This window comes from Equus asinus, chromosome 23 (genome assembly GCF_041296235.1).
Source record: "Equus asinus isolate D_3611 breed Donkey chromosome 23, EquAss-T2T_v2, whole genome shotgun sequence".
NCBI classification, from domain to species: domain Eukaryota; kingdom Metazoa; phylum Chordata; class Mammalia; order Perissodactyla; family Equidae; genus Equus; species Equus asinus.
The window spans coordinates 61591314-61663402 of NC_091812.1; the positions used below are offsets into that span (position 1 = coordinate 61591314).

The 72089-nt window shown below is 38.4% G+C and overlaps 1 long non-coding RNA gene across 1 annotated transcript; it reads right to left on the bottom strand.

The window, feature by feature from the left end:
• Positions 1 to 21504: 21504 nt before the first annotated feature.
• Positions 21505 to 44751, bottom strand: LOC123280169 (uncharacterized). Its single transcript, XR_006518835.2, has 3 exons — positions 44613 to 44751; positions 43867 to 43964; positions 21505 to 21615 (listed from the first exon to the last, which is right to left on the bottom strand). It is a non-coding gene; the product is annotated as an uncharacterized lncRNA (long non-coding RNA).
• Between the last annotated feature and the right edge of the window lie 27338 nt (positions 44752 to 72089).

Genomic DNA, 72089 nt, shown 5'->3' on the forward strand with positions numbered 1-72089 from the left:
CTGCTACGTGTTCAAATCAAAGTTAGGACAAAACTGATTAAAAGTGTCAATTTCCAGCAAAAATGACTGATTGGCTAAATGTGCTGAAGTATTCAGAAAGGCAAGTTTTACAGGAAAAGGAGGGTGGATTCATTTCCTACGGCTGCTGTAACACACGACCACAAATTTAGTGGCTTAAAACAACACAAAATTATTGTCTTACATTTTTGGCGTTCAGAAATCTGAACTGGGTCTTATTAGGATGTAGTCAAATTGTTTTATTTATCTCTGTTTGCCTGGCACCGCCCCCAGTTCCAAGACCCTAAAAGGAGATGAATAAATGAAGGAACAAATGGCCTATAAACCTGGAGGACAGTATGAATCACTGGAAAACCAAGAATCAAAGTGTTCTGATGCCATCTCTCTGGGCTAACAAACAGGCTGTTCTAGAAAAAAATAGAAACTAGAGCATCAACTGTTTGAAATCAGAACCGTGAGACAAGCGCTGAGTGACTTCACGCACAGTTCTCAGCAGTGTTCCTGAGCCGGTCACAAGGTCGCTTCCCCCACCGGGAGGCTGACGACCCTAGGGTCCGTCACAGAATATTTCTTTCACACTCGTCAAGTGTAATGGGTGTTGCCCCTGTGTGAATGCAGCCTCTCTGCTTCAGGCGCACCTTGTTCCTTCCTAGAATATCAGTATTGAAGGTATGCAGCGCCTCAATGAACAGTGCAGTTGTCCCTTACGTGGGGAAATACCCAAGCATTTGTACACAGCTGGCGTTGTCAGCTAGGAAGTTTCGCATCTCATTTTGAAGCAGGCTTTGCTGCCGTGAACATATTAAGGCAAAAGGAAGGCACTTGGAGGGCTTACTAGATCAAACCGCTGCTGGCTCATTGGTTAATATTTACCGCAGGATGACTCAGGACCCTGTATAGAAACGGTACGATGCTGTCATGATTACATTTGAATATGATTTCTGTCTTCAAATGTTTTATTGGAAATAAAGAAGGGTGATTTGCTGCAGCAGAGGCTACAAAGAAATTCTTATGGGAAGTTGAATAGTCTTGCTATAGCCTGATAATTTGTCAAGTGTCTTCAAGAAGAAATCTACAATATTGGGTCTTTAGAGGGGCAAGAAGTCTGAGACCTAGGCGCTCCGCAGGTTAGCTGGCTTATTGTTTTAACAGAAGTTTGTTGTTTTTTTCTTCCTTAAGATTTTATTTTTCCTTCTTCTCTCCAAAGGCCCCCAGTAAATAGTTGTATATTTTCAGTTGTGGGTCCTTCTAGTTGTGACACGTGGGATGCCACCTCAGCATGGCCTGATGAGTGGCACTAGCTCCACGCCCAGGATCCAAACCGGTGCAACCCTGGGCCGCCAAAGCAGAACGTGCATCCTTAACCACTCAGCAACCAGGCCGGCCCCTTAACAGAAGTTTTTAAAATCACACTTGAGAGGCTGGCCCGATGGTACAGTGGTTTAGCTCATGTGCTCTGCTTTGGCAGCCTGGGGTTTGCGGGTTTGGGTACTGAGTGTAGACCTACACACCGCTCATCAAGCCATGCTGTGGCGGCCTCCCACATACAAAATAGAGGAAACTAGCACAAATGTCAGCTCAGGGACAGTCTTCCTCACCAAAAGATAAAAATAAAAAATAAACTCACCCTTGGGGCTGGCCCCGTGGCCGAGTGGTTATGTTCGCGCGCTCTGCTGCAGGCGGCCCAGTGTTTCGTTGGTTCGAATCCTGGGCACAGACATGGCACTGCTCATCAAACCACGCTGAGGCAGCATCCCACATGCCACAACTAGAAGGACCACAATGAAGAATATACAACTATGTACCGGGGGGCTTTGGGGAGAAAAAGGAAAAAATAAAATCTTTAAAAAATAAAAAAATAAAAAAAATAAACTCACCCTTGACTTAACGTGGTCTCAAGCAGCTTAGGAGTTAATTTGAGCATAATTTTACTGGATTTTTTTCTCTTTAGGGAAGACAGGGTTAATAGACAGGGTTACAGTGAACTCCCATTACATGAGGCCTGGCAATAACAATAATCATGTTATATCTTCTTGGAAACACTTTCAAAGTTTTACAGTAATAGGCCCCTAAAAAATAATGGAATATATCAGAACATATAAATAAACCATTTTACTAAAAACTGCTCCAACATTTAGGATTAGCTTGAATAACAGATTTTTAAAAATACACTCACTTTTCACATGGATATCAATGCAGTATCTTGGTAAGAACGCGGTCTTTTGAATCAAATGGACTTTGTCGAAACCTCAGTATTATTACTCCCCAGCTAGAGGAGCTTGGGCAAGCATTCTGACGCATTCAATTTCTAATTTCATTATTTGTAAAATAGGAATATTCATACTGCCTTGTGAAATTGTTTTAGAATTAAGAGATAATATAGGTACAGTGTTACACAGTAACCCATCATAGTAGGTCCATATTACAAGTTAGTTCCCTCTCACTCGAACAGGACAAACACACCATTCTATGGCAGCATCTTCTCTCTGACTATCCCCTCCCCATTGTCCACGAGCTGCTCCTCATCATAAAACCTTAATACGAATATGAACATGAGTGTTTTCTACCACCAGGTGGTCATTAATTTTATCTATATCTTGTCAACCTCTGAAATAAAATTCATAATTACAGGATGGAACACACTGAACCAGGCAGCCCAAGATGACAGGAAGAACTGGGAAGGAAAAGCACAGAGAGGGATGCACCAGGCAGGCTGAAAGGTCAGAGATGTCGAGGCCAGAGCCGCTCCTAAACAGAAGTTTTCCTGATGCTTTTCACCAGCGAGTAAATTCCGCTCTTTCTGCTCAGGGACAAATGGAGTCTCTTCTTCAAAAAGTTCATTCCTGAAATATACGGCTGTGTTCTCTGTTTCTATGGGGCCACGCCCTCACAGTGTCCTGGATGACTCAGCATACCTACAGTGTCCCCTTGGCTCCTCCCACCTCCCCCCATTCCGAATTTCAGAAGATTGCTTGACTCATTTTTACATCAAATTGAAATCGCACTGTATTTTAACACAATCCTAATAGATTCACATTTTGATCAATTGTTTTGTTTTGTTGTTTTCCAAACTACTCCTAGAAATCTTCAAACATGTCACTCCTTCTTCAAAACCTTTCAAAAAGTTTTTATGGCCTGAGGACAAGTCCCAAATCCTCATGACAGCATGTGGGAATCACCACGCACAAGTTCCATCTGCTTTCTCTGATATCAGTATCTCCTCGTGTTCTTCCCTTTCCAGGTCATCAGCTAATCTTCCAGAACCTAACCATTGTGGGCTTCCACACCTCCACGCTTTTGCTCATGAATTTTTCCTTTCAGCTTTATATATTGTCTATAATTCTTCTCCACCAACTATCTCTCAAGGCTGAGCTCAAAATTACCTCTTTCATAAGTTTTCCCAAGCTGGAATTAATTCTCTGTTCATTTTTTGCTGCTTCTTTCTCAGTTACATGATTTATCATATTCTGCTTTGTACTTATCTGTTTGCTCGGCTCTCTCTGTCTCCACGAGACTGTAGCCCCTTGATGTTTGAAGAGCAGGGTTAGCGATCTGCTTTCCCAGAGTACGCAGGACAATGCTTTGATTACAACAAGCGCCAATAAAGGCTTGGTGAATGAGTAAACACAAAAGGAGGGGTTATTTATTTATATACTGATCTGTTTATATCCCTCTGGCTATCACTGACTCTTATGGCAGGGATTAAAATAGCAAAACTGCTGAACCGTAAGTGGACATTTTCCTCCTTATGATCCATACAGATAACCTTCAGAGACTTTGAGGGATGGACGGCCCCCTAGCAGCCGTCCTCAGCCTGGAAAACTCGTGTGTGGGGATTGGACTGAAGGAACTGCTCCCCAGGTCCTGAATACCGGAATTACGTTAGTGTATGATCCCAGGAAGGAGCCAACTGTTTTCTTCTCTGAGGAAAATTCCTAGAAATTGGCGTACTTTACACCAATTCCAATTCCAAGTGTAGGTTTGGAACTCGAAATAAACTAGGGCCTTTGACCTTTTGCCAGGTGAAACCTAAGGCCAGCAAGGAACAGCAACGAGAGTGAATGAGCAGGGAAGACATTTATATTCATCTTATTTGAACTGCAGAGGACAGAATTCATTGTATGAAACCCAGGGACATCCGAAGACACCATTTATCTAGAGGATCAGGTGGGTAGTAAGCCCTTTAGAATGTATATTTCCAGATAGTACCTGGTTGATTAACTCTATCACCACTACCACTTACTACCCGTGAACTTAGGCATTTCCTGGAGCAGAGGCAAGGTTCCCATACAGAGTGGCGAGCAGAGGCTGTCCAGCTGAATCAGCACGAGTTCAGAGAGTCCACCAGTTTCTTCTCTAACAAGACAAACAGCACCAATTCCATCAACACATCTGCTTTAGACTACATCAAAATGGAAACAGGGGAAATAAAAGCTTCCTGGGTCAGTAGTTTCACAAATCTCACTACCTCCCACTTGAGTCTGCTCAAGACCTTGGTGTTAATTTCAGAGATTTACAAGTATATCTTTAGGGCTCAGTTGCTTTCTGACTTCACCAAAAAGTTCTAATAGTAAATGATTAAACTGTTCTAAAGTGATTTGAACTTTATAGGGGAAAACACTTATATATTATATTGCAACTATGAAACCACTGCTGGCAGCAGGCAATCACTAGTTTGGGTGCCAGCAAGACTACTACTGCTGTTAATGAGTTCATTCTCCAACCTACAAGTCAGAACAGATGGGTTAATTCTCCGAGGAGTCCTCCTACAGTAATAGGAACTGAGAGATGGTTTTACCCCTCTGTGGCTGAAATAGAACTGTGATGATCATTACTAAAATGAAACATTTTTATTTACCCAATGTAGGACATCTTTCTCATTTCTATTGGAATTACTGATTTTTAAAAGAGAAGTTTTCCATCTAACACTAGACCATGCTGGGAATCCTTGAAACTGAAAACAGGCAATGCTTTTGTTATAAATTTGACTTAGGAGCTTTTTCAAGCAAGGCGATGTTTATACATGGGCTTTCCCGCTTCTCATAATTTCAATTGCAATCCAGTGGTTCTGGGATATTGGGTAAGCTCTCTTCTCAACTACAGTCTTGCTTCTCCTTCAAGGGCATCCTCTATAATCTATGGTAACCTAGTTTTCCTGTGTCTCCACTCATGAGTTGTCCCAAAATCTTAGTGTATTCATATATGTTTGAAATTTTCCATTAAAAAATCTAAACATATAAAAAGTTGGGTAAAGTTTCGTTACTTATAAAGTAGACTTGAGAATACAAAAGGAGTCTCACAGTTCCCGTGTGAGACAACCCTAATGTTTCTACCATAAAACTGTATGTATGTAGCCTATAAAAATGTTGTTCTTTTAAGTCAAATTTTTTACCAGCTCAAGCATATTATTTAAATGGAAACTAGTTCAGATTTTAGTTTGTGAAAACAAATTCTTTTCACCAGAGATTATCTGTATTATCACATATATGATTAGGAAGGATGTTTACTTAGTCTCAATATTTTTATTTTCATAACCTTTCATTAAATTGTGTGTCGTAAAGCTTGAACTCTTTCTGTTTTTACACCCTCGTTATCTTGTCACTATAAATCTTCTTAAAGGATTTCATTTTTGTACTTACAATAAAAAGCAATGCAGTTGTAAAATGCAATATCCATCTTGGTGAGCTGGAGGAAAATAGCTAGTAATTTGCTTGGTAAGTGAAGCAAAATATTAAATGATTTATTATCAGATTTTATATTGTATTGAGAATCCGGGACATAAATCTTACTATATTTGAATAATAGTGGTGGACAAATCACTTTCTATGACTTGTCTATCACAGTAAAGGAACCGCTATCACCCGTCAATGATTCAAGAATGGTGTCTATTTGTCAGTTTCGACATGCCAGAGCTGGGATGCTAGGACATCCTAAGCTTCCCCTAACCACGTTGAATGTCTGTATTAGGGAGGGGAGAAAGTGGAGAAAAAATGCCAGTCATTAGTATAACAGTAAAGAGAAGTCTGAAGGACGTTAAAAAAAAATACAATGGAAGATAATGCATTGTCTTAGGAGTCCAAGCCAAATGTATATATGTGTGTGCATAATACTAATGTGAAATTCCACAGGTCTTAGACAAAGAAAACTACAAAAACTACTCTGAAGTAGGAATTAGTTGCACATACAAGGAGAAGATAGACTTTGTTCATGAAGAGAAAATTAAATACTGGAAAGATGCCCATTTATCACAAAATAACTTAAAAGTTTAATCTGAAACATAGTAAACGTCTAAGCAGACTTTTTAAGTTAAAAATTATTTTAAAATACTTTGGGGGAAATAAACATTTTGGATTAGCTAAAATAATTTTGAAAGCAGTTGAATTTCTCTGTCAGGTAGTGAATATACTGTAAAGCTGTAGTTTTAATAGGTTAGTCTGGAAACAAGAACAAGGCAACAGATCAACTGAGCAGAGTGAAAGAACTCCAGTCTATCACACCAGAATCTATCCATGTCTATATAACCACTTGTGGTTAATTTTATATAGAATGGAGGCGGGAACATCATGCCAAATATTTAGAAAATAGTATTATTCAATAAGTGCAGTGTTGGTTAGCACTATACAAGAAAAAAATGTTTAGATCTTCATTAAAGAGTTATTTGTGGGGAAATAAACCATAAGAATAGTGCTAGACACTAGCTGGAAGGGAACTAATTTCTAAATTTAAGAACAATGAGGGGCCGACCAGATGGCATAGCGGTTAAGTTCACTCACTCCCCTGCAGCCAGGAGTTCGTGGGTTCAGATCCAGGGCATGGACATACCCACTGCCTATCAAGCCATGCTATGGCAGGCGTCCCACACATAAAATAGAGGAAAATGGGCCCAGATATTTGCTCAGGGCCAATCTTCCTCAGCAAAAAGAGGAGGACTGGCAATGGATGTTAGCTCAGGGCTAATCTTCCTCAAAAAAAAAGGAAGAATTATAAAAAATGGTTAATATGAATATTACAATTTTCAGCATATCAAAAACACCCCAAGAAGACCAAGGAGAAAGGGAGAAAATATCTGTAGGATAAAAAGGGGCATTACCCTAATGTACAAAATGCTTATACAAATTAGCCAAAAGAATATGGCTAAAAATCCAATTGATAAATTGGCAAAGTAGTTGAGAAAACGAACCAGAACATTAGGAAAATTCATGGCTAAGAAATATGTTCAACTTGCAATAATTTAAAAAAACCTAATTAAAATAACAACGGCGAGCCCTATTTTAAGGAAACTAACTTTCTGTTGCACAGTTGGAAGAAGATAGAAAATCTGTATTTGTAACAAGGGTTCCAGGCGATTCCATGAAGCTGATGATGGAGTGAGTGGAAATCCTGGAGCATATCAACATATTTCCCTCGTTTAGATGCTGTGATGCCTGCTGTAACTCTCCACATACTCCGCATCATTCACTGATTTAGTAAATATTAGCTAGTGCTTATTACATGCCAGGAGCTATTCTACATACCGGAGAAGTAGCAAACCAAATACAGATGGGTGCCTTCACAGAAGCATCATGGAGGGGAGTGAACAAGGAGGAAGGGACGGGTTCTGGGAATGGTCACTGACAAAATGACTCTTCAGGAAAAACTAGAAGGAGGTGAGGGGCTAATTCACATGGAAATAACTAAGGGAAGAGCACGCCTGGTAGTGAGCACAGGAAGTACCAATGCCCTGGGGCCATCACATTTTTTTATAAAGCTTTCCACATGATTCTAACATGCAGCCTGATTAAGAGCCACTGGGGTAACATTTTCAAGAGAGTGGGCCAAGTCTCTAACACAAGCTGAAAGCTCTTGGAGAGACATGCAAAGAAGGAGATACAAAGAAATTTTGCCTGAATCTTTTCCAAGCCAAGCAGAATCAAGACTGATTTTCTTTTTCAAATGTTATAAGCTAAACATCCAGTGTTATACCCTTTGACATTTCTGCCATGTCCCATTAAAGACATTTTCAAAATGGGGGCAAATGAAATCAGTTTTTATTTAACCTAAGGTTTAGAAGACCTCAGCCAAAGCATCTATCAGGTGAAAATCACAATAACAGGGCCTTGGTCCTAAAAAAGAAATTATTCTATAAATAATACAAATCTACTGCATAGTCATATTTAGTGCTAAGATTTAGAATCAGTATCAATGGATGGGCGTCTCCTCTCACATACCTATACACAGACAGGAAGTAAACGTGCGGACAGAAAGAAAGATGGGTCATTAATGGCAATCCCCTCCTTTGCTACAATTTAATGGGCTCCTAATGAACTGGTCTACCTAGGATATAAGTTTCAGAAACCCCTTTGAAGACCTAAGCTGACAGCAAGAACCAGACATTCCCATTTCTGTTTACACTTTGCATCTGAACCCCACGTCAGGAGGAAGGAAGGACAGATTTTAGCAGAGCCTGGACTGAAACCTTCCCTCTAGCTCTGTCACTATCCTAAGCAAAATAATGGTGACAATGTGAGCCTTCGTTAATAGCCCTTTTCACTGCCTAATTAGGATGTCACACATAAAAATACTCCTACCTCCACACTCTTTCAACTGCATGTGTATTACGTTAATTCCATTTAATTGATTTACATCCATAATATATGTCAAAGATCATACAGCTTTATATCTTTCTTGCAGTTCAGCCATAAAATAAATTACTGAAAGGTCAGCCTGGTGCTAGGTTTCATTAATTTAATTATGAATTGCTTTTCCATTTACTATTGAGTGACTAAAGTAATGCAACATTGGATGATGTTTTATAACAATGGAATGAATTATTAAAGCCATAATTCAATAAAACATGCTATTCTACCATTCTCATCCTGGCCAGCTTCATTTTGCTGCAAAGTGATGAAAATAACAATAATACCTGGCATAATCTTCATGACCCTCCAAATATTAACAGGTACACAAAACACAAGGATAGGGGAAAACTTTTTATTACCTTGAAAATCCAGTCAGTTGAGCTAACTTATTTATATCTCAAATCAGAAGTCTTACTGTTTTTCTGAATGATCTATCTATAATATCTCCTAGCCCAAAGACCCGACATCATCCCAGCTCCCCAGTGTAGCTGTTCTCCTCAGAAATATGAGTACACATGAGGGGGCAAATAATAAAACTACTTGTAGCTTTTATATCCTTGTATTACTCAAATGTATTGTTTCTATTTTTTGTGAGTTCTTTGTCGTTCTTTCATCTCTTTGTTCAAAATGTAAACTGAAAAGTGATCTAGGTTTTCTCTCTGTCATGCTGTTTTCCAGTTTAGAAAGACATTTTGGGGAAGATTCTCTGTTCCCCTTTGCCACAAATCTCCTCAAAAGCGGAGTATGTATTAGCTGTCTTCAATTCCTCTTCTTCCATCCTCTCTTGAGAACTCTCCGATCAGTTCAATGCCCCATAATCCCCTAACATCACCTTTTCGAAGTCATTAATAAGGTCTCTGTTGTTACTCTAAAGGCCAAGTGTCAGTGCTCATCTTACTTGAGGCTCAGCAGCATTTTAGAGAGCGCTGCTCCTCCCCTCCCCGACGCGTGTCCTGTGTGACTCGCAGGACTCATCAGTGCCCTCCGAGGAACTGTGATGCGGAGATGCTGCAGACGGGTCCTAAAGAAGGCGGAGACGCCAGTGGAAGGGCACAGGCAGACACTGCGCACATTTAGCATGTCCCACGGGCTCCACTGCTAGATCTCAGGATTTTCACAGACTCTATAAACAAATGGAATGGATTTCTCTGAAACTCCCAATCACCCCTCTTAAGAGCAGGATTTCAAGACCAAACTGTTTATTAGCTCCTGCGTAATCGATTTTGCCCAAAATTGTGCAAACAAGATCCAGAGAGGAACCCAGAGTGAAGGGGAGAAAGAAAACAAAACAAATACAATGTGAGTAGCCTTGCCCACCATGATAATGAGTGTGCCAGCAACTGAGGGATGTGAGTGACTTAACTCCTTGAAACTCAGATGCTCAAAGGGGCACACATGTCATGTTCTCTTTAGAAATGAAGTGCTGGGAGTTTCAGAGACAAGAACGAAAACCACCAACAAAAGGAGTCAGAAAAGTCTTAGCGAAAGAGGTGGTACTTCATTGAGGCATTACAGTCATTCATGCATTGGAAGGCTCCAACACGTAGAGGAGAGGGGCTACCAGAAGAAGACACTGAAGATACAGAGAAAAATAAATAAGGACAAAACTCAGAGAATCAGAATAATAGAGAAGCAATGAGGATTTTGGTTAGCTTGGGTCCAAGTGCCCACAGAAGTAATTCTTTTCATGCAGCAGCCTCCAAACTGGTGCTGTTCCTTCCATGATCTATCACTCCTAGTCCATCCTAACCACAACTACAAGAAAAGTTTTCCCAAATGCTGCTTTTACTGTGCGTCCTCTCGAAACACTGTCCTCACTTTCCACGGCTCATGCAATGAAGTGCAAATACTCCGACACAATATCCAGGATCCTCTACAATCCCATTTTCCCTTATTCATTTTACAGGAAATGGAGCCTGAAGATCCACTACATGGCTACATTATGGTAAGCAATGTGGAAGGAACAAAAGATGGATGAAATGTGGACTTTGCTAGGAAGACGGCTCTTCTATTACCCGACTCACATAAGCCTGAAGCTAAAGGAAAATATAAGGCAGCTTTTGAGTAAATGCCAATTATTGGGACTGTCAATAATTACTATAGAAATTAAGCAAATGGAAACTTGATGCATATTCAAGTAGAAAATTGAACTTTCCTGAAGAAATAATTCAGTTTAACTTCATCGTTTATAGTTAATAACAATCACGATGGTTTTCTGGAAGCCCAGTGATGAACTCAAATGTTCCCCTTCACTTATGAGCAAACGATTAATGTTTCTTAGAATTTGACTTGGTTTCTACCTAAAGGAGAAACTAAAATATGGGCTTCTAATTCCTAGCTGTAATAAATTCTCAGGACCTCAGAGAATCCTACTAACCATTGACTGTTGTTTAATTTCTGGAAGTCACATTGGAGGACATAATGATTTTTGTCCACCTAGCAAGTTTTAGTAGCATATTAAATCGAAAACTTACCTTCAACAACATGATTCCTTAAAAAATCATTGCTTATATTAAAGATAAGAGTAGGCTTAGCTACAGAAAAAAAATTTTTACATACAAAATTTTCTCCTCATTGATCTAAGTATGAACATGCATAATAGTTTGGAGATTATCGTGGGTATTTCTTTAATCCTATATGGAAAGTCTTCCTTAAACAATATAAAACTTGGATCACTGACTTTGCACTGATGGTTTGAATCCATGTTTTTAACCTACCCACATGCCAATTTTCTACATTAATAACCAAAGAAATATTCAGAGAGGTGAATAAAAATCTTTCAGTGCTAAAAACTGGGAAGGTGCTGTAAGTCCACAGCCTAGCCTTTGGGAAGAGAAAATATGCGCAGAGGGAATCAAGAAGAATTCTCCCCAAACTTAGAATCTCAAAGACACAGGAGCAAAGGGCACATCCCAAGCCTTTGGGTAGTGAAGAGGCTGCTGGCATCAAAGCAGCTCGTTACTCCCAGCTGACTCTTAGAGGAGTCAATATGCTAAATAAAAAGGGATGTGGGTAGTGACAGCAAGCTCATAAAAGGTTGGTGCCAATTGAAGAAGAGGGAGCGGACTGCAGCTAACTGTGGGCTTTCTAAAATCACAGAAATACAAATTTCTTACACAGAGTGATGTTTTCCACGTGACGTGATTGCTCCTTCTCTCCTTAATGCAGCCCCCACATCTTCACGCTCACAACCTAAGGCTTTTCCCCCATCACTCTCCAAACTCGCATGCACAGAGGCAATATTTGTTTTACGAATATCAAGCCATGACATATAAAACTCAGTGGATCTTGATTTTTCTCAACCAAGTAGAATTTAAGAATTTAAGCTAAGGCAGATACAACCAAAATCCCACTAATGGTTTCTTCTTTTCTGAATTATTCACAAAGAGGACATAGTTATAACCCAGTCTGACATGCCAAAGCTTATTTGAATAGCAAGACAATGTTAGCTCTTGTCGATTGAATCTCTACGTGGACAAAAACGTGTGTATGTCCCAGTGTGGAACTGTTTAAAACTCTGAATTAAAACACCAGATTAACTGATAATATCATTCAAACCAACCCTAGGTATAGACTCACTGTTACTCATAATGTTTTTGCATGTGCTCTAAATATGTTTAAGCTGACTGAGGATTAGGGGAAATTTTTACAATTTCCTCTGTTTCTTTATCTGTAGAATCCAAATTTTCTAAAATAAGTACTTAATTTAGGTTATTTTAAAAACAGATAGTGTGGTATTGGCATAAATATAGACAGAAAAATGGAGCACCATACAGAGTTCAAAAATAGGCAAAAAGTTATATAAATAACTGCTTTTCAACAAAGGCAACAAAACAATTGAATGGGAAAAGAAAAGTCTTTACAACAAATGGTGAAGAACTGAATGTCCATGTGCAAAAGGCGAATCTTAACCTTAACCTCATAGCACATATAATAATTACTCCAAGAAGGATCATAGACCTGAAGGCAAGAGCTCAAACGATGAGGCTTTTAGAAGAAATCACTGAAGAACATCTTCATGACCTTAGAAAGGAAAAGATTCCTTAGACAGGACACAGAAATGGTAATATTTTCATCAAAGTTAAAAACTTCTGCTCATCAAAAAACATTGTTTGTAAATGAAAGAGGCACGGATTCAGAGAAAATGCTAGTGAAACATAAATCTGACAAAGGATTTCTATCCTGAAGGTACAAATAACTCGTACAAATAAATAAGACCAACAACCCCGTTTTAAAAATGGGCAAAACACTAATCTAAGAGTCCATGTGTAAAGATATCTGAAGGCCTAAGTAGCAAATGAAAAAGTACCCAACATCACTAGTTCCAAGGGAAATGCAAATTAAAGCCAAGACAAGATGCCACCACACATGCACTAGAATGGCCAAAAGTCAATGGTCTGACCGCACTAAATATTGGTAAGGATGCACAGCCAGCAGATGGCTCAGACGTTTCTGGTGGGAATGTAAAATGGCACAACCTCTTTGAGAAATTTCTTATCATATTAAACATACTCCTACAGATTGTCTCAGCAATTCTACTCCCAGGGTTACAAATGAGAGAAATAGAACATGTGCCCATGAAAAGATTTATACAAGAATGTTTATAGCAGTTTTATTCATAATACCCCAAACTGGAAATAACTCAAATGTCTATCAGCAGAAGAGTGAACAAACAAATAGTGGTATATTCTTAGCATAGGATACTATTCAACTCTAAAAAGGAACAAACCGTTAATACATGCAACAACGTGGATGAATCTCACAGACGTTAGGCTGCGTGACAGAAGCCAGTGCAAGTAAGCGCAAACTGTGAGATGACGTTCATCCAAAGTTCTAGAACAGGCAGAATTCATCTTTTGTGGGGGTGGGGGTGGTTGACTGACTGCAAAGGAACATCAGGAACTCTTCTAGGACAATGGACATATTTTATTTCTTTATGTGGTGTGTGTTACATTTGTGCATTTCAATGTATATAAATTTTACCTACAAAAAACCATAAAAAATAATCCCACGGAGGTTAGGCTAGGGACAAAACAAAAATGACAAAAAACTAGACAATAGTTTAAGCTGGGTGGTAGGTATACGATTCTGTTTGCTTTGTATATGTTTAAATTTTCCTAATATAAAGTGTAAGGGGAAAAAAGTCTTGGTAGTTTTCTTACACAGAGAATTGCATTTACAAAATGAATTCTCTAACCTAATTATGTGCAATGCCTGGTGATATTCACCCATTGTAAAAGAAAACTATGTTTCAAAAAATTTTAAATAATTCTCCATTTCCAAAACTTCACATGCCATGTTTTAACTGCAGAAAAACATTCAAAAAAAGCTAAAACATACAGAAACACTGCACATTAGACTATTCTGACACTATCGGTGTCACTTACCACAGTGTAACGTATACATTTCAGAGACTGCTGAAAAACTAATTTTGTAGCATAGAGTATTATATTGAAGAAAAGAAAATCACAGGAAAAGATGTTTTAATTTTTACAGATCAAAATGGGAAATAGAATTAGGAAGAGAACTATGTTTCTGAAAAGGGGGTATGATGTTAATCAAACTCTTTTTTCAAATTACATTGGAAATATTTTTGCCATTCATGTCTTTTTCAGGAGTTTCCAAAATAATAAACCATTAGATGCTAAAGGTATAAACGTGTGAGTTTAATTGAAAGGAATATGTTTGTCTTTCCCACATTTTTAGAGGTTTTCTCTTCCCCATCAGAATTGACCAGAGAGTTTTAAAGTTCTCTTAACCTAATTCTGTTTTATTTTTGACTCTCTTTCTTATCAATGTTTCTCCCATACACACTATCACATTCATTTCTAGACTCTCAGTTGCTATTTTATTATAATTTGTGCTTTCTTTTTATAATGTTTTATTTTTTAGCAAGCTTTATAACCTACCATAATTGCTTCTTTGACAGTAACTCCAAATTATACAATTCATCCCCTTATTCTACGTAGTATATGCATTCACTTAACAATTTGGCGGATCCGCATTTAACCTTCTGTTTCAAACAAGTCTTAAATTCAATTGCATAGTCATACAAAAAAATCATTTTCCCTTATTCTGTGTCAAATAATTGTTTAAAAGCAGATCATATTTCCACATGAGCCTCTTGACTACACTCTCTCAGAGTCAGTCGGTAGAAATGGTACACTCACCATATCCAGATGTTATATAATCAATCACCTTCCTGTCATTCTGAACTGATGGCTTAGGTCCATAAACCCAATTCACAGCTTACGTTGACACAATCCACCGTGGGGCAGAAGTGACTTCCAATCAAGTCCATCTTTTAGACCCAGAGTAACACCCACACTATCTTACAGAATGGAAATAGGCAAAAAATGATAAAAAGGGTTATTTTTTCCTTGAAGGCTGAAGCATTTTTAGAGATATCACTATCCTACTTCCAAAGGAAAAACAAAATCATGATGTCGATTTGTGATAGATAAATCTTGGGCTGATTTTAATGTTTAGTTACCAGCGTGTAACTCCCAAACATACCCCTTTTCATACTAAAACAGTGGTTGTTCATAGCTTTCTATCTTTAACTCCTTTGTTCTGAATAGTACACGTAGATAGCTGCTGACAATCTCGGAAAAGATTTGGAAGCTCCTAAGGTCCATTTAATCTGATGCCTTTCCATTATAACTTCCACCATTTCTCTGCATCATATTGTGAGAACAAATCTACTTTGTCACCAATGGGCATATTTGGAGGAATTATCACTTAGGCATGGCTCATGAATTTAAATATTGACTCTGGACCTAAATCACATAGCACACATGCATGAAATTTAAACAGTGTTTGGAAACAACGTTTGGAAGTTTAAACAATGTTTGTTTGGAAATGTCAACATGTTGATCTAACCACGCACAGCAAATTCATTGTTTTGCAAAAGCTCCTGAAGGCCCCTCCCACAGACTGTGCACCAGCTCTTCGCAGCGCTCACTAGCCAAATCCGGTCACCATGAACATAGGCTGGACGTTTACTCCGGGTAATTCCGATGTTTACCTTGCTATCTAAATTCTGCTCACATGAGGCTTTAATTATTAGGATACGTTTTAGCCCACAGGATACTCGTTTTAGAGGCAACATTGAAGCATTTATGTTTAAGCTAGTTTTTAGCTTAAAAACTAGAGTGACAAAGAGCCTTAGTCCACTACTTAATTCTATCCTTTGGTTCTTATTCCAGAGATTTTAAAGCAATAGGCACCATAATATAAGAAAATATCCATATATTGACTGAGAATACAAGTAAGGAAAATTGATCCTTCTTTTTCAGCTTTATCATTTTTCTTCAATTTATGCCTAAGTACAAAAGTCAGGTTTCAGTTCAATATGGTGACATAAGAGGATCCCGAACTCACCTCCCCCCACAAATACAGGGAGTCTGCAGCTACATATAGACAAATTCCTCTGATATAAACCTAAAAACAGTCCGAGCCATTCAAGGAGAGAAGGCCCCTAGGAAGCGGGTAGGAGAGGCTGGGACACAATCTTGCCAGAAACCCACCCCAACCTGTGACCCAAGTCAGGAGGGAACTCAAAACCACAGCTTCTCCCTCAGGAGTGAAGGGTTGGAATCCCACATCAGGTGCCCCATCTTTTAAGACTTGGACCTGAGAGACAGCCCCTCAAACATCTAGCTTTGAAAATAAGTGAGGCATGCACCCAGGAGAACCCCGGACTAAAACGATCTGAGACAGGCTCTTACAGGGCTCTCATGAGCACAGACTCACCAGGCCCAGGGTCCAGCAGGGAACTCGCTGACGGAGGGATGCTGGACTATGCACCAGATAGGCTCCTTTGCTTGTCTTGGAGCTTGGGGCCGGCATCTGCTGTGACACACTTCTGGGAACCTGCTGGGTGCTCTCCAGGATGAAACTAGTGGGCTCCATCTTCAGCTCTCCCTTTGCCTCCTTCCAGCCAGTGGACGGCAGCTTTTATTATAAACCCTAAGCACAAAAGTCATATAGTAATATAGTAACATAAAGCCTTCATTATGAAAATTAACTATCATTTCTCTCCCCTTACCTCTCCTCCTCCACTCCTAACTCTACACACCAGAGGTGATGACTTTTAATCTATGTTTAGTTATAAAGGTGGGTTTTCTTCCTGTTGCATGATAAGATATATTTGCAGCCATTTCTCCAAGTATCAAATTTAGATACCTACTCTCCATTTTTGCTACTTATATGAAGATTTAGCTGATTTATGTAATCTTACTTCCCCTATTTCTTCCTAGTATAATTAATAATTACTTTTAATTCCTCTAACTGAACTACCCTGAAACTTCAAAGAGTGGGCAGTTGCTGGGGAACCCCCTCTAGGGCGAACATATATGGTCAATAGATTAATGGTCCCCCAAGATGTCCACATCCTAGTCCCTAGAGCCTGTGAATACATTAGGCTACTTGCAAAGAGGAATTGAGGTTGCAGATGGCGTTAAGGTTGCTAATTAGCTAGCATTAAGATAAGGAGATTATCTTGAATTGTTCTAGTGGGCCCAGTGTAATCACAAAGTTCCCCAAAAGTGGAAGAGGGAATTGGAAGAGAAAACCAGAGGATGACAGCGTGAGAAGGACTGTGCCCAACATTGCTGGCTTTAAAGACGGAGGATGGGGCCCAGGAACTAAGGAGAGTGGGCAGCCTCTAGCATAAGGAAATTAATTCTCCCCTACAGCCTCCAGAAAGGAAACAGTTCTGCTGACATCCTGATTTTGGCCCACTGAGACCTGTGTTGCATTTCTAACCCAGAACTGTAAAATTATAAATCTGTGTTATTTGAAATCACCAAGTTAATTTGATGTAGTAGAAATAGAAAAAGAATATCGATTTTGATACTTAAAGCTGAGTGCTTCTGTAACGAACACTAAAAATGTGGAAGTGGCTTTAAAATTGGGAGTGGGCAGAGGCTAGAAGAATTTTGAGGAGCATGATAGAAAAAGCCTAGAGTGACTGGAACAGACCATTGGTAGAAATACGGATAATAACGATTTTGTCAGAAAGACTTAGCAGGAAGTTAGGAGCGTGATAGAGAAAACAGATATCCCTTTAGAGAAGACCTACGTCGCAAACAGACTGCTGGTAGAAATAGTACAGACATTACAGGTCCTGCTGTGAGAGCTTAGAAGGAAATGAGCAACATATCACTGGAAAATTCTCAGCTCTTTTATTATTCCTTTTCATGAGCAGAATTTCGTTCTATGGGTAGAATACAAAGATTCCTGAATTTTTGCAGGCTATTAATTAAAAGGCAGTAGGGGAGGAGGAGAGGTTGTTTGTTTAACTCTACTTCCTCCAGGATCCCTTTTTCTGTTTATTTATCTTGTTCTTTCCTTACTTTGTAGGCGTTCCTCAAAAGTCTGGGAAAGGGAATCCTTCTTATATGGTGGCAGACAGCTGAGCAGAATCGTGTCCTGCAGTTATGCAGAAAGCCAAACTTGTACATGAGAAAGTTGGCTATTTAGTTGAAGAGATTCCCCAGCAAAGGGTGGCAGGTGTGACTAGGTTTCCTTTTGTTGTTCATCATAAAATGTGAGAGGAAAGAGAGACATTCAGGGAAGAACTGTTAAACAAAAAGGAACTAGGACTTGATATTGGGGAAACTCTTAGCTTATTGAGATTGCAAAAGATGCCTAAATGAAGGGATCACTGTCGGGAAAGCGTGCTCTAGAAGAAAAACAGGCTGTCGCTGAGCACCATTTCACTGATAACTGAAAAATCAATAGGTCAGAGAATTCCAGCACTCAACAGATTAAGCATGCAACTCAGATCCCCTCAGGCGGCTAAGCAGAGGCAGGAATGGACATGGGAAGATCCAGGGGAGATCTGTGGAGGAGCAGCCTCTTGCCTAGTGAGGTGAATCCCAAGAAGCACACAAGATAGCTACGAGGTTTTGGAGAATGGTAGTCAGCGGAGCACTGGCAGCTTGGAATGAAGGGGAGAGAGAGGAGGCAATGAAAGAAGCTGTCTTATTACTATTCTTATTATTAGTAACACAATGCAAATTATCTGGAAACATTTATTCATTGACCTGTGACTTCAGATCAAACTTCAGTATTTTTGGCAGGACTGCTTCATAGGTGCTATTGCATATTTCCATCATAAGGTACATTTTGCCTAATTATCTCTTTTTTGTGTGTGATGTCATTAGCAACTGATGATTACTGCCCAGACCTATTAATTTATTAGGAGTTGCAAAGCAGTACAATATTCTGATTGTATCATTTCTTTATCATTTACTAGTTTTATTGCTTACTGCTGCTAAAACGTAATTTTCAAAAATATAAAATTATGACTCATGCAAATTTAACAGAAACACATGTCTAGGATTTTATTCAACTCAACTAGTGAAGAAAACAGTTAAAGGTATAGAGTGCTTCAAAATGCATTTTGAGATACCAGAAGTTTATTATCAGTTTAATAAAAGAATGTTAGAGTCAGTTTACTAGATTATGTACCAAAGTGGTTGGTATCTTACTTTGGGGGTTATCTTCTCCACTGAACAGGAACTACTTACTTATCTACTAGACAAAAATCTACAGGAAAACGTAAATTCACTAAGCCTGGAAGCTTTAATCAATAGTCTTCACATAGCCTAGCTTCATTTATCTATCTAAAGGCAAACTTCCCCTCATCAACTGTTTGGTCCCTGAAAGGTACAGTTCGTACTGGAGAGGCAGGGTCAGTCCTGGGTTCTTCCCCTCCATCCGCCTGTGTCCAAAACAATGAGCTTTTAAAAAAACGTATCATTATGACCTCATGGATTTTAACATATTCAATGTGTTCCATCAATGGGTGTTCCAACCCATTCTAATTATTACCCATATTTGTTGAACCCTCTACTTCCTTAAATAAATGGATGCATACGAAACATATTTTTGAATGAGATTAAGGAAGAAAAAGCTAGCAAAAGATTGCCGTACAAAGAACCAGTGCAAATTCTGCTGGCAGGAGGGATCTTGTAACTCTTTCCTGCGCTTGTGAAAACTCTAATTCTGTGGAGAAATGGATACCACGTAGGATACAACAAACAGAGATAATCTGATGAGAAGGAGCATCAGAAAATCTCAGGTCTTTTCTCAAATTTTGCAATAATATTAAAAGCAATCAAAGTGTTCTTCTAGAAAATTGCATCCTTAACACTTGAAATGAACAGAATCAAAACCTTCACCTGGGACTGCGAATGTAAATTTTTTGATTAGTCACCTTGGCACTCGTGTGCAGATGATTAAAACTAGTGTGATACAATAAATAGGAACTTCCTTTCACAGATTCCATGATCCCTGGTAGCTTTCTGACTCGAGTCCCTTTGGAAGAGACTTCACTAATCTAGCACTGAATTAGGTTTTGAAGCCAATCTTTTACACAGCAATAGCTCATTTTGCAAAATAATTTAATTACAGAAATGTGACACGCATGAGCATTTTTGTACTGATTAATGAATAATTTCATAAAAAGAGATTTCCAATGAGCTGAAAAATTTATGTATCAATTAAAACTCAAGAACATAAGTTCATTGGATATTTTTCCTTAATCACTAAATTAATCACTAGTTATTTTAAAATAAATATTTTTAATGACATGGAGAGTTAAAAATTTTAAAGCCATGAATAACAGTCAACAGCTGCGATCCCTACCTGACCTTCTTCTCTAAATTCATTGCGAAAGCTGTAAATATGTCTCCCACGGTCGTGTGGGCTCCAAGTTGCCCTTCTCATTCCTCTCTCTTTAAGAGGTTTGGGATGGGCTGACAGGCAGCACCCCGCCCCTTTATACCGTTAACTTCATGAGTTTATCCTGGAGGAGTCACTGCGTTGATTTCTTTCACCTGTTTTTTCCCTGATAGTGAAATTTGTACTTTTCTGCGGTAAATAAGTTTTGACTTTCCTTCCTGATGCTCGAATTCTTGGGGGGCAATATTGTGGATGGACACCATGTGGGATGGTAAGCTGTGAAGACGCAAATGGTCTAAATATAAGCTGTCCTGTGGGATTGTCACAGTGAGTCTCAGGTGACTGGGGACAGCTGAAGTGTGTGTAACTGAAATGCCGTTATTATTTGTGGGACATGGTTTTAATATACCTCTTTGAGATATCTTTAATTCATGTATCAAAAATATATGTGTACCTATATGTGTATATTTAAAAATGAAATCATTTACACTGAAAACTAGCACCAGTTTCTCAGAACCTTTCAGAGCAGCCTATTCATTCTCCCTGTATAATTTCTTCACTTGGACTCCAGAATCTCACAATCTTTTGGAACGCCTTTTACCTCTTGTGCAATTCTTTCTCACTCTCCTCTTCAGATTTCTCCTCATTTACTGAAACTCTAAATATCAGGCTGCTCCGGGACTCAATCTTTGGATCTGGTTCTCTTGTCTGTCTAGACTCCATCCCTGAGTGATCTCATCCTACATCAAGGCATAAAACCATCTCTATACAGGTAACTTCCAGTTTTATATCTCTAGCTCAGCTTTCTCCCCTGAACTTCAGGAGTATATCCAAATGACAACTCCATTATTCAAGTTTCTCAGGCCAAAAGTATAGGCATCACCTCAGTGTTTTTACGCCTCACCCCATATTGCATTCATCCATAAATCCAGTAGGTTTTGATTTCAAAACATGTCCATAATTGAAACACTTCTCACCACCTCCATTGCTGTCACCTCGGACCAAGCCACCATCATATCTCCCTAGAATGTGGCATGGCCTCCTACTGGTGCATCAGGCAATTCCAGGCAGAAAAAAGATGGCAAATATGAATAAGCTGAGAAGGATTTAATAACGGAACTATTTACAAAGGTGTGAGCAGAGAATAGGAAATCGACCAGAAGGAAGTCATTACCTCCGTTAGGCCCAAGGAGTTGTCACAGGAAACCAGAGAATTGGCTGAACGGAGAGGACCACTGGCAGGAACTGTGGCCCTGGTGGATGGACACAGACAACCATGGGGGACCTGAAACAGGAGGAGAAGAGGGTAATAAACACATAATTTTACTCTCCTGTCAACCTTCCCTGGGAGTCTCTCTCATTAGTTGAACCCAATGCAAGCCAGGGTCAAAGAAGCCAATTAGTAGTTAGCATATTTCCTGCAGGTCACCCTTGTGGGGCCCCGAGCAGGAGGAAAAGGATGGAGAGCGACCTCCACTGCTGCTCACCCTGGCTCCTGCTCTTGTTCTTTTTTTAAACCTGTTCTTAACCACACAGCCAGAGTAGTTTTGTTAAAATGTAAGACAGACCGTGTCAGATGACTATCCAAAGGCTGCCAGTGATTTTCTGTCTCTATCATCAGAAAAGTCTGAGTCCTTAAAATGGCCTAGGAGGCCAGACATCCAAAGCCCCCACCAGCACTTGGATGGCCTCATCTCCTGTTGTTCTTGACTCTAATGCAATTTTCTTGAGCTCCACCACTTTCCTTGTGGTTTCTTGAACATTCTGGGCACGTGCCTGCTTCAGGGCCTTATAGTTTTCTTCCTTCTGCTTAAACTTTCTTCCAATTTTCCGTGTGATTCACTTCAGGTCTTAGTCAGATGCCACCTCTCTGCAAGGCCTTTCCCGGCCATCTCTCCAAGGTTACCTGCCTTACATCAATTCCTGACTCAGTTTCTCCATAGAAAAATTCTATTTTCTATTCCATTTCTACCTTCCATTATATTTTATATCATATGTAACTTAAATACCTAATAGATTTAGTTTGGTGTTCTCTTAGATATTTAGTTTACACATCTAACACATCCAGTTCAACATAAGCTCCATGAGGATGGGGATTGTTTTTCTCTCTGCATCTCTGAAGTTTCCCGCTGCCTAGATCAGTGTTGACACAAAGGAGATGCTCAATAAAGATTTGTAAATGAATGAATACAATCAGAAAAAGGATATAACCTGTCTTCTTTTCCTAAGTTAAATATTTTAAATCCTGGGAATGCTGCAGGTTGTTCCATTTTCAATTTGTTTCTCACCTGCACTTAAACAACCCATGCGTCCTTCCGTCTGTGTCACTGTTTGTGACTGTCAGGTAAGGCAGCATATTGCAGGCCGCTCTGTTATATTGGTAAGAGTGCCTGAAATATATCCAGGTAATATTGAAGCCAATTTGTTGATAATAGTCAGCTATTTAAGCACACAGTAGCAGGAGAAGGAAGGATGGCCCTCACCACACAATTTCAATTAGTAGTAGAGAGGTTTGTGGCATCCTCAGGAAGAACACGCCTTAGCTATTTAAATTCAGCATATACAGCTCACAGTAAACTGCGGGAGAGCATATCTGCTGTGGGTGGTGATATAAAGGGGAATTAATGGGGAAAGATGTGTTCCAACACTTCACACATTATCGTACGCTCTGGGGACTTACATTCTATCAGCAGCACAGTCAAAAACAAGCAGCCGCGCCTGGCATGTTGGGCTGTCTCTACTTAGCAAACCGATTTGCCTTCTCTTTGGAAGATGATCGTGGCATTTGTTTATCTTCAAAGTGCTGTAGTATAAATGCCACTTAAATAAATTAAAGGTACTTCAATTTAGAAATATAAGTAACAGTGATGATGACCTAAACATGGTATTTAGGCTGAAGTATAATCCGTTCTGCTTTCTTTCCCCATCGGCACGATATTAAAAACCATCTAAAGAGAGATTAGATTAGACGTCCTCAAATAATATCGGGGTGGAAGAGTGAAATATTTCAGCATATAATATCTCATCTTGAACATGTATCTCAGTTTGAAAACATAATTGCAACTGAAAAGAAAATGTGCTTAAATTAGATGTTGAAAGTAAATCCATGTTTAAATATATTTGCTAATTACTCCAACAAAAGTGTCATTGAAAGGAGACTACCAATCTACAGGAAAAGGTGCATGATTTAGTATTCCTTTATCAAGTAATCAAACACAGGCTCCTAAAAGTCATAGGGTTTATATTTATTCTTGTTTCAAATAAAGTCCATCTTAGTTATTGATTTACTATCTCCTCTTCTTCTGCTTATCCGTGTAATCCATCGCTTTGACCTCTAAATAGAACTCCATAAGCCCTGAAAGTGGAGAATAGAAAACACTCTGTACATTGCAGAATTGCCGAGGGGAAATAGTCTAAGTCTAAAACCCTAAATGAGTCTGGCACGTGATAGAAAGAAAAGACCAGGCCCTAGTTAAGGTCAAACTACCTACTTGAATATGTACACCAAGTCACTGAGAAGCGCTGAAGCTAAAGAACTTGTCTGTCTTTTCAAGGTCACATACACTCACACCCACACACACATGTACGAGAATATATTAGAGAAAGTAGGAGCTTAAATCCTCATGAGAACTAAAATCTCAATCTTACTATGAAAATATTTGTTTTGGTGATCAAAGTTTTCTCAGCTAGAATAAATTCAAGATATATTAACTTGAATCTGATAAGAAAAAACTGAATAAGGAACAGCTATTGAGTCCAAATGTCCATGGCACTCAACTTTACCTTCGTTGACCTTCTCATTTCCTGGGGTAGCTGTTCAGTAATTAAAACTCTAAGTCCTCGTCTCCTTTCACCTTACTCTCAGCCGAGAAAAATCAATGTCATCTCAAAACACTTCCTAACTTTCTTCCTTTTTGACTACTGACTTACTCTGCTCCTGACTCCACTGTTTAGTGTTTAAATGGCAGCAATTTGAGGGCAGAGATACCTGTTTCGTATCCCAGTTCTACCACTTCTTTTCTGCACAGCCCAGTTTCCGCATCTGACGAATGAGTTGTTGTTGGGTTTCAACGACAGGACACGTGTACTGAGCCTGACACATAGTTAGTGCTCAGTCAATTCAAAGATTTGGCTTGTGAAAGAATCACATGAATCTTAGGTCTTACCCAACAGCAAGCTTCACTAGGAGTTCGTGAAGGAGACACGTGACAAACAGCACGCATTCGTCTCTGGAGGACCTCAAACTTTCGGCTGAAGCTTCCCAAAATTCCTTTTTCCACACTGGGACATGTTCTGGTTTCGGAGTAACAGTTAAGCACAACATGTGTATGTAGTCAAGTCAGCTCAGAGAAAGCCGTTTAGTTTGAGGGTTTCTCGGGTTTTATACTTGGCTCATTCCTCAGGTGACTTCCATTCTCTGGTCAGCTCGGTCCCGTAATAATGTGCTGCTAGCCAGAGTGTGGCACTAGTTGGCCTCCTGGCAGGGTGCTCCCAGTTCTTCCTGGTGTCACCATTCACTTGGGACTCTCTACACTCCTTTTCCTACCTAAGTCCCCACTCTCAATATCCATGCCTATGGGAGACCTCTGCTTATTGCCACCTGCCCCGAGGGAGAGAGGGTTGGAGAAGGTTTTGACCGTCCTGGATTTTCCTGCAGCAGCGCAGCAGCCAGTTACCCTGTCAGTTGCCCAAAGGCACCTGAGCCAGGTTCCCGCCACTTCCACACTGGGCGCACCCAGGGATTGCCGTCACATTTTGAACCAGCCTTCCCCTTGCCACATCTTGACAGCTGTTTCCCTCTTCAAACCATTTCAAAAGTGTTTCATATTGCAGAAATCCCTCCTAGCTTTACAACAGCCAAAGGCAATCTTCTTTTTTCAGTTTGGTCATTGGCGTATAGATACAGGTAAATACGTGGAGAAGAGAGAGGAACATAGGGACATATCTCTGTACCTAAATATTTGCATTTCTAAGGATTTGGGTAGTTGACAGGAAGGTCGTACCACAAAATCTTTGAGCCTACTGGGCTTAATAAGATGCCAAGCCTCTAGGAAGTTCTCATATGCATCTACAGAAAGCAAAACTTGTAAAATGAAGAATGCAATCTCAAATGTAACTCAATTCATAAAACAGAAAAGATTTTTAAAGGAGGCTTAAAATGTGGATTTTCTTTTAATTTCAGAAGAATGTTAAGAATAACCAAGCTCCTCCATCTCTAGAACACAATCAGAGTTCTTTGTCCAAGCAGAATAGACTCTCAAGTGCCGTGATAATGCTAACAACTTTTTTAAATAATGTATTGTGCTAGAGAATGGGATCAGAGAAAGCAAGATCATTGGAAGCACTCTGACAGAGCACAGACATTTCCAGACATTGTTAACCCATTCTTTACATTCAGCCATAAAACTTAGGTGACATACTAAGATTGACAACAGAAAATTCAGGACAATTATTGTGACCAAAGTCTTTGATCACATTAATTGTTGCAGACTTTATCGATGGACTACTGATCAACAAAAATCTGAAAGCATTCCTTATTCTAAGAAGATAATCTTTTAAAAAAAAAAAAAGACTCTACTGGTTCACCTGAAAACTTTAATTAAAATGTTTCAAGGAACTCATACAACTCAATTGCAAAAAAAACAGGCAACCCTATTATAAAATGGGCAAAGGACTTAAATAGCATTTTTTCCAAAGAAAACATACAAAAGGCCAACAGTTATATGAAAAGATGCTCAATATCACTAACCATCAGAGAAATGCAAATCAAGATCATAATGAGCTATCATCTTACAGCTGTCAGAATGTCTATTATCAAAAAGAGAAGAGATTAATGCTGGCGAGGATGTAGAGAAAAGAGAACACTTGGTGGGAATGTAAACTGGTGCAGCCACTATAGAAAACAGTATGGAGATTCCTCAAGAAATTAAAAATAGAACTACCATACGATCCAGCAATTCCACTTCTGGCTATATATCCAAAGAAAACGAAACCATCATTTCAAAAAGTTATTTGTACTCCCATGTTCATAACAGCATTAATCACAATAGCCAAGATATGAAAACAGCCTAAGTGTCCATCAACAGATGAATGGATCAGGAAAATGTGGTTATATATATATATATATATACATATATACAATGTAATATTATTCAGTCTTGAGAAAGAAGGAAATCCTGTCATTTGTGACAGCATGAATGGATCTGACTGGTGTTATGCTAAGTGAAATAATCCAGACAGAGAAAGAAAAATACTGCGGGGTATCACATATATGGAATCTTAAAAAACAATCAAACTCATGGAAACATAGTAGAAAAATGGTTGCCAGGGTCTGGGAGTCAGAGATGGGGAAATAGAAAAAGAGGCAGGTTGGTAAAAGGATATAAACTTCAGTTATAAGATGAATAAGTTCTCAAGATCTAAAGTAAAGTTGTATATAGCTTTAATTAATTATAATTAATCTTTAATATACATAATTATTTATAAGTTAACCAAGTATATTTCTAATTTCTGTCCTTCTCCAAAACAGAACACAGATTTAGCACACTTTATCCATTGAGCATTCTCATTCCAATATAATTTATTCTTGTCAAGAGTTTTAGTTCTACCATTTTTAAGCTCCCAAAATTAATGTTTATTTTTGCAATTAATAGTTAATGTAATTAACTGACATTTTTAAAATTACTTTTTGTGTTCAGGGCTGCTCTTTATATACCACACTGTTCCTATGTCCAGTATTACTGCTAGTGAAAAATCTTTGAGCAGTAAACTCTTAATCTTCAGATGTCTAGAAACGTCTCTGTTTTAACTTAATTCTTGAATTAATTTCAAGATATAAATATAATATGATAGATTAGCAGTTTTTAGACACATTTAACATGGTTCTCCATTTTCTTTTGACATTTATTTTATTGAGAGGTCTGTTCTAATTGTCATTTCTTTGTAAATAAACTGCCTTTTCTGTGTAATAACTTTCAAGCTTTATTTTTCTTCATCCTTGATATTATTGTCTACTTTTATGTTCCAAGTGTTTATCATATTTTTTTATCTTAATCCATATAAGAAAGCTCTGTACTTTTACAGGTATTCTGCAGCTCCATTAAAATCTGTCTTTTTGAACATTTATTTTTATTTATTCTGTCTGTAACTTGAAGTGCACGTTTTTCCAGAAGAACTTGGGTCTTTATTGAATTCTTGAAAAGTTTCTTACTCTCTTACCTTAATGTCTTTATTTTTATCAAATTTATGCAATCGTGTAGTTTAAAAGATTATACAAAGTTTTCTGTGAAATGTAACGGTTGCCATCATTGCCCTTCCATATCCTTCTTTTCAAGCAAACCACCTTCTCCTCTTTTCGCCGGCGATTTTAGTATTACCTCTATATCTCTTAATATTGCTAATTGATTTCTTAAGTTTTAAGCATTATCAATATTGACTTGTCATATAGAGGGTGAGAATTTAGCCTTCCTTCCTCCCTTTGCCTCCATCACACACATACACATACCCTTTTGTGGCAGACACTCTAAGTGACCCTCTATGAGTCATAATCTTACGTAATCCCATCCCCAATTGCAGGAGAAACCTATGACTTGCTTCTAGCCCATGGACTATGGAGAAGGTGAAGGATTTTTACTGATGTGATTAAGGCCTCACATCGGTTGAATTTGAGTTTATAACAAGGAACAATATCCTGAGCATGCTTGACTTAATTGGAAGTCCCCTTGGAAGAGGGACTGGAGAACTCCCAGAGTTCAGAGATGCTCTCTTACTGACCTTCCAGAAGCAAGTCACCATGAGTTCTACAGGCAAGAGGGAACAAACTCTTCCAACACCCTGAGGGAGCTCGGAAGCCGGTCTTTCGTCAGACGACAGTGCAGCGTGGCCAACACCTTGATTGAAGCATTGGGAGACCCCCAACCCAAGGACCCAGCTGAGCTCTGCGTGTGCTCCTGACCCACGGACACTGTGAGGTAATAAATGTGTATGGTTTAAAGCCACTAAATTTATGTTACTTTGTTACTTAGCTATAAAGAACTAGTACCCTTTCCCTTCTTACCCTCCCAAATAGTTTTTGGCCTCATCAGTTTTGAGTGTTTATGTGATGATGACAGGAGGGGCTTTTTATAACTGTAGTAAACCATGACTTCTTCTCCTTCTCGCACAGGAGCTCAGTCATTGCTCCATGTCCCTCTTTTTTATTTTCTTTCTTTCTTTCCTTTTTTTTTTTGTTATATGATTTTTCAGCTGTCTAATTTTCCTTTCAAGAGATTGAAATACATTATTTTATCAGTTTCATTGTCCTGGTCTATTCCAGAGTTTGTTTATTTGATCCAATCAGAATTGGTTTGCCTCCATTCCTAACAAATGGCTACTGTGCTCTTCCCCCACCTTGTGATCATCTTGAAGATTCCCTGACTTCTTTCACATGTTGCCGGTGATATTTCCTAAATCTCATGTATTCCTTTTTCTGTGCTTACTCCCTTGTTTGGTGGATCATGTTTTCTAGGAGCTTCATGACTTTATTCTACCTTTTGGCTTCATTGACGTTTGGCTGGGTATGTAATTGTAGTTAGAAATAAGTTTTCTTCAGAATGTGGAAAGCTGAATTGCCTAAATACCTTCTAGTGTTGCTGTCGGGAAGGACAAAGCTATTCTGATTCATGTGCTTCTGTATATAGCCTACCTTTTCTTACTAGAAGTTGAGAAACCTCTCTTAGTCTAAAATGTTTGAAATTTCTAATTGATGTGCCTTGGATAGTTTATACCAAGATGATTTGCTTTTGCAAGTTAGTCCATATATGGTTGTTTTCTCTTTTTATATTTTATCTATCATTGTTATATATTTGTAGTAAAGAAGGATGCCTCAAAGCATGAACTCACTGCACCATCGTGTGTGAAATAAACTTTAGAATGTCAAAAGCACAAATAAAACACTGAACTAAATAATTTCACATATAAGGTGTTGTAATATATTCTTATTACTAAAATTATACCAGGACAAATGAGACATAAAAGCATTAAACATTGAAAATCTGAATTTGTGCAAAAATGTTTTCTTACTCCAAAAATAAAACTCTGCTTGTCTCTTATTGAAATTCATCCTTATTCAGATTTTCAATTTCTTTAAATCTGAGTGAAGAAATTAGACTGTATAATCTTAAACTTATCACCAGATGAGTTTAAAAGTACTTAATAGAATTTTGAGCTTTAAGAGTCTCAATTAAAATAAAAATGTCTCTTGGGCCCAGGGATAGAGAAAGAGAGCGTTAATATTTATGAAAGTGCTAAGCATAGAACAATTCAGGAAAAGCAAAGAAAACTTAAATCAAGATTTGTATTTGTCAAAGAGAAATTAACAAGCCACACAACTTTGCTAAAGAGAATTTCTGAAAATACCCCAGAATATTATGGCCTATTCTTCAATTTTGTTTCTGGGATCCTAAGTACATGGTAGTCAGAGGAAAAATTCTCACTTAGTTAAGATCTTCTTAAAAATAATAAAAAATGGTCAAAATATGAACATTTACTGTTCATCCTCCCTCCAAAACAGAGAATTAAATAAGATGAAAAAGAAATGTTTTACTCCTAGTAGATAAAGAGAAAAAGTATTTACTCATTTATAATTAGAATAAGAACATTGCCAAAATGATGTGTGAAAGTATTATTGGTCCCTTCAGTTATTAATTTACACTTATAAAATATTTGAAATAAAAGTATTTGTACGGATTGATTATATCTAGGCCATGAGACTGAATGGAAACTTCAGGAAATAAAAACAAAACTGTTGATAGAATTTAGAACAATGATCTTTTTTTGGAGGCTTTAAAGAATCTGACTCAGAATGGCATTGGCTATTAAGATTAACATTTATTTCTACATCCACAATAATTGTCCAGCTCTGTAATTGTTTCCAAAAATCAATATAAAATCGTTTTCATCTGAAATAGTCAAGCAAATAATATGTATTATTGTGTTTCAATTATTATGAGCCAAGCCCTTTTTATATTTTAGTCCATATTATAAAACACTGTGATTTTTACAGAAAAGCAAACTGTGGAGCAGGGATGTTCAGTGTGTTGCTCAGGGCTACACAATTGGTGAGCAGCAGATGAGAATTCCAATACCATTCTGTCCAACACACAAACCTCTTTCTCCTGCTCCACACTCTCAGTTTTCCCTCAAATATCTTCATAGACTAATTTCAATAAGTATGTGCTCAACTCTACTGACAAAAAAGGTAGTAAGAGTAATGGCTGCATAGTTTCCGCATGATTTATAAGACTATGAAAACTGATGTTGAAAGCATAAGCCCACACTCTCTCCCCCCCATCTTGAGGCTCCAGATGGACAGGTGTTTCCTTCACCATCAGGTAAAATGGAGTCCCCACAAGGTTTTGTTTCTTTAGCAGTTCCCAGGTCCTGGTAGGTATGAGGTATGGTTATCTGTTACGGGAGGGAACACCAAGACAAAGGCTCTCAGAGGGCTTTGATATTCCTAAGCTTTTGCAGCCGCAGCTAAGAAGCAAGTGCAGAGCCCCTTGGTGTGCCACAGTGGTCGTCCCGTTGGTATACTCCCAACATCCATGACAGGGGAAAGAAATGATCACTTGTTTGTAATGGTGGAATGTCTACATTATTTTGAGCTTGTGATAAATATGCGCAGGAATGATCACTTTTAATAAAATATGCATATAGGTAGAAAACCCATCTGGTACATTTTCAGATTGAAGCCTTCTTGCGTTTTTTGCCCAATAAAACATCTGCTTTTTAAGTTAGTGAAATCATATATTAGAATCACAGACGTCTTTTTCCTGGATATTGTGTTCATGAAGAGTTTGGAGTTAATCAAAGTGCGTTATAATGGGACCTACCTTAATTTACAGTTATTAAAAGTAGTAGTTAATAATAATGAATGCAAGTATTTATGCTATTGCATATTTCCCAAGTTTTCTCCTAAATACTTAATGTTTTTCTTATTTAGGTGTCACAAAATGTTTATAGGGTGATTATTACTATTATCTCTGTTTTACAGATATACATTAAGAACATTAGCTCACCAAACAAGTAGGGGAGATCTCAGGACAGAAACCAACCTAAGTGCTTGACTCTGAAACCCATTTGTTCCATCTCTACATTATCGTGTCTGCCAATTGTATTTGAGAGACATTCACATGATGTATTTCCTGATATTTGTAAGGAATTAGAATCTCAAACAAACGAAAAACAGATAAAAAGCAAAAATTGTTAGATATATATTTCTCGATTAAGACACAAGACATTCTTTTTCATTAAAATTTAACTCTTAAAGCAAAGCAAAGTAATACCAAGTGTGCATACTATACTTGGAAAATTATTTAATTTTAGGAAAGATGCAATAAAATAGTGTTGTAAGATTTCAAGGATATATACATATATTTCTGCATAATTTTTTTAACCGTAAAGAAGTGAAATGAAGATGCATCCATTTTCCTTTGCAATTTTGTCACCTAACCACCCTAAGAAAGTGTTTGCAGAACCAGTTAATACTCATAACTGTGGATCAAGAGAGTGACAGGAATTGGCATAGGAGACAGCTGGAGGGTAATATTGTTTCCATCTCTGTAATGATCATAAGGCTAAACTCAAGGACACGTTTATATTACCTCAGTAGAAAGCTGTTTGTAAACAAACTTGAGATCTTTGAATAATAATGGAAAAAAACCTTAATTTTGAATATATGCTTCATGAGACTAATGACTACATTGGTTTATACTTCATTATTTTCTGTATCTAAAATATTATTTAGCAGGTAATTGAAGCACAATAGATATTTGTGTGATAAATCACTTGAGTAATATCAGTACACGATCTGATAGAGTTAACTTTCAAGTTCAGCTAGAATGACATCAAGACAGGGTTATAAGGTAAGATTTTTTTTTTACTTGACTAACTTCTACCTTAAAACTGCTGTATAAAAACAAGAATGACATCTATAATGCAGTAAAACAAATCCATTATAAAAACAGAGAAGAGAGGCCGGCCCCGTGGCATAGTGGTTAAGTTCAACCCACTCTGCTTTGGCAGCCCAGGTGTGCAGGTTTGGATCCCAAGCGTGGACCTACAGCACTCATCAGCCATGCTGTGTTGGTGACCCACATGTAAAGTGGAGGAAGATTGGCACAGATATTAGCTCAAGGCTCATCTCCCTCAGCAAAAAAAAAAAAAAAAGAAAAGAAAAAGACCAGAAGACAAAAAGCCAACTAAGAAAGTATTTGTAATTAAATCACAAAGTTTATAGACCAAAACCAAAATAAAAGAATTACAAAAATAGCAGGATAAAGAGGGCTATCTTAATAGCCAAATGCGTAAGGGCCAGGAACACATCATTCACCAAAAGAGAAAAATTTTAAAATGCTTAGAATTATTGGTAATCAAATCAATTCAGTTTTGAAATATTTCCTACACATATCAAATAGACAAAGATGAAAAAAATCCCTGGTGGTAGGGTGGGAAACAAAAAAAGCCAATGTCATATGCTGGTCTTAGGAGAATGAATTTGTATTTCTCTATGAGTAAATTTGGAAATAATTTTAAATACTTAGATCCCATAAGGAGGTTAAGAAACTGGGTTAAAAATTAGAGATGTGATGAAGAAAGCATTTTTTAAATAACAAGAAAAATAAAGACAAAAATATCAGAAAAGAAACTATAAAAGAAAAGTCATGGTCGAAATATGAAACAAACCAAATGAAACATGAATTAGTGAATTCTAAGACTATATTTGACTATAATTCAAGATTCTTCTTTGAGCTGCACAGATTTTGTGGCTTATATTATATATATATATATATATTTTTTTTTTTTTGTCTCGGAGTCCAATCATAATATGAGGTTCTAATTGTGACTGATGTTTACATAATTATATTGCTGTTCATTATTTATCAAATTTTAGATTAACTCTGAAGGCAAATCCTAGGAGAATTAATTACCATAATAGAACATCATGTAAGAGTTATAAACTCTGATGGCAAAATAATGATATAGCTGAGAGAAATTGGCAGAAGAGAATGCAGGAGAGTAATATAGGAACACTTTTCTCCTCAATTTGCATAATGGGGAGTCAAGAGTTATGGCTCAAAGTTGAGTAAACAATATATCAGTTAGTAATGTGTTCAACTATGTTACAGCAAAACAAGGATAAACATACGTATGCTGAGAACATACGTGAGTGTTCCAGCTTCAGTCCTGGGCTGGCACACCATGTCAACAATCGCGTGAAGAGCTGGGATCTTTCTGTCCTTCTTCTCTTCCAGGGGCACAGAATAGCCATTCTGTGGGGCAGAATAGCTGCCCTTCCCAGTTTTATGTTCATATTCGAGACAGGATGAAGGAGGCACAGCCAAAGCTGAAGGGAAACTGGGTATTGAGTGAGTCACATAATAACATCTGCCATAATGAGGAAAAGAACTTTTAGTACATAATTTGAAAAACTCAAAGTGATATTAACAACAGCATTCAGGAGGTTGGAGCACAGCTAAACTGAGCTGAAATACCTCATTATTTACAGCAGGGAGTCAAAATAATTTCCTAAGTTGATACATCAAGAAATACAAATAAGAAAATTTAAAAACAGAATTAGAGGCAGTTTTCCCTTAGGAATGGAGATGAGAAGTTGGTGAGCAGAGGGTCTCACAGGAGAGTTTGGGGTTTGTTCCACTTATTTATTCCACAAACACTGATGCGTGGACTCATGTTCAAGGAGCTTCTCATCACTGGGGGTGCACCAAGGATAGGACAGCAATGTCTTTCCCTTCATTTATAGGCTAGTTGCAATTAAGACCAAAAAAAAGATATACATATAGTCTCAGACTGAGATATGTGATAAAAAGATAGGAAAAAAATGTGTTAAGGGTAATTTGAAATGGAGACTCGAAAGTTCTCTCTGAAGAGGTCACCTCTGAGCAGAAACGAGAATGGAGTTCAGACGTGACCCTTGCAAAAAGATTCAACTACAGGGAAAAGTGGACTACAGGTCTGTTGTATCTCAGAGCATGGAACAATATCTACCAGGCACTGATGAGGTTCTGGTTTTTACGTTATTGACCAAGACTGTCAGAGTAACACTGACTGACTTCATCCAACACCGTGAGGGAAACTGCGGCAGGGCTAACCTCGAGTCCATCACGTTAATACAATTTCTGAGGCCCTAAGACAACGTCCATTCCAACAAGATATATTCCAGTCTGTAGCTGCTAATGGAATCCAGAGTTTACACAGGCATCAGGAAACTCTAGCTAAGAATGAGCAGAATAACAGACTGGAAAGAACGACTTCAGATTTGAATCTAACCTAAGAATTTTAGACTTTGGACTTTTACTCACGAGGGCAAGGCAATTTATTTCAGATTTGATACTTCTGGAATTATAATCTTTGACCTTAATTTGTAAGGGGATTTTATTTTTGAACTTCAATTTCTCCTGGGGAACTTAATGAATGCAGAGGACAAATTTGGGGTGACTCTGTGTTACTGGCATTTTTTTCATGGAAGGTATTCATGTGTTTCATTAGAGTGCTCACTATGGATGTGGAACTTCTTATATGATAAATTGGACAATGAGGCTACATATACTTTGGACGAGACAGAATAGGTTATGAAATTTCAGCCTGTAAGACATGAAGATGATTTAATAACATACTCTTCTGAACCACTGCAGAGAGTTCTGAACCATGGCAGAAAGCGTATAATGCCCTATAGTAGTCCCAGGAGGAATGATTCAAGGGAGCAGTCATTGGCATTGAGAGAGTGATCTCATAAAGTTGGGAAGAGGACTGTCCTGGGACTAGGGATTGTCCACCCCTGGGGTGGAAGCGAGTGACGACCACACTCTGCTTATCTGCTTAGTTTGGTGATTAAGTCCAACAGGTGAAGAGAACATAAAGTTGGGCAGTATTGGAATGGAAAGCTTCTCTCGTTGAGAGAGCAGAATTGTGGTGACACTCCTGATTTCTCATGTACCTCGACTCTCTCTATCTTGATTGGTAAGTAAGGAAGGAATAAACTAGCTATACTTGCCTCAGCCTCTGTCTTTCCTTTCCTAAGAGTTTCCTGCCAACAGAGAGAATTTCTGGTCTACCATGCTGCCTATGACTATGGATGAGGGTGCCTGATACTGGGGGTATTAATAGTATGAATCGCTGTTCCAATAGAATCTAAATCCACCAAAGGACTTCTGCCTTGTCGGTTTTCTTGGAATCTGTCCCTCTGGCCTTCCAAGCACCTTGACCCAGTGATTTTGTGATAAGATTTTTGTTTTAATCTGTAGCAACCAATATTTACAAATAACTGCATTTGTAACGGGTAGTATACAACAATACTTATTGTTTAGAGCTCAAAGATTTAAGCAACTTTCCAAAACTCACAAAGCGGTAGAGCAGAGATTTAAATCTAGATCTGTCACCTGTGGCATTGACACAGAAAGGCCTGGTTCTCCTGCAGGAATCTGGCTGCCATTCTGTCCCACACAAGAGACATTCTATCCAGAAGTCCCTTCCGCAATAGTCTGTCTACCACCAGCAGAACAAAGCCTTGTCTCCCTTTTTAAACAGGGAGTGGAATTCTCCTAAGTGACTAGTGTGTGAAATGACAGATCTACAAGAAAACCAGGGCAGGTTTGTATTAGTAACTCTTTCTCTTGGGGATGCACAAGACACTTCACAGGGCTCCTGGGCTAGGTTCTGAGCTCACATCCTGTAGTACCACATTGGCTCAGGGAGCACCTCTTTGTAGATCAACTGATTAGAGACCATTTAGGTTTCCAACAAACAAGCTTTAACAGCTTCCCTGAAGTGTTGGGTTCCACACACATGGACTCCTCTCCGTCCGCTGAGAAGGATAGGCATATTCAGTGTCACTGCGATCCTGACCCACTTTCATCAGGACATCCTTGGTCTTCTGCTGTATTTCCAAAATCCATACTTCAAACATATCATGATCTTAACTCTAGAAAAATTTCTATACATATCTGTGCTCTTTTTCCACAGTGCTTAAGAAATAGGCATAAACTTCTGTGGAAATTTAATTTCAGTTAAAGTTTACAACTCTATTTTGTGTACTTCCTATGCAGAAATCAAGAACTGGGTGCTTCAGAGACTAGGTACGGAAATAAAGGAGATGCGATATATCTTTGACTCTTTAAGAGCTTAATGTCTACAGGAAAGTTAAGGCAAATCCAAATGTAATAAAAGTGGCATAATATGTAAAATATCGTGAAATAAATACAAAGTAAATGCTGTGGGAAATCAAAGTAGTAAAACTTATATGCTAATCAGGAATTAGGAAAGAATATTTTAAAGATGTAGTATTTGTTATTAGCCTTATTAGATAAATAAGATTCCAATATGCAAAGGCAGAAAGAAGAAACTCTAAGTTAGAAAAACCACAATGAAAGAAGCTCAAAAAAGGGAAAGCAAGATATGTGTTTGTAAAACATTTTTGAGTAAAGTATGGTAGAAATGTATGTGTGTAAATGCATAAGAGCAATGCAAAATAAATTTGGAAGAATATGTTCAGGTTTATTACGAAGAGTTGAACACCAGACTGAGGGACTGCTAATTAATTCATCATTAACGGGAAGTCTGTGAAAAGATTTTGTGTAGGAAAACAACATGACTATTCCAGCTGTAGTTTAAGGAAAGATTGCCACACACCTAAAAGATTACATTTTCCAGCTTATTTGCAGCCAAGTGTGGACGTGTGCCCAAGTTCTGGCCAAAGAAATTCAAGCAGAAGTGTTGTGAATATTTTCCAGACATCTCCTTAAAAAGAAGAAAAATCATACTTCTTCTCCCTTCCTTTTTCCAGGAATACTAATGACACTCAAGCAGCCATAGGGTACTATGAAGTGACCTTGAGGATGGAAATCATATGAATTGGGGAATAAAATAGAAAGACCCTAGTTTTCTGATAGTGTGGCTCTCACACAACTCAATATTGGCTCCCTACTTCTGGACTATTATTATAGAGAAATAAATTTCTACTTTGTTTACACCATTGTTTTTGGAGTCCTTGCTACTGGCATCTGGAGCAAATCCATGCTAACCAGTGAGTACTCAGGATGGTCACATGGGGAAACACAGTCTTTGACCTTCATTGCCAAGTTTAGAAAGCTCAACAGGGGAGAATTCCTCTTCAGAAATGTCAGAAACCAGCAGAAGGAAAAATACTTACACTGTCAATCAAAAAGAACATAACTGGGGGAGGGGCAGAGCAAAATGGCGGGGTGAGCTGACCCGGGATTCTCTCCCCTCCAAAATACAACAAAAGATTGGAAGAACTGAATTTCAGAGAATAAACATAATGCCAGCTCGTTAGACACCTACAATACCAAGAAGGCAGAGATCATAACCTTGCTTACACCTTCGGAGGCGCTGGAACGGTAGGAGAGAACATCGCTCCCTCCCCTAGAGTCTGCGATCGCTGCAGCGCGGGTCGGGAAGGAGCGGGGGAGGGGCCGTGCGACCAGGGGATCATCCAGGACTCCGGCCGCTGATTCAGTGGAGACCCACTGACCGGGGGAAAGCTTCCGTCCGCGGGGACCCCATAAATCAAGGGCCTTGGGAGACCAGAGAACAGAACTGATCTGAACCCAGACCGCCCGTATGAGTAACAGCCCCTCCCCACCAGCAAAGCCAGTGGGCGCAGCCATCTTGCCCCAAGGCGAGAGCTAACACGCCGCTCTCGACCCCCATCTAGTGGCGACAGGCTGTAACTGCAACTGAATTCTACCACCATGAGAAAAAACCACTCCTCTACCATCCAGCAATTTATAAAAGCCCCAGACCAGAAGGAAAACAATAAAAACACAGAATTAAGTCCTGAGGACTTGGAATTAGGTAAACTAAGTGATAATGAATTCAGAGCAGCTATAATCAAAAAACTCAATGAGGTAGAGAGAAAGATAGAGAAACAAGCCGAGTTCTGGAGTTACTTCACAAAAGAGATTGAAATCATAAAGAAGAATCAAACAGAATTACTTGAGATGAAAAACACAATGGACCAGATAAAACAGAATACGATTCCCTGAATGCCCATGTAGACAACTTAGAGGAGCAAATCAGCATAATCGAGGACAGACAGACTGAATGGCGCCAAACAGAGGAAGAAAGAGAACTAAGAATTAAAAAAATGAGGAAAATCTCCGAGAGATAATGGATTCAATGAGGAGTAAGAACATAAGGATCATAGGAATTCCCGAGAATATGGAAAAGGAAAATGGAGCAGAAAGTGTGCTTAACGAAATTATTGAAGAGAACTTCCCAAATCTAGGGATCAACGGAGAAATGTGTGTAGAGGAGGGTTTTAGATCTCCTAGATTTGTCAATGTAAAAAGACCCACCACAAGGCACATAATAGTAAAGTTGGCAAATAGGAATGATAAGGAAAGAATACTCAGGGAAGTAAGAAAAAAAAGAGAATAACCTATAAAGGAGCCCCTATCAGACTGTCAGCGGATTTCTCTACAGAAACCCTACAAGCTAGGAGAGAATGGAGTGATATATTCAAAGCTTTAAAGGATACAAACCTTCAGCCAAGAATACTCTATCCAGCAAGAATTTCCTTCAGATATGAGGGAGAAATTAAATCTTTTCCAGACAAACAAAAGTTAAGGGAATTTGTAACTAAAAGCCCTCCATTACAAGAAATCCTCAAGAAGGCTCTCATACCTGAAAAAAGAAAAAAGGGAGAAAGGGGACACAAGCCACAGACTAGGGAGACCGATGGATAGAACCAGAACAGGATAGCAAATATTCAACTATAGCATTAGGGTAAAAGTAAGGAAACTACCAAAACAAGGACGATCTTAGCACTCTAACTACAAATTAATAAGACGAGTTGGAATAAAAAACGAAAATAATTATTGAGGAGGGGAAGAGCAAAGGGTCTAAATCAGTATTGGTCGAGTAAGTAAGAGACCACCAGAGTATAGACTATATTATACACGAGATTCTAAATACAAACTTCAAGGTAGACACTAAAATAAAGTACAGAACAGAGTCACAAATCATAGATAAGGAAAAATCTAAGAAACCCAGCATAAGAAATTGCAGTATTAAATGGGTAGTCTAAAGCACACAGGAAAAGAAACACAGGAAAACAAGATAATGAGCGACAGATTGACAGCATTAAGTCCACATGCATCAATAATCACTCTCAATGTGAACGGATTGAACTCTCCAATAAAAAGACACAGAGTGGCAAAATGGATTAAAGAACACGATCCAACAATTTGTTGCCTCCAGGAAACACACCTCAGCCCCAAGGACAAACACAGACTCAGGGTGAAGGGGTGGAGGACAATACTTCAAGCAAATAGCAAGGAAAAAAAGGCAGGTGTTGCAATTCTCATATTAGACCAAGTGGATTTCAAAATAAGACAGGTAAAGAGAGACACAGAGGGACAACATATAATGATCAAAGGGACACTTCATCAAGAAGAAATAACGCTCATAAATATCTATGCACCCAACACAGGAGCAACAAGATTCATAAAGCAACTATTAACAGACCTAAAGGAAGATGTTAAAAACAACACAATAATAGTAGGGGACTTCAACACCCCACTCACATCAATGGACAGATCATCCAGACAGAAAATCAACAAGGAAATAGTGGAGCTGAATGAAAAACTAAAACAATTGGACTTAATAGACATATATAGATCACTCCACCCTGAAGGAGCTGAATACACATTCTTCTCAAGTGCACATGGAACATTCTCTAGGATAGACCATATGTTGGGAAACAAGGCAAGCCTCTACAAATTTAAAAAAATTGAAATAATAACAAGCATCTTCTCAGATCATAGTGCTATAAGGCTAGAAATTAATTACAAGGAAAAAGCTGAGAAAGGCACAAAGATGTGATGACTAAACAACACACTACTGAACAAGCAATGGATCATTGAAGAAATTAAAGAAGAAATAAAAAAATACCTGGAAACAAATGAAAATGATAGCATGCCATACCAACTCATATGGGATACAGCAAAAGCTGTATTAAGAGGAAAATTCATCGCAATACAGGCACATCTTAACAAACAAGAAAAATTCCAAATAAGCAACCTTAAAGCACACCTAACTGAACTAGAGAAAAAAGAACAAATGAAGCCCAAAGTCAGCAGAAGGAGAGAAATAATAAAAATCAGAGCAGAAATAAATACTATTGAAACGAAAAAGGCAGTAGAAAGGATCAATGAGACAAAGAGATGGTTTTTTGAGAAGATAAATAAAATTGACAAACCACTAGCCAGACTTATGAAGAAAAAAAGGGAGAAAGCTCAAATAAACAAAATCAGAAATGAGCGAGGAGAAATAACAACAGACTCTGCAGAAATACAACAGATTATAAGAGAATACTACAAAAAACTATATGCCAAAAGAATGGATAACCTAGAGGAAATGGATAAATTCTTAGACTCCAACAATCTCTCAAAGCTCACTCAAGAAGAGGCAGACAATTTGAACAGACCAATCACAAGGAAAGAGATTGAAACAGCAATCAAAAACATCCGAAAGAATAAAACCCCAGGACCAGATGGCTTTCCTGGGGAATTCTACCAAACTTTCAGAGAGGATTTAATACCTATCCTTTTCAAGCTATTCCAAAAAATTAGGAAAGATGGAACACTTCCTAACACATTCTATGAGTCCAACATCACGCTGATACCAAAACCTGACAAGGACACCACGAAAAAACAGAACGACAGGCCAATATCACTGATGAACATAGATGCAAAAATTCTAAACAAAATTTGGGCAACCAGAATTCAGCAATTCATCAAAAGAATCATACATCAGGATCAGGTGGGATTCATACCAGGGACACAGGGATGGTTCAACATCCGCAAATCAATCAACGTGATACACCACATCAACAAACTGAGGAATAAAAACCACATGATCATCTCAATAGATGCAGAGAAGGCATTTGACAAGATCCAACAGCCATTTATGATAAAAACTCTGAGCAAAATGGGCATAGAAGGAAACTACCTCAACATAATAAAGGCCATATACGACAAACCCATAGCCAACATCATACTCAATGGGCAAAAACTGAACCCCATCCCCCTGAAAACAGGAACGAGACAAGGATACCCTCTATCACCACTATCATTTAACATAGTACTGGAGGTCCTGGCCAGAGCAATCAGGCAAAAAAAAGGAATAAAAGGAATCCAAATAGGGAGGGAAGAAGTAAAACTCTCGCTGTTTGCAGACGACATGATCTTATATATAGAAAACCCCAAAGAATCCATTGGAAAACTGTTAGAAGTAATCAACAACTACAGCAAAGTTGCAGGGTATAAAATCAATTTGCATAAATCAGTAGCATTTCTATACTCCAGTAATGAACCAACAGAAAAAGAACTAAGAATACAATACCATTCACAATCGCAACAAAAAGAATAAAATACCTTGGGGTAAATTTAACTAAGGAAGTGAAGGACCTATATAATGAAAATTACAAGGCCTGTCTGAGAGAACTGGATGACGACATAAGGAGATGGAAAGACATTCCATGTACATGGATTGGAAGAATAAACATAGTTAAAATGTCCATTCTACCTAAAGCAATCTACAGATTCAACGCCATCCCAATCAGAATCCCAATGAAATTCTTTACAGAATTAGAACAAAGAATACTAAAATTCATATGGGGCAACAAAAGACCCCGAATTTCTAAAGCAATCCTGAGAAAAAAGAACAAAACGGGAGGCATCACAACATACTTCAAAACATACTACAAAGCTACAGTAATGAAAACAGCATGGTACTGGTACAAAAACAGGTGCACAGATCAATGGAACAGAATTGAAAGCCCAGAAATAAAACCACACATCTATGGACAGCTTATCTTTGACAAAGGAGCTGAGGGCATACAATGGAGAAAAGAAAGTCTTTTCAACAAATGGTGCTGGGAAAACTGGAAAGCCACATGTAAAAGAATGAAAATTGACCATTCTTTTTCACCATTCACCAAAATAAACTCAAAATGGATTAAAGACCTAAAGGTGAGACCTGAAACCATAAGGCTTCTGGAAGAAAACGTAGGCAGTACACTCTTTGACATCAGTATTAAAAGGATCTTTTCGGACACCATGCCTTCTCAGAGAAGGGAAACAATAGAAAGAATAAACAAATGGGACTTCATCAGATTAAAGAGCTTCTTCAAGGCAAATGAAAACAGGATTGAAACAAAAAAACAACCCACTAACTGGGAAAAAATATTTGCAAGTCATATATCTGACAAAGGCTTAATATCCTTAATATATAAAGAACTCTCGCAACTCAACCACAAAACATCAAACAACCCAATCAAAAAATGGGCTGGAGACATGAACAGACATTTCTCCAAAGAAGATATACTGATGGCCAATAGGCTCATGAAAAGATGCTCATCATCGTTGATCATCAGGGAAATGCAAATCAAAACTACACTAAGATATCACCTTACACCCGTTAGAATGACAAAAATATCTAAAACTAATAGCAACAAATGTTGGAGAGGTTGCGGAGAAAAAGGAACCCTCATACACTGCTGGTGGGAATGCAAACTGGTGCAGCCACTATGGAAAACAGTATGGAGATTCCTCAAAAAACTAAAAATAGAACTACCATACGATCCAGCCATCCCACTACTGGGTATTTATCCAAAGAGCCTGAAGTCAGCAATCCCAAAAGTCCTGTGCACCCCAATGTTTATTGCAGCACTGTTTACAATAGCCAAGACGTGGAAGCAACCTAAGTGCCCAGCAACAGACGAATGGATAAAGAAGATGTGGTACATATATACAATGGAACACTACTCAGCTGCAAAACAGAACAAAATCATTCCATTTGCAATAACATGGATGGACCTTGAGAGAATTATGTTAAGTGAAATAAGCCAGAGAGAGAAAGATAATCTGTGTATGAGTCCACTCATATGAGGAATTTAAAACTATGGACCAAGAACAGTTTAGTGGATACCAGGGGAAAGGTGGGGTGGGGGGTGGGCACAAAGGGTGAAGTGGTGCACCTACAACATGACTGACAAACATTAATGTACAACTGAAATTTCACAAGATTGTAACCTATCAATAACTCAATAAAAAAATAATAATTCAAAAAGAACATAACTGGGGACTAGAAAGATTGAAAACAATTCACATATTTATTATTTTAGGTCAAAATCTATTAAATTTATTTCCAATGTTGTATATGATTTGCTCATTGCTAAATGTATCTGATTTCCATTCTTTCACCCTATCTGTTTTGTTAACTTTATGCTACTATTTACAGTGAAATATGAAAATTATGAAAAATAGCTATCCTAAAAGAGTGAGATTATGTTAACAGAAGGAGCATTTCAATGGCTTCTTGGCTATGCTCGCTATTTTTCTTTGCAGATGTTACAGTTCTTAGCTTCTTAGCTTGAGGAACAATGCATAGATGGAAATGGGAAGGGAAGAATATGCCCAGATCAATGAAACCCACTATCTAACACCACGCTCACCTTCATGTCTGAGATGCACAGAACACTGTCTCTCCTTGTCCTGCCAAAGCACTGGGAATTTATTCACAGTACTGCTTTCAACCACACAGAGCACATACCTAGGAATGTGAGGTTTAGAGTCACAACACGATCCTTGAGCAGAGTAAATAAACACATCTCCCACCCAAACAGCCACTCTGCTTTCTATGAGTGGAGTAGGGACTGGAGCAATTCAAGAGTCATGAACTTCGACATCTGTGACTTACAAGGTTGTGTGTAACTCACAGTGAAAACACAGTGAATTATCATTTGTATTTTGTGCAAAATGTTCACCTTCCATAAGTTCATATATAAATATTTCCTTAGTGCTTCTTCCGCTTGTTCTCTGACACATTTGACAGCATTCTCTCTTTTTCCATCACTTTTTCCTTTCTTACCTTCTGTGGGATGATATTTCTCTGCTTTTCTGTTTCTCTAAGCCTGCAACTACCAGTTTGTTTCCTGGGCTTTGTCTTCCTACTCCCATCTTCTAATGTAGATTGTTATTTTATTCCCTCCCACTTCAAGGTTACACCCCACGTACTTTCATCTTCTCTGCCCGAGCTCACACTGTTCTTTGGAAATCTCATCTAGTCTCATGGTTTCAGCACTCACATCCACGTTAGTGGCAGTGACTCTCACATCTGCTGCCACCACTCCTCCCTCTCTTGTGAACCCCGGTCTTGCCTCTCCACCCACCAGTATAGAACACCCCATGGAAGACTCACCAGAATCCCTTCACAGGCACACAGCTTCCCAAACATGCACAGCCTTGTACTCACTACTTCAGGTAATGGCCACAATATCCCTTCAGTCATCCAGGCTGAAGGTGCTGCCGCTCAAAAATCTTTAATGGCTCCCTGTTGCCTACAGAAAACAAACAAACAAAAAATCTTGATATTATTCAAGACCTTCAAATATGTCCCCAATCTGACTAATCTTAGCTCTAATTTGCACCTAACAAAACTGAATACTGCTTCCCATATCACCTTTGTTTAGTTGTCATTGTTCTCTCCACTTAGAGGGCTCTCCTCCCATCTCCACTTGCCAAAATATGAATCAGTACTCAGGTGTTACGTCAAATGTCCCCTTCACTGAAGTTGCATAACAGAAAGAGAACTCTTCCTATTCTTCTTTTGAGGCATTTCACCCTTTTCATCATAATTTTGTCTTGAGTACGTGTCTTATCTTTTCACTACGCAAGTAGTCAGTGAGGTTCATGAGACTGGATTTATGTCTTATTCGTGTTTGATTCCTCTTTTCTGCAGCTCCTATTAAGGAACCATACATCTACCAATCTATCAATCAATCTGTATTGGATGAATGAGTAAATTAGTGATTGAGTGGAGTGAATTAAACAACTTAGAAGAGAATCGGCATGAAAGGCTCCAATGAGAGTTTTTGAAAATGTTCTGTCTCATCCGAAATGCATCAGACAAAAGATAAATGGAGAATCATGGGACTTGTGAATCGCTAATGGCAAAGAGTATTTACTACATCGTGAATCATATTGAAAAATTATTCCTAAAATATTTCTTTGAAACTAGATATTTCTCACTAACTGCTGATTTTCTACATGTTTGTGTCTAAATAGTCCCAAGAAAATCTAAATGTTGTTAACATCAGTATCGTCATAAAAGCAAAAGAAAGATAGCCTCCAATTAGGACCACAGCAGGCATTGAAACCATCTCACAGTCTAACGTAATTAGTTGCCTTCTCAGCTCCGTGATGTCGTAAAACATGGCTGTCTTGTTCACCATTGGCTCTCCTTGTACCCAACGCAGTGCCTCATACATAGGAAGTAATAAATACACACACACCACATAATATTATTTTAAGTAAGGAGTAAAATTACCGCTCTGATCCTCTACTCCTGTTCCCAAAGAAAACAACCATTATAACAATTTTATGCAAATAATTTATTACATTTTTGTATGCTTATATACCTCACTTCCACATGCTTATTCTCTCTCTTCTGCTCTCTCTACTTTATTCCATAGACATGTTTTAGGTACATGAAATAATATTATTCACGTAGGAAATAAATGTTTGTTGAATGGATGAATGAAGTTAAATGAATTTGAGGCTGACTTTGATTTTTAATTAGACTGATATATCTGAGATGAAGTTTAACATTCTCATGTTTGCCTTTCTCTGAAAGACTTTGATTTCAAGTATTTATATTAAATTCCTTGGGGAAAACATACACAATTCATTACATATGCCTGTAAAATGTAATAGACTTCCAAAGTATCTGCTCTCCTGTCACGGAAAGAAGCTCCATCTCCATAAGCATCACTCACATGATGAGTCTGACAAAGGTCTTAATACTTCATTTCTTCTCATCTCCCTTCCATTCCCCCCTCAGAACAATTTTAATTATAGAAGCCATGTGGACTTCTACAAAGAGAAATATAGATTTCAAAATGTCAACTGCTCTAGCAGAAACATGATTGTTTTCTCATTCCTTCTTTAATACTTCTGGTTCCCGCCATATCTTTTCAAATGGTTTGACAATGCTATTGCTTCTAGCTGGTCATCCATAAGATTTTATGGGTGGTGGGTACAAAATGGGGATAAATCCTTGTGATGATTAATGTTATGTGTCAACTTCACTGGGCCACAGGGTGCCCAGATATTTGTTCGAACATTACTCTGGGTGTATCTGTGAGGATGTTTTTGGATGTGACTAACATTTGAATCAGTGGACTGAGCAAAGCCGATTGTCCTCCCTAATAGGAGTGGGCCTCACCCAATCAGTTGAAGGACTGGATTGAAGAAAAAGGCTGACCCTCCTGCAGGTAAGAGAGAACTCCTCCTGCCTGACTGGTGTAGCTGGGACATTGGTCTTTTCCTGCCTTCAGACTTCAACTGCAGCATTGTTCTTCTTGCATCTCCAGCTTGCTGGCTTTTAGACTGAAACTTGCTCCACCGGCTCTCCTGGTTCCAAGGCCCTCAGACTTGGACTGGAACTACACGATTAGCTCTCCGGGCCCTCCAGCTTGCCAGCTGCAGTCTTGGGATTCTCAGCCTCCATAATTACATGAGCCAATTCCTTATAATAAGTCTCTCCCTCTCTCTGTGTGTGTGTTTCTCTCCATACACACATCTTGATTCTTTTTCTCTGGAGAACTCCGACTAACACAGTTTTGAAGACAGGACATTTTTATCACTGAGGGCTATTTCTATTCTCATTTGCTAACGGAGAAAGTGAGGGTGGGAATGGGTCACATTTGGTAAAAGCAAAGGGCTTTTGAGCAACAGTGGAACCTATGCCAGCTATCCATTATCCCGGAAGATAGTCTCATTCTATACCCCGGGGAGGTCCAGGATATTCCTCCCAGAGACGTCTTTTCTTTTTTTCTCTAAGAGCCTTTAGGGAGCATTTCAATACATTTCTGAAGGACTTCTTCAGGCAGTTCTGGCAAGGAATAAGTTCTGAGCGACCACCATCAGGAGCAGAAATCAAAGAAGAACAATATCATTTATGCAGCAAGTCAGTGAAGCACGTCTCTTTTTCTCCTCTAGCTATTTCTGTTTCAAATTTTAAGGACCTTAAATATGTGAAAGCCTACGTTTAGGTTTAAGGATCCTAAGTTTAAGGACCCTAAATATGTGAAATATACTGTGAAATGCAACAATTAAAATAGTAGAGTGCAGTCTTTGGTTAAGGATCAAAAATGTCAGGCCCATGAATGACTTAGGTAGACAGTAAATACAGGAACTTGATTATATAAAAAATAATAATCTTGGGAGATGTTACGGATTATTCAATAAGTGTTTGGGGGTTAAATTTCAAGTTAAATAGCAGAATGCACCAAATTTTCAATCACATTAAAAGCACGTGTGTGAGTGTGTGTGTGTGTGTAGTACAGCAGAGCCAAGAAGAAAGAATAGACAATATTTACTGATCCCGGGACATTTTTAGGACCTTCTGAATTTGAAAAACCAATCATAACAAAAGTGATTCATAGATTTGAATTCTGAACTCTGCAAGTTTAATTATCTGTATATCATAAACCACCATATAATTAAAGCAAACAAATAGGAAAACATGATTTAAATTTGATGGGCAAGAGGTAAACAACTTTAAAATATATGGAGTTCAGATAAACAATTTAGAAAAACGTAACTGCTCAGTATAAAAGTGTTCCAGAGACCTTCAAGGGAAATTTAAGAAAGCATTAAAACATCAATAAACCTGTGAAAATATACTAAAGTTCCCTATTTACTATAATAATTAAAATTAAAACTTTCACTCCCTACTCTCTTCCTCCTCTTTCTTTGCTTCTTCTTTGTGCTTTTGTTAATTTTCCACATTTTTAGTATTGAACATGCATTACTTTCTACAATTAGAAATATTAACACGGCATAAGGCATAAACCATAAAGACTGACAAATTTGGCTTGATGATAATAATTTTATTGATAATAAAATTTAAAATTTCTCTTCTTCAAATGAGAGCATAAAAGATAAAGTGAAAAATAAGACGAAACTACAGAAATATTTAAAACCCTTAGACAAATATTATATTTCTAGAATATATAAGGGACTCCTACAAACAATAAGAAAAAGACAGCAGAAAAAGAAGCAAAAGATAAGAAAAGATACTTCACAAAAGAGGAAACACAAGTGATCGATAAACAGATATTTAAATAAATAATATCTGAAGAAGCAAATTAAAATCAGTGAGGCAAACTTTCATTTTGAGTATATTGGCAAAGATTAAAACTCTGACAATCCCACTTATTGATAAGGATGTGGAATCAAGGGAATTCTTAGTCACTGTGGGGATGCAAATTGTTTCAATGACTTTATTAAGCAAAGTGGAGTTATCTCGTAAAGTTTCAGAATGTGCCGATGCGATCACCCATCAATTCCACCCCTAAGAACTCCTCCACACGAACACCAGAAAACATGGCCAGAGATCATAACAGCATCAGCGTGACAGAGGAAAACTGGAAACAAGCCAAATAATCATGAAAAAGACAAAGAGTAAACTATTTTGGTACGTTCACACAATAGAATATCCTAGAGGAGTGAAAATGAAGCTAGTGTTATAGATGTGAACATCAAAACATCCCCCCAAAAATGTAGTGGGTTGGAAAAGGCACAATGCAGAAGAATTCACACAGTTTGATTCAATTTATCTGGATTTCACGACCCCCCCAAATTAACGATATAATGTTTATACATAATACATGTTATATATTACTATTAATATATATTAACATATTAATATATCTGTGAACTTGGAAAATCAAGGGCATAATAGAAACAAAATTCGGAATAGTGTTTACCCTTGAGAGAGGGAAAGACGCGGGGGGGAGGAGCAGCACAGGGTTACAACTGTATTGATAACAGTCTTTTCCTTAAACTTGTAGAGGGCACACAGGTGTTTGATTTATTATTTTTCTTAATTTACCAATTAATTCATCCTATATCCTTTTTATGATTATCATATGTCGTAACTTAAATAAATGTAAACACAGCAAAGATGGAGAGAACATTATTCTACTTAAAACAAGATCAACTTAATGATAGAGATCGATGGCGGCCACTTTGATGTCTGTTTATTAAAAAGAAGATGGGGGAGATTTTATGACACAAACAAGGAATATTTTTGCAAAACAGAAATTCTTGTTCATACTCTGCATTTACTCCACTTTAGTAAAAACTTATACTATTATACTTAATTTAACAGCCAATATATTAATTGCAACTAGCAAGCTCAGAGATATTGCTTTGGAATTAAAACTTGGTTTCGCTTGAATAGCCAGTTGTTTTATTACATTCTCTAGTCCAATAAATGAGGGGTATCGTTGTGCTGCTTCCTAGCTCTCAATATTGAGTTCAGATGCAATCTGATTTAGTTCCTTAAAATTCAAATCCATACATCCCAGGGCAGTCATTATTTCACTTATTTTGTTTAAGATTCTTGGTCCTGAGCACATCTTTCCGCTCTGTTTTTTGAGCTCTTAATATCTTATTTTATATTTCTAATTAGAGGCTAGTTACGTACTTAACCATAACTTAAATGTCACCTAGAGCAGTGGAGAGCACAGGTTTGAATCCTAACTCCTACACTCAACCTCGGTAAAGTCATTAAGCTCTGCATGCCTCTGCTTCCTGACCTGTAACATGAGGATATAGCAGCACCATCCCCAGAGGACTGCTGGAGGATTAGGAAAGTTAATATATGTGAAGTGTTTAGAATAATGCCTGGCAAATAGTAAGTGCTACATAAGTTTTTGCTGTTATTATTATTGTTAGTAGTAGTAGTGACAGTAGTAGTAGCTGTAGTAATGATGTGAGTGATATAAGTGACATATATACATTTATATATATATTTCAAGCATCATAGTGTCGTTTTAGTAGTTAAAAATTTCAAAGACCTGAATTATTCAGTTAGATGAATATGTCTAGAAACTATATAACTGGTATGCCTAGGAAAATATATATATTCCTGTTGATATGATACATTCCTAGACATATCAGTCTAACTGAATATTTCAGTTGATATTTTTTTTTTTTTAAGATTTTATTTTTTTCTTTTTTCTCCCCAAAGCCCCCAGGTACATAGTTGTATATTCTTCGTTGTGGGTCCTTCTAGTTGTGGCATATGGGACGCTGCCTTAGCGTGGCTTGATGAGCAGTGCTATGTCCGCGCCCAGGATTCGAACCCACGAAACACTGGGCCGACTGCAGCGGAGCGCGCGAGCTTAACCACTCAGCCACGGGGCCAGCCCCTTTCAGTTGATATTTTTAACTGCTAAAACAACACTATAATGCTTGGGACATCCAGTCTGTATATTTCAACCTGGTAGTCTCCCATTTATTTCTATCATCTAACTTCTCTGGGAAGAAAATAGAAGGAAAAAGGAGGAGGGGAAGAAGCAGGAGTAAAGAGGAGACATTCGTACATGTCGCTTCTATTTCATGTAATACCACAAAATAAATATTTGAAAAGTTATCTTATTCGCGGAACTAAGTGATAGAATGCATTGCCTTGTCAACAAGAAGGATCTTCTAAACACAATCTGGATGTGTTTATAACCTAAAATCAGTTATTGTCACAGCAGTGACTTATGAGGTCATATGTATGAGGTCACAATCCTCAATTTAAATTTGAAAATTTTTAGGGGCAGAAATTCTTAGGATGAGCAAACTATGATGTGAGATTTTAAAGTAGAGTTTATAATTACAAGTTCACCTTTTGAAGGTAACAGTCCATATTATGTTTCATGTGCATTTCCTAGAATAAAATCTTCACATGTGAATAAACACTAGATTAATATTCCGTTTCCTATGTGCCATTTTACCTGAGTGACAGGTTCGCATCCAGGTACTCAGGTACGTTTGATAAGCGTGCATGGCCATTGTGCAGACACTCGGCATCTGCATGGCTTTACATTGCTCGTCATGGCTCTGCATGGCTGCTGTAAACCTTTGAAAGTGGTTTGGTTCAGAGCCCAGAGCGCTGTTGATCTTTCCCCCTCTGTGCTTTCTGCAATGTACGGCCACCATAACAGTCCCGTGCGTAAGACCAAATAATAATCAGACAAGCAAATGTAGAATCATTCCTCTTCCTTGCTGAGGCAGGAATGTTTCTTAACTCAGATACACATTAAAATCATCTGAGGGGCTTTTGATAAATACTGAAGCCCAGCCCCCACCTCCAGAGAGTTCATTGTTCTGGGACACGGCACAGGTGATGGTGGTTTTTCAAGTGTTCCAGTGAGTCTAATGAACAGACAGGGTTGAGAATTACTGATCTAAGGTGTACAGAAACAATCTATGTATCGCTACCATGCAGATTATTTAGAAACGTGTTCTTTTCAATAGCAAAGGCAAAAAAAAGTGGTCCAAGGAAGATTCTTTTCTAAGAAGATATTAAATTAGCTTACTTGAAATAGACTTATATATTGATTATTGTGATTAATATAGAAAATTGACACTATCTGATCACTAGAGGGTGTTAGGAATACAACCATTTTTCAACAAGGCAGATTGATTTGTTGACGTTATTACATAGAAATATGACGTTCTCATGAAGACGCCTCCTGAAGCTCATGTCACATGTCTTACTGATTGAAGGGGTGATTATACCAAAGGGGTGGGGGGGACAGTTATCAGTTACATTGAGTGACTGGTTCCTTTTAGCTCATCTCCAGTCAAATAATAAAATACTAAATTAGAAATTCTTCTAAAAAATTCCTGGTACTCAACGTAAAGATATTTTTAAAGTTCTCAACTCTTTATGGGCTTGAAAGCTCTGGAACTCAGAGGCTGGGGCACACCTGAGCTTAGAATGACCACGAACAGAACATAGAAACTCCTTCCATAACAACACTGTAGCAATAGCTCTGAGCATTCGTCTCGTGACCCTAAGAGTATTTCCAGAATGAGAAGGCAAAGGAGAAACCAGGTATGTGAAGGAAAGGCAATAATAAATAAAATAATAAAAGAAAATATGCCTGAGCTTGGATCTTTAGGTAGAAAGGGCCCCCTTTGAGTGCAGAACATGAATATTGATAGAAGGTGCATGCTTAGACATATCCTGGGGAAATTTCTGAATCGCAACAAAGAAAGAAATCCCATGAGCTTGCATAAAGAAAGATAAAATAGGCTGTATACAAAGAAAAGAAAATTAGGCTGTCCTTATATTTCTTGTCTGCAAGATTAATGCTAGAAAACAATGGAGCAAAGTTAGAGAGTGCTGAATAAAAAGGATTGTGACCATGGGGTTATACCCAGACAAATTTTATCCACGTACGTGGGCTAAAGAAAGGCATATTCAGACACATCAGGATTCTGAAAATACAGCACTCACTCCACATTTTGAAAATATTTCTTGAGAGATTCTCCTGAGGAAAGAAAATAAATCAAAATAAAAATATCAGCATAGTTCTCAGTAGAGTATTTTGAAACTCTTAAAAGAAAACATGCAACCTTATGGGTTTGGAACGGGGAAAAGTCTACAGTTTATTGAGGAAAGGAGTTAGGATAAAATAGTAAGTCCATTATGATTCATTTTGTATCTGTAGATGGATATAGACATACATGGAGATGTAGATACAGATACTATCTGAATCTGAAGATTGGAAGATTGGTAGAAGATGGTTAGTGCTTCTGTTTTTCAAAAGAAGAGAAAGATAATAGACAAAAATGCCTGACACCTTGGCAGCCACCTGCTTTCCTTTGTAATCCCAGCCAGCTGAGTAATAATCAATAGGGCTCATGTCTGCTCCGACTGGAACGGTAACCCTGAGATTTCTTGGGAAGTTTGGGTCAGGAAGGCCACTCTTTGGCCCAGCCTGTCCTCCTTGAGCTCTGGTTTGGGGTTTAGAGGCAAATCTCCCGTCAGCTGTTGCTTTTCTTTGCATCTTGGTATGTCTCTCTCTCCCCGTCAGGGACCTTGTGGGAAGGGCAGCTGAGGCTGAACAGAGCATTCAGGCGTCACCAGGACCCTCTCCAAACACTGCCACAATGTCATCATATAATGGTCCCCTGAGCTGGGCCAGATATACAGCCTGCTCTACATTCAAGACTGCTGAGAAAGATGTCTCGGCCTCCCTCAAGTTGTGTTTACCTTGATTTATTGTCAAACCAGCAAACAATGGTGAAAAGATTAGAAATAAGGTAAAGATAAAAGTGAAAGGGTCTATGAGGATTTCTTGTCTTTGTAGTTTTTCCCACAAGCAAGACTGAAGTTTGCTGGTCAAAGGTCATCTTCATAGAGCTGGGAAACAGACAGGTCAGAAGCCCTGCTGCATTTTACACTAAGCCATCCAGCTAAGGGAGGATCCCCTCCAGGGGTCTAACAGTTTGTATCTTCCTGCATCAGACCTACCAGACCTCAACACACATACAACTTCTGACTACAAGAAACCAATTCTCAGATCATTTATAGCTACTTTCCTAATTCTTTCATAATTCAACTGCAGAAACTTACACTTTTGCAAATATATCCCAAACTAATAACATAAAAGTAAAAATCTACGAATACAAAGATATTCATTGAGGTGTTCTTTATACTAATAAAAGCTAGAAATAATTTTAATATCTAAAAATGTAAGAATATCTATGCAAATTATGACATTTCCGTTCCATGGAATAGTATGCAACCATTAAAATGATAATTATAAATATTTTTCACACTTTAGAAATATCTTTGATATAGCTAAATGGAAAAAAAGCAAAAGTAAGGGTACAAAATTTGTACTTACCTTATCATTTTAATTTTGTAAAGTAGCTATTCAAGTAGACAATAACCAGAAAGGAACGCAGAAATATGAGATTTTGGGGGGGAAAGGACAATATTTTCTGAATACTACTATTCCTAATTGTTTGGTTTCATTTAGCAATCCATTATTTTTACTCAGGAATCTATCTAACAGATTTATTTTTTAACTTAAATTTTGAGTACCTACCGTATGTAAGCCATTTTGCTAAGTGTATGCAGCAACGCAAAGATAACATTTAAAATGCAATTCCTGCCCATGAAACTTATAATGTGATTAGTGGAAAACAGATATATGCAATTTTTGCAAGGGGTTAAGAGTGAGATACTCCCAGAACTAAGAAAGAAACACTTAAAATCCATTCTTGAGGGAGAAGTTCAGCTATAAGTAGAAGTCACCTCAAGACAAAACTCCAAGGCTTAACGCAGGAAAAAAAGGACTTAATTCTAGTTGAATATAATGTTTTAAATTAACAAAAGGCAAAATATCTAGAGAAGGAAGAAATCAGCAGAAGGGATTTACTTAGTACGGAACCATGGGAAAATGAGATCCGTGAGGTGGAATTCAGGAATACCCATCCAGCATTGCCCTAGAAGGAAGCAACTATTCCCAGCGAGAGGAGGGATGTGGTCCTGAGTCGGGTCCAGCCCTAGAGTGGAGGTGGGTACATTCACTTATCATCACTTGGTGCCAAGATTTTTAACTCATTGCCAATAAGCAACTGATGATAGTCTCACCGTCTTTGGAAATTTAATAGAAGGGGAAGTATGCCCTTAAGATTGTTAGAAACATTCTGATCCAGATGTCTTTCTGTGAGTTTTCACTGAGAAATCATGAATTAGCATCATGCTCAAAATGAATCTGGTTATTGCAAGCCACCCATGAGGGACAAGTCCACTCAGGATCCTGACAAGAGGGGACTCTGCACCTGCAAAGCTGAGGGCAGGACACTTGAGGAGAGTGACTGCTCTGACATAACCCTGCCCTCCTTTGCCCCGATCCAGGGCCCGAGAATTTCCTTAAATAACAAGCATGCGATCTTTCCTTCAAAATGCAACCTCTTGCGCAGTGACTCAGAAAGTAGAGCAGGCTGAGCCAGGAGCTAAAACAGAGAAACTGACAATCTATGGTGTGGGCTCAGAAGAAGGGAAGATCCATGCCAATGGAAGCATTGGGAGGAGATGGGCATGACTTGTGAGGTTGTGGGGGATCCTAGAAAATCTCGGGAGAAGTGAACATCATTGATAAGCCCTTAAAAATGATGAGCTTTTGCTGCGTTGGGAAGAAACAAATTTTCATTTTCCTGAAGCCTTGGAATTCAAGGAAGTGGTGGAAGGGTAGATAGTGATGACCTGTGCAGTGAGTTTTGGGAAAGGGCATGACTGCATGGGATCGCCAACACCACCACCACTCCATGCCTGGGAGTCCAGCCTAAGACACAGAGATGAATGTGGTGCAGCAGAAAGTATAGCCACAGAAAGACACTCAATATAAAAATAAAATTGCAATGTTTTTGTAGGCATTTTTTTCTGCTTTTTCTCCCCAAATCCCACAAGTACATAGTTTTATATTTTAGTTGTGGGTCCTTCTAGTTGTGGTATGTGGGACACCGCCTTAACATGGCCTAATGAGCAGTGCCATGCCTGCGCCCAGGATCCCAGTCGGCGAAACCGTGGGCCACCAAAGCGGAGCGCGCAAACTTAACCATTTGGCCATGATGCCAGCCCTGGAACTGCAATTTTTAAAGTAGATTGCAATACACTTACTGTTTGGGAACTCCAAATAGTGTCAAAATGCAGCTTTGCTTGATGTTTTGAGGATTTTACATCCAACAGTGGTCAAGAGAAAAAGTACAATGTTGGTCCCTGGGGAGCTTTGGTCTACCAGACAAGACAATTCTCCCACTGTAAAAACTACTCTCATAAATAGTTCAATCACTATGTGTTCAAATTGGATATTATACTCATTAAAATATGTTTAGCAAACGAAAAGGAATATGTTGGAACATGAATATTTTATGTCTTTATTTGGTAGCTTTCTTAAACTTGCATCCCCAGCACAGGTGTTTGAAACTACTGAAAATATTATTAAAATGACAAACTGCGAACAGTGACAAATGTCAAGGCTCAGCACTTGTCCATCCACCTGCAGGCTGGACCTCCACATTCCCTCATACAGCAGAACCTTCACCACAGTTCTTTCATCCACTCCTTTCCCACTCAACATCCTCAGTGATACGAAATATGTACTGAAAGGGGGACACTCTCAACCTCTGCTTTTCCAAATCCTCTTCTCTATTTTACTCTCTAAATTCACTAACATGGAAAATATATAGGAGAAATTATCACTCCAGATCTCAAAGATCTGGAACTTGGAGCATCTTCTCTGTCTATAATGTCATCATCTTCCTCTTCCCCATTCCCACATCCATCTATTGCACACACTTAGGGCTAATATTGTAGTTATTCAGAATGCCAAGTTAGCAATTGACACATTATGCATTTATCAATTTCCTCGTTACAGATTCGGTAAATAAATTACATGCGTCATCTACTTTGCATAAAGTAATATTCCTGGTATTTTTCCTTCATCTGACAAAATATATACATATCACATATAAATATGGAAACATACAAACATACACATATACATATATACATGTATATCATGCTATAAAGGCTAAAGTATCAACTTATGGATTGCAATTCATAAAAAATTCCTTTCCATTATGCATTCTTCCTTCTCAGTAGCTAAATATATAAAATCAACCTGCTAAAATACATTTCCTATTAAGGATATCTTGCTGCTTAGTTACATATTTCTTTCATTTTTTTTTTTTAAAGATTGGCCCCTGAGCTAACAACTGTTGCCAATCTTTTTTTTTTTTTCGGCTTTATCTTCCCAAACCCCCGTACATAGTTGTATATCTTAGTTGCAGGTCCTTCTAGTTGTGGGATGTGGGACGCCGCCTCATCGTGGCCTGACGAGTGGTGCCATGTCCGCGCCCAGGATCCGAACCCTGGGCCGCCACAGTGGAGCGCGCGAACTTAACCACTCGGCCCCCGAGCTGGCCCCTACATATTTCTGACATGTAGGGCATGAGTTCTCCCCCAACAAGAGTCTGTGATTCGGGGATGTAACTGTAAACAGCAGGAAGATGTTGCTGCCTCAGGGTCTTAGCTCATTTTTCTTCTGCTTAATCAATGCCTAGCGTGCCTTGGTGCCACGAGCAGAGCACTTTTTACTCAAATTTGAATGTAGCTGTCTATTCAAAAATACAGTTATTTCTTGTAAAACATACAGCAGTAATTTTAAACCATCCCAAACAAAACTACATGCAAACTTTCTCTCTCTTCAGACAATTTTAAGTCCATTGGAAAAATTAGAATATATACTGTTTACCGTGTACATGGAACAATGGGAACACTTAAGCAGTGCTAATTAATATGGGAATTAATAAAAACCAATTTGGAGAACAATTTGACATTACAAAGTACAGTTGAAAATGTATATACCTAGCAACCCAGAAACTCTACTCCAAACTATAAAATCCTCAATTTTGGAAAAACCCTCAAGTGCATAGTAGGGGTGTGTGTAGGAATGATCTTAGTGGTCATATTTGCATTGTTCTAAAGAGGAAAACTAGAAACAGCTCAAATGTTCAGCAACAGTAAAATAAACAAATAAACTGTGGTATATCCATACAATGAAATGTATGCAATGGAATTTGAACAAGCCATATGATGGAATTTTGTATAATCTTTCTTTTTTTTTTAAAGATTGGTACCTGAGCTAACATCTGCTGCCAATTTTCTTTTTTTTTCTTCTTCTTCTCCTCAAAGCCCCCCAGTACATAGTTGTATATTCTAGTTGTGAGCGCCTGTGGTTGTGCTATGTGGGACGCTGCCTCAGCATGGCTTGATGAGCAGTGTCACATCCATGCCCAGGATCTGAACCAGCGAAACCCTGGGCCACCAAAAGGGAGGGCACGAACTTAACTACTCGGCCATGGGGCCAGCCCCTGTGTAATGAGTTGTAGTGAAATGAATTAAATTAAACTACACACAGCAGTAAGGATAAGTCTCAAAATCACAATGTTGAGTGAAAAAAGCAAATTACTAAGTACATATTGCATTTCCATTCTTCTAAAGTTCAAAAACATCAGACCTAAACAATATATTATCTAGGGCTGCCCCACAATTCTAGTGAACAGATAAAGAAACGCAAATGAATAAATACACAAAATCCTAGACAACGATTACTCAGAGAGGAGAGGCAAATTGAAGGAGCTTATGGAGAGTTTCAAAAGTACTGAGTGGTGTTTACATTGGTGTTAATTGTGTAGTATTATTCTTTACACTATGCATATATGTTATATGTATAGGCTGTGTTTCCCAGTGAAAAAAATCAAAAGATGAACTTGTTCTGTCAGATATTGATTTGGATATTCTGGGAAAGGAAAGATTAAAAACATAGCTTTTCTCTGACTTGCTAGGAATTAACACTACTCATTTAAGTAAAAGTTACAAAAATACCTCATGAATTCAAAGCCTCAGTTCACCTTTCTCTGAAAGGTCTTTGAATAATCAGAAATTCATCATATTTCCACACTGTGCCTCCACCACTGGCGGGGTGCCCTGAATCTTTTCAGCTTCCAAGACTCCCAAGGCCCAGAGACAGCAGCTTGAGTGGTAACACAACCTGCTCTTAGCAATGATGGTGTGGACTTTCATTTCAACCCAAGACAATCCAAGTATAATAGAAATGGGTTCATAATTATATGAAGTAAATATAATATGGCATTACTTTGATAGTTCTTGTCGGTTTGTTAAATAATAAATAACATATTTTATATCCATTGTTGTTATGCTGCTTTCCAGAGCCTTATCACCGTCTGGAATGACCTCCACAGAGAGGAAACCTAACTCCTTAGAGTTATTCCTTTGTATTTTCTCTACTCTCAAAATTCTGAAAAGTATATTAAAGATGCCCTTTTTCTACAAGCCATGATCTTGATAGAGTTCATATCTGGGATTGATATGACAGATTTTATGAATTTGTAAATACTTAATGGACTTAAATGTTATAATTTCAAGTTGCACTTTATCCAATTTTGCGTTAGGAGTTCTAAAAGCCATCATTTTTAAAACTTATATGTCAGGATCAGTCTTTCTGTCACATTGAAAAGTGATAGTAAATAAAGCTAAAAATGTAAGATAGCCCCCGCCCCCGTTGATATTAAAAGACATTATCGCTTTCTCTCAGGATTATCTGTGTCTTAATTACAGTAAATTAGAATAATTAGAGAGAAATTATATGAACCCTACAATTCCCCAAAGCCTTTCTCCTGCCTTTCAGTCAGGTAATGAATGTTAATATAAATAATTGATACATTCTGAGTGCCTCCAAGTCTTCACACTTTACATTTTTCTTTTTAATTTCACTCCAGATAGAAGATGAACCATGTCAGGCATTATTTCTTTGGTCTAAAGAGCACTAATTAAGCTTTTGGTGAACCTGACGGCAAATAAAACAAAGCAATTCCATAGTAACAGATAGGCTTATGCATTCCTTTTTATTTTATTTTTTATCCTCATGGACTCAAATAAGTACTAAGTCTAACAAATGTAGCTAGAGCTTTTTGGTTGTTTTCATGAACATATTGCTTAATGCTTAAAACTTTATGAAATGCGCTTGGTTACACGTTAGACATGAAGGTATTGTCAGACAGAATAATTGGAAAGCATATCTAAGGAGGTGGAATATCAACGAGGACTGAATATCAGTATTTCATATTGACTGGTGTATGAGGAGTGCACAGGACGCGCCAGGGTCTGTGCTGGCTGCTGGCAGTATGGTGAGTTTTGGGCGTATCTTACCGCCTTTGCTGATGTAAAGTTGATAAGAAATTGCAGGTGCGATGCACCTTACAGAAAGGGAAATACAGGTGCTATGATAGGATGTGACAAAGGGACTACTCTGGTGTGAGAAGCAGGAAGAGACCCCCCTGGGGAAGCAATAACTCAGGGAGGGGCCGGCAGAAACACGGAGATGGCGGCAGAAGAGCCTTAATGAAGGGACAATGCGCCCACAGGCGCAGAGTAGCCGGAGAACTGCGTGTCGCTCCAGGGAGGAGAGAACTCGGATGTGGCCGGGACAAAGAGTGACGGGGGGTTTAGAGCTAGATTAGGCTGGAGAGGGAGGCGGAGCTGGGTAAGGCCTCAGAGGCCATACTGTGCCTTTTAGGGAAAAAATGCTCATTCTCAGAGGAATTAACAGAAATGCAAACAAAGGTAAAATTGACCTACCATTTTGTGCCTAGCACACTTAGCTGTGGGAGAAGGAAACGTTGGCAAATACCTTTACATGTGATAACTCACACACCAGTACCACCCATCTTCTCTCCACATGCAGATCCCAAGTTTCAAACAGATTCTTTCAAACTAAGAAATCAGTGTTCAAATATTAGTTTACTGATGTGTGTGGCCCCCAGTCAGTTTCTTCACTTGGCTAAACCTCCGTTCCTCATCTGTAAACCTGACGTGAACAGACCTGCCTCTGAGAGCTGTGGGGAAACTGAATGAGGTGGTGAATGCTGGAGACCAGGCCACGGTGAACGACGGGAACACGGTATATTATGCCCTTACTGAATGCCATTCACCCTCAGCCTCCTTCCCTCCCACTCCGGCATGTGCAAGACGCCAGAGGGGCGTTGTGTGAGACCATGGTCACTCATCCTCCAGCCTAGTCGGCCACGCGCAGAGCACGGAGCAAACAGTCGGCCCTCCACACCGTCCCGCCTCTTCTCACGGACTTAAAGCTTAGCGGGTTCCCGCTGTTGGCACAGCAAGATGCGGTCTTCAGCCACCTCTGCTGCTCAATCCACACCTCCCCTCTGCTATCAGCAAAGGACAGAGTGAAAAGGTACAAGGTACACAATTCAACCCCTTCTTTCAGCTCCGATTTTACAGTTGAAGTGACCATATAATCTGTCATTCAATTAAGGACACTTTTGAGAGTACAAACGGGACACTATTAATAATTATTCCAGGATAACAATGGAAAACTGGAATATATGTTTGCTCCAGCTATCATACACATCACGGATACCAAAAGAAGTGATGGCAGGGTCCAGCCCGAACCAATCAACGTGGCAAAGAGAGTGGAGAAGGGATTATTAAAATGTTAGTGAATTCTTGCTCTCCAGGTTTTGCTGTAGGCGTCATTAATAATGAGGGAACATAAAAGTTAATACCAGAAAGATGCAAATATAAAGGTAATTTCTGCTCCGGGCTTATACCACTATCAGTGGGATCTAGAAGAATATGTTTTCTCTTACCTTATGATTTTAGATTGACATTGGTTTCAAATATAAATCCTCTAAGTTGTTAGGTCCTAACAACTTATAAGTTGTTATTATAATATGGTTATGGCCGCTTCCCTCTTAACGTTATTTGAAAAACAAAAAGAATGCTCATTTCGTGCTCATCTGCAGGACATCTATTTCTAGAAAATGTACAGTGAATTTTGGTATTGTGTGCACTTTTTAAATTATGGTGTTAAATGGCAGTTTCTTCACCTAGCAAACGTTTGTTGAGCAATATGACAGGAACCATGTTAAGTACTGAGTGAGCAGAAGACTCAGACCATGTCCTCAGTAAAGCTCTGACTTCTTGGGGCCTGCAGAAAAGCGGCTGACATCGCGGTGCACTTTGATGATGTTGGGGAAAGTGTGAGAGCTCTCTCTGAGAGTGTGTTTACGCTCTGACCCAATGGATGCGCAGGATTTAGCTCTGGAAGATGGAGGGATGGGGATCATTTTGAGAGCAGAAAGAAGCATGGGCACAGGTGTAGAGAGAGCACGGGCTTTCACAGGATTGCTTAACGGGAAAAAGCCACAGGTTCTGGAGGATGCTGAAATTAGGTGCTACCTCTCCAGCTGGAAGAAGAGGGGGGGACCCTGAGCCCCAACCAACTCCTTGTCCAGATACTGTCATATGAGGAGCCCAAAGTTTTGGGGGACAATCCTATTCTTTGTCTAGCATCTCTGAAACTCTACCATGAAAACAAAACATTTTAAAGGAAACGTACAAACACCACCTAAGTATGTGGAAATTGGAAAAGTTATAATCAAAACATCACTCAAAGACAGCTTGAGAAACACCTGGAAAGGAACAGTCTGATTTAATTGACACTGTTCAGCATGAATTAATGAAAACAGAGATTATGCCTAAAAGCCTTAATATGATGATCTGGAAAAGTGTTTACATTCTAAAAATTGCATCTCTTGTCAAACACTTTTTAAGGCACAATGCTTTAGGAACAACTTGTTCCCTCGATACATTGCATTTTATAGAATAAATATCATGCTATAATATGGAAAGCTTATACTGAAATTATCCTTATCTGCCACAAAAATTCAAGTGGGATCTCCATGGATAAATAGCACTTACTAAGTTCCACAAAGGTATTTGGCATGAGATAGGCCACTGGGTCAGTGTGTCCTTGACCTCTTCTGAGTCTCAGTTTTCTTATCTGTAAAATGGGAAATTTAAACTTGATATTTCCCTTCCTTCTACTTTCAAAATTCCAAACTACAAGGGTTGAATGGAGAAGAAACAGGATAGAACTTTAGAAATATTAGAAGTAAATCTGAATTGAAACCCTAAATAAATAGATAACAAGATAAAACTAGTAATTTTGCTTTCTAGTTGATATTTTGGTATCAAATTCGTTAAATTATTTAACTGACATCTATTGAACACTTGCTATATGCCAGACACTGTCTTAGATACTAGAAATATAATGAAAATCAAAATAATCGTATACCTTTCCCTCATGGAACTTGCATTCTAGAGGGATAGGTAGATTTGAAATGAATAAACACAGAATGCATACACTATGTTTTATAACGGGAAGGTAAAGGGTTTGGAGAGACCTGACTTGAATTGGTGGATGAGAAAAGAATGGGAGGTAGATTGTCCCAAGTATGAGCAAATTCCCTGGGACAAGAAAGAGTCGGGAGTGTATGAAACACTGGAAGAAGTTGGCTGTGGCTAGAGCATCATGAGAAGAGAGGGCTCTGTGAGATGAAGCTGGAAAAGCGGGCAGGGACCACATCACCCAGACCTCTGGTGGACACACTATGAATGTGGTTTTCATCCTCAGTGCAATGTGACTTCAATCAAGTATATTAAGCCTGAGGATTCCATGATGCCCTTTGGCATTAAAATAACTACTTTGGGTCTGGAATGGAGGAAGGATTGAGGAGGAGGTAAAGCACAAATGATTGGTGTATTTAGGAGACTCCGCCAAGATCACAGGTAGGAGCTTATGGTGGCTTGCCAGAGGGTCGCAGTGAAGCTGAGGAAAAAGTGGGAGACGACATGCATAGCAAAAGGGGTAATAAGACAAGTGTTCAAATAAAGTGACTTCAGTTTTCGTACTCTGAAAAGATGGGCTTTTCTCTCTGATCCTTCTCTCCAATTTTGAAAGCCATTCAGATAAGAGTAGAAAATAATTGCCTTTGCATTTTCCCTCTAAAAAGAGAAAAGAAATGATACATGTACACACACAAAGGCACATCATTTTACCAAAATATGCAGGCAAATAAAATGTTCCTCCCACTTTTCCACTTTAAATCCTTCCATGAGATAGATTCCCTCTCTCTATATATATATATATACATATACTATAGATCTTCAGACGTGAACAGATGTGCATTATAGCTTCTCATAATTACAAATCACCAAAAGACTATTTTCATCAACTACAAAACATTGCTAAAGACTAATTTAAAATGATTGGTATTAACATTGGCATGAAATCAAAATTCTTTCCCCATTCTTCATTTCTCTACAGTATTTGTTACTTTAACATTTTAGTGGGTTAGTTAGTAAAATATCTGACAGCATTCGTTATTCAATTTCCCTGGCATCATTGGTTAATCACTACTTATTGTCATGATAGGTCAGCCTTGTATGTTGGTGAAACAGCTGAAGACCAGTATCCAGAAACCAATCATGCCACCTCAGAACTGGGAGGATACAACACAAGACACTGCTCTATGTTTCGGGAAAAACGTTTTGGCATTCTGTGCATTTCCCACACAACACGTGAAGGGGAAATATTTTGCTGCGTTGCTATTCAAAAATCAGTTTAAACATGAGTATGTTTAATCCATCTTTCAAGTATGATCTGACAAAATATAAGCATACCATACGTTTAAAACTACTGCCCCCCACTTGGAAGAAAAAGCAAGTGTCTCACTCCACATATTTTGCAGATACCTAAATCTAGGTGTGTAATCATTTCTGACATTTTACTGTCTCAAAGTTCATTTTGTCTAGACTGTTTTTCTTCAAATAATCAAACTCTCTACCCTGATTTATACTGGCTCTGCATCCTCACCAACTCTTAGTATTATCTATCTTTCATTTTAGCCATTCTGGTGCATATAAAGTAGTATCACATTTTGACATTAAAGTTTTAACTTCCATTTCCCTGAAAAGCAATAAGGTTGAGCATATTGTTTGTTAATTGGCTATTTGGATATCTTTGTGTGTCTGTGTCTGTGTGTCTGTGTGTGTGACAGTGCATTTTGTTAATTGGGTTGTCTGCCTGTTTATCCCTTTGGGTTGTAGGAGTTCCTTATATTCCGACACAAGACGTTTGTTGGATATATGTATTGCAAATGCCTTCTCTCAGTCCATGGTTAGTATTTTCACTGTCTTAATATAATCCTTGGAAGAGCAAGAGTTTTTAATTTAGGTGAAGTGTGATATTTGAATTTTTCCTTTATCATTAGTGCTTTTAATATTCTATGAAGAAATTTTCACCTACTGCCAGGTAATATCAGTACTCTCCCATCTTCTGTTCTGATCTTAGCACTTAGACCTATAATCAGTCAGAAATAGATTTTCATGTATGCTACAAAGCAAGGGTCAAGAGTCAGGTTTTTTTCAGATGGATATTCAAATAACCCAGTACCATTTATTGCAAAGGCCATCCTTTTCCACCAAACTGCAGTATCGTTTTTTTAATGTATACAATTTGATGTGTTTGGACATGCATCCACCCACAAAACCATCACCATAATTAAGGTAATAAATATATCCATCATCTCCAAAAGCTTTTCATGCCTCCCCCAGTTTTTTTGTGGTAAGAACACTTAAGATTTACTCTCTTAAATTTTTCAGCAAACAATACAGTATTTTTAACTGTAGGCACTATGTTGTACATCAGATCCCTAGAATTTATTCATCTTGCGTAACTGAAACTTTATACCCATCGAACAATAACTCCCCGTTTCCCTCTCCCCCCAGCCCCTGGGCACCACCGTTATCCTCTGCTGCTATGAGCTTGACTATTTTAGATACCTCTTATAAGTGGAAACCATGCAGTATTTGTCCTCCTGCAACTGGCTTATTTCTCTTAGCGTTATGTCCTCTGCGTTCAGCTATGTTGTCACATATGGCAGAACTTCCTTCTTTTTTAAGGCTCAGTAATATTCCATGGAATGTATACACCACATTTTCTTTATCTATTCATCTGTTGATGGACATTTAGGGTGTTTCCATATCTTGGCTATCGTGACTAATGCTACAATGAACCTGGGAGCATGGATATCTCTATGAGATCCTGATTTCAATTCTTTTGGATATATACCCAGAAGTGGGATTGCTGGATCATATGGTAATTCTGTTTTTAATTTTTTGAGGAACCTCTACACTGTTTTCCATAACAGCTGCACTGGTTTATTTTCCCACCAACAGCATGTAAGGTTTCCAATTCCTCCACATCCTCACCCACACAAAAGAGTTTGCATTGTATATAGTTCTCTATGCTTTTAATTTTAACTTTTAGTATTTCCTTATATTTAAGTTGTGTGTCTTGTAAGCAGAATTATAGGTATTTTTTTCTTTTCATCCACTGATAATCTTTGCCTTTAAATTGGAATATTTAGTCTTCTGGCATTTAATGTAATTATCAATATATTTGGATTTAAATCTACTGTGTTATAGTTATTTTACAGGTTCTTTGCTTCTTTTTACTCTTTTATTATCTCTTTGAAAATAATCAAATATTTTTATATTCCAATTTTCTCTTTGATTAGCTTTTTATTATTCTTTTAATGATATCTTCAAGATGTAAAATGTGCTTCCTTGACTTGTTATGATATAATGTACATTAGTACTTATGTCACTTGCCTGACAATGCTATGACCTTAGAACAATAACTCCATGTATCTCTCATGTCCTGGGTTACTGGTGTCATATTTTTTTTTATTGCAGTAACATTGGGTTATAACATTATACAGCTTTCAGAGGTACATCATAATATATTTCGAATTCTGTGTAGATTACATCATGTTCACCACCCAAAGGCTAATTATAGTCCACTACCACACACGTTTGCCTAACCACCCCTTTTGCCCTCCTCCCTCCCCCCTTCCCCTCTGGTAACCGCCAATCCAATCTCTGTTGCTATGTGATTGTCTGTCATTGTTTTTATCTTCTACTTATGAGTGAGAACATATGCTATTTGACTTTCTCCCTCTGACTTATTTCACTTAGCATAATATATTTTAATTATGCAAGTAACCTATATGCTATATAGGTTATATATTTAATTATATATTTAACATATATACTTAACTCAATATGATCTTATTTTTATTATTCTGCAGTGGTAAAACTCATTTAGATTTAGCTTTATACTTGCCCTGGGATTTGCATGGGTCCCTACCCCATGGCAGTTCCTGAGTCCTATTTTTCATCGCCCCAGGACAATGAGACCCTTGAAGGGCCTATCTAGTTTTTCAGCCTCTTACTTGAGCCATTTTTGGCTTGTCACACGCACAGGTCACGTACAAATTACCAAAAGCCTCAAGGTGAAAAGCAGTGCTGAGGTTGGGCAAATTCTGTGTGCTTCCGTTTCCTCTGGAACCCTCACTTGGCTGCGGTGGTGGCCATCATCTCTCACCCTTGATTCTCGGGTCCTGTGAGAACACAGACGGCTCTGCTCAGCCGCTCCTCCCTGCTTGGCTTCCTACTTGTGTTCTCTGCGTCTTCCTCCCCCTATTTTAGAATCAGAGCAATGTAGAATTTCAAGCTCACATCCCTGAGTTTCTTCTCTCCAGGATTTTGGCTCCTTGGTAATTCATGGAGATTTTTTTAAAATTTGAGTCTATTTTTCCCTCAAAGGGAAATCGGATAGACTGCAAGGTACTCCATCATATTGGAAAGTGGTAATCTCTCTGATTTCCCTCATGAGTTTTCAACAAAATCCTTCTACTTTCTTGATGGAGGGGATGATGGGGTTGTTGAGAGGGAGAGTTATCAGATTGTTTGTCCCAAAATATGTTATGCATATTTTTAGACTAACTTTGCCATAAAATTTAGTGAATTTGGTAATAGGACCATTTATTTACTACCTCTTTATATTTATAGTTATTTGAGTAGAAAGGGATTTTTCTTACACATCATGTCACTTACTCTGGTCTGTTCATTTATAGAAGAAAGAACTGAAGCCTAAACAAGTTAAGGAATTTTGTCTGTCATGTAATTACTTAATAGCAGACCTACGACTGGAACACAGGTCTTAAGATTCCCAGTAAAGTACACTTCTCACTTGTTGTAGAAGATTTCTTGGCCACAGACTCAGGTACGCTTCTTTCTTCTTACAAAGTTATTTTAATAAAACAGTGAGTGAGACGTTCATGATTTCTGGAAACATGCATCATATCTGAGGGTTACTGACTTGGTCGCTCTTAATTTCCATTGATCTTAACATTAAATTTTAATCAGGTTAAATTCTGAGGTCTTTGCTCGTTTTGTTATTTTCCTTGAATTTTTAATGATATCCAAGCAGACTAGATAGAGACCATCCCTTATTTCATAGGACAGCTCAAAAAGAGGTTCTTTCTGAGTTAGTTAACTTCCTTGTACATGACCTGGTAGTTGATTCTCTCCTTTACGCTTTAGGTGATTGACAATGATATTATCGAACGAAAAGCTTTGCTTTTTCACTGGAGGGACATACAAACATGTTTCAGCTACTCTCTAGTAGAAATATTGCTACAAAGCAAGCATGCAAAATTATTGGGAAACAGAGTATTAAAAAATCTTTAAAACATTACATGCTTTGGCTCTCTCTCTTGATGTAATTTACACAAAATATTTCTTGGGAATGAAATATTGAAGTAGTGTGCTTTCCTTGTGATAGTTTATAAATTTCACTTTTTTCTCAGATGGTCACATCGCAAGTGACCAAGATCCTTAGCCAGATAAGTAAGATTGTCTTTCAGTGAACTTCAACAACTAATGTGCACAGATTTTCCTCATTCACATCAAAATATATTTGAAGGGTATAATTAATGGCGTTCAATTATTCTATGAAACATATTTTAAAATAGTTTATAGCCTCTGAAATCAGGATACATGATACAAGTGCTAGCTTGCCATATATAATTGGCAGAATTTTAAAATGCTTCAGTGATACACAAAACAATGGAGCATCTTATATTCAGTATGGTCTCATCGAGTGGATTGATTTCAGTACTAATGAAACATTAGAATTCTAGAAAACCAGTCAGATGTGATAAATATATTTTTCAACTAAATGATCTTTACCTACTTGGGTTGTTTGGGGTTTTTTCTGTTAATTTGTTGAAAGCAAATTCAGAAGTCTGTTCTTTCATTATTTTTCTACCCCCAGAAACCTCATATTGCTTCCGGATTTCAGGTAGGAAGGGGTTCCTCCTTATGTTGTGTGCCATCAACCCGTGCCACCAGCCCAGACTTCATGTCCCTCCAGTCTTTTCATGCCCTTTGATTCTCCTGCTCCTCATGCCCCTGAGGTTGTCAGCTACCACCCCGTCAACTGCTCCATACCTACATATCGTGCGTGCCTCTGTGCATACCCCTTCCTCTTGCTCTTGAAGCTAAAAGTCAGTTCGGTTTCCTGTTATCTGCTGTTTCAGTGATCAGAAAGCTGCTTTCTCTCCTTGTTTCTCCCATTCACTTCACATCTCCTACTATTTTCTTGCCTTTGAAATAGGATGATAAGAAACGCTTCCCTGTGTACCTCACAAGGTTCTTGTGAAGATCGAATATGTGAAAACCCATCAACACGTATTAAATTCGATGCAAAGATAATTAATTTTGTTTTATTTCATTTTATTTGTACCACATCTGCTGCACACAGCAAAAAGCTCAGCTTGACATGCTCCTGCTCGCTGCCCGGCTGCAGGCGAGTTCAGGCATGTTTAGCAAACTGATAAGACCGGCCTGTCGGAAGCCTATTTACGGGGCTGAGGATCTTTGTTTGAGTTATATCAGTTCCTGGGGTTCAGACCTATCTGGGCATGTCTGGCAAACCAACAGGTCTGTAAGCAGGAACCTGAAAACTCTTTTCAGAAAAAGCGATCATATTAAAAGGGAGCCTGGCACAAGAAGTTTAACTCAATCCAAAGTTTTAGTTGTTGGCGAGAAATAAAGATTTTGAACCCAACACGGTGGTAGGAGCTCAAATCTGTCCTTAGTCCTCATCTCTGGAAGCTTTGTCACTAGGATGGCAAAGGTTTTAAGCAAAAATCATTCCCCTCAGAAAGGTAACTGCAATTCGAAGACGAAAGAACGAGACGAAAGAGGAGGAGGAGGAGTTCAAACATTCCGAGCAGCTTAGCACGCGCCTTCACGTACAGAGAAGGGACACACAATTTCCAATGTCAGTTTCCCTAATGTCCCTTCCTACAACCTGACTGCCTCTTATCAATCTTCCTCATCGTCACAGAGCAATCTTTTTGAAACCAAACTCTTACTATTTTACTCCCCTATTGAATACTTTCATGTGGCATGCCATTTCCCACCAAACAGATTTCCAATTATTTAGCCTGTTATCCGAGGCCCATCATAATCTGTCCAGACTAATTTTTTACTCACAAAATAAGTATGATATTGAGTAAAGTGGGAAGCATGATACAATACCAAGCGAGAACACTATATAAGTGAATCCTGTGATATATTAGAATTTGGTAAAATACATTTCAATTTAAATAGAACCCACATTTATTTTTCTTTTTTAAGATTTTTGGATTCAAACATTGATGTTATACTGACATGGCAAACCACACATTTAGTCACAAATTTTGCTACTTTCAATTCACAGAAGACTTTAGCAAAATAATACTGGCATTATTGTTTTCACTTTTCATCTTTGATACAATTTGTTGTGAAAGTGACCTTTTCACATTGCAGTTTTTTACCATGAGACTCAAAGTAAGACGCGATACTGCTTCCACCTCAGGCAAAGCCAACTGAATGTGATGATGATGATGACATGATAAAGCCCTGAGAGTTAAAATGCCCTTTGTCTTTGTTATTTTTCTTCTACTCGAGTTAATATTACCATTTTTAGAAGGTTCTATTTTTCCTTGTTTTGTTTGCTTTGTTTTGGGGGGTTTTTTTAGGATTATTGCTTACTCTTGTTATTATTATTTTAGGTATATGAGGTTCTCAAAGAAAAATAAGTTTCTATAATGTAGGGGGAGAATAATTTTCCCTGTGCCCTTCTAGGTTCTTGGCTGAGACCCCCTGTACGACAAGACAGGTTAACAGGAGAAAAACAAACAGAAGTGTAATAACATATATACCTCCTATGTACATAGGCAATACCCAGGAAACTGAGTAATAAAAAATTTTCACATATTGAGGGGCTGGCCCCGTGGCCGAGTGGTTAATTTCGTGTGCTCCGCTGCAGGCGGCCCAGTGTTTCATGGGTTCGAATCCTGGGCGCGGACATGGCACTGCTCACCAAACCACGCTGAGGTGGCGTCCCACATGCCACAACTAGAAGGAGTCACAACGAAGAATATACAACTATGTACCAGGGGGCTTTGGGGAGAAAAAGGAAAAAAGTAAAATCTTTAAGAAAAGAGGAATTTCACATATTGAGGTATGTGGGGTTGCTATTTAAACCTGATTTGGCCTGAACTAAAGAAGCCTGACTTATGGCCCATCAAATATACATTGTACATCCCCTTTAACCATTAAAGTAAAGAGCACGTTAAATGTTATCTCAAAGAATGCACACTTTGAAGCTAAGAACGCATACTTCCTTTCCTGTGATGCCAGCATCAGTACTCTTGAAGATCAGTTTCCTTTCCCTGATATCAGGGTCATGTTGACCTACTAATCCATAACTAAGTATCTCTTTGAAATTCTGATGAATACGTGTCTGGGTACGTTTGATGTATGTTCTTTGTCCTAAAAAGGTATAAAACTGTACTGAAAACCATGCTTCTCTAGAATGCTTTCTTTGTGGAGACTGCCTGCCCAGGCTAGTCCTCAGCTTGGCTCAAGTAAAACTCACCTTATCACTCTTATCTGTAGAATGGTTATTGGTTATTTGCATCGACATTTCTTGGTGCAGCCAGCAGGATTTCAGAGAAACCCATCTGAGACCACCTGGAATCTGCTCTGAACTGGAGCTTGGCATCAGCACGGGCCTCCTGAGCTCCTCCAGCTCAGAGCACTCTTCAGCTGCCTCGTGAGTTCTCCTGAAAGCCGGACCTCTTTATTAATCATAGGTCCTGACGTTCACTTGAGCTGTTTCAAGTCTGAAGACTAGGTGTCTTGAGCGGGTGCGAGTAAGATATCCTAGGGAAGAGGAACCTAGGGGCAACTTTGGAGTGAACAGAGCTGGCTGACCTTTTTAATTTGGCTTTAGAATACTGGCAGGAGAAACCAAGACACATAAGAGTGTTAATGGCCTTTTAGGAAGCGACACTCACAAGCAGCCGACTTCTGACCCACTACACTGTCCTGAGAAATTGTTCAGACTTTATCGTAAAATGAAACTAAAAGAAAACGGGAAATTGCTCTTCTAAAGCTGACCAGCTCCCAGTTGGGCAGCCTCCCCTGGAACTCCAGCTGGCTTCATGTGCAATATATACAGAG